Genomic DNA, 72089 nt, shown 5'->3' with positions numbered 1-72089 from the left:
GCAGTGCAATCTGGACAAAATCAAATTGTTACAATTATCCCAGTTATTTCAGAGGATGAGAGAAAGCTTTTGGATGCAATGGTGAGTTCTACATCGTTAAATCCTGTAAATCCAAATGCCTATAGCACTGGTCCTATGAGTAAGAGCAGGAATAAGCTAAAAAAATAGAACAACATCAAAGCAAGGCAATTGTGACAAATACAAACGGACAATCTGCATTGGTGACACTAGACATCGTCCAAAATGATCCACAATCTGTGAATGTGGGGAGAGAAATTTTTGAAGAAGGAGAGGAAGATGCAATGATACAACAATGCAGAGCAGATACCGCAAGAAAAGGAGATTTATCACCTATGAATAGCGGCAAAGGTAAGAAGACTCATACAAGGAAAAATAGTTGTGACGAGGTTAGTGATTTTTTAAATGTTAGGCAACCTCCAATGAGAGTTGTCAAACAAAAGCAGGTTGCCCCAACTACATCAACGAGGTCCAACCGTTCAAAAAAGAAGTGCTGATTTTTGAATACATTTTGAACACGGTTGAGGAAAACAACAAAGAATTACAAATTGAAGATTTTACAAGTTTGGAAAAGAAGGGACAAGAATTTAATTCCTACTACATTCTATTTTATCATTTTATAACTATACTCATTTATAATATCATCACAGAGTATGTTATAAACTCTGTGATGATCATTGAATTTTTGGTCCGTTCAAGTTCTTATTTTTTTACATGTTTGTTTGTAGGTGTAAGCACGTGATTTTTGACCCTCCCCGAGAATTTTCACATTTTTAGCGTGAATATGTGAAATTGGGTCTAATATAGCCATTTTAACTATTTTACTTTATTTCGTTGCAAAAAGAAAAAATCACAAAAATATATATATAAATTTTAGTTTATGTATTTCTCATAAAATTGAAAAATACAAAAATTGTACTTTATTTTGGTACTTTATATAAATTCGAAAATTACAAAAGAAATAATTCTATTAATGTTTTGTAGTCGTTTTAATTTTGGAAAAATACAAAAAATATTACTTTATATTTTGTCTTTATTAAAAAACGAAAATTACAAAAAAAATAGTTTTATTAATATTTTATAGTCATTTTAACTTTGAAAAATACAAAAAAATATTACTTCATATTTTATCTTAATATTTAAAAAACGAAAATTACAAAAAATAGTTTTATTAATATTTTGTAGCTATTTTAAATCTTGAAAAATATTTAAAAAAAGATATAGTTTTGTTTAAATACTAGTCTTATTTTTGGTAGTTATTTTGCTTACATAGGACTAGTTAAGCAACGTGTTCCTATTTCTCGGGTCCGGGCAAAAGAATAATATTCGGGTTCAAACTACCCGGTTTTAGGCCTAATTTCGGACCTAGCCCATAATAAACCGAGTCCATGACACATGGGGAACCCCACCACGCGTGGGGGACACAAGTCTCGAACCCCACCACGCGTGGGGCTCATTTTTTCTGGGGCAAACCCATTACAAAACACGGACAAAACATTTTAAAGAAGGAGGACTTTCGAAAATTTTGAAGAGGGAACTGTAGTTCATCTTCTTCAATAAGAAGAAGGAGCAAAACCCTACTGAAGGACTCTCACCCTAAACCCTCGTCAAACTCACCCAAAACCCCGTCTCCTCCCAACTCCGTCACACCCGTCGCAACCCAAAACCAGTTGCGACGCCACTCCTCCACGTCCAAACGATCACCGGCTCCGACGACACCATCTTCCTCGTCGTCTCGCAACCAGTCCGTCGACCATTGCCCAAACGACCATACTCCACCGTTGTCGTCGCTGTCCCCGACCCACTGTCCAAACGCCATAACCATCAACAAAAACCACCTCCATCACGAACCAGTCGCACCTCCGTCAACCACCATTGCCATCCGCCACGAGCTCCAGCTCCACCCAAACCAGTCCGGCAGCAGCATCGTCAAAACGTCAGTAGCCCTCCCCCCCCCCCCGTCGTAACTAAAACCAGTCGCGACACTCCCTCACGTCGGAACGACCATCGCTGCTTTCCGTTCAGCCCTATCGACCATCCTAGCCCAGTTCCCTCCATCTCGTCACCTTGGTTGTTCCCCGTCGATAGCCCAGTTCCCTCCGTAGCAACCAAACAATCCTTGGTTGTTGACAGTTGTGGGTCCGAGCTTTCTATTTCCATCGAGGTCGTCTTTGGTCCATCAAGGTCTGGTACGTCGAGGTGTTTGTCCGAGGTTCCGTCGTTGTTCTTTATTCAGTGAGGTCCGACTTGAGTTCCGTCGGAGTCGTGTTTGTCGTTCTGAGGTTGTCGAGGTGCAAAGGTCAGTAAACCTCGATGTATTAGATAAATAAACTTTACGTTAAATGTTCGAAGATGCAATATAGAAATTGGTATGATAATTTTCTGCTTATGTTTTCATCGTATGCATTTTGTTCATTTTGCGTTGTGTTATTCTTGTTTATTTGATGTCATTCAATTAAGTTCGTCTAGTTGTTCTATGACACAAGTTTGACGTTAATTTGTTCGTGGTCTTTTGCTTAGTCCGTTCAGACAAAAATTAGCATTAGTACTTGTTGTTACCACTTCCGAAACACCCATTCACTTAACTTCTTTTATTAAACTTTTGACAAGTCATGAGATTTTAGTTATAAAGAAGCGGTAAGGTTTAGTATGTTTAAAGGCGTAAAAATGACATCCTTTTTTAAAAAATAATAATAATAATAATAATAATAATAATAATAATAAAAAACAAGGCGAGCTTCGCAAAAAATAAAAATGTACAGATTGCGGAGCCCTCACAAAAATATATGTATTAAATACTTAGATTCCGGGACGGGCCGTTTAGCAAAATTCACGGCCCTACCTAAAATAATAATGCGCTAGTTGCTTTAGGCGTGCCTTTAATAATTTATCCTCCCTAACTCGGGTGCACATTTATGTGACCCAAATCCAAATCTCAGCGGAGTTGAAATGTGTCTCTAAATCGCGGGTACATTGATTGTAACGTGGTTCGAGATGCATGTCCATGACGTTGCAAATTCCTTTTAAAAAATAAGAATGAGATGAGCCTCGCCGAATAAAAACACAAATTGTGGGGCCCTCAGTAAATACTTTTTTAAAATTACTTAGAATTCAGGAGGGTCGTTTAGCGAATTTCACGGCCTCCGCAAAATAATAACGCGATAGTCTCTTTAGGCACGTGTTTAATAATTTACTTTCTTAAGCTCGGGTGTGCATTTCATGCGACCCAAATCCAAATCTCAAAACATCAAATAAAATGCGTTCCGGATTGTGGGTACATTTCATGTGACGCAGTCCAAAGACGTGTTTTAAGCGATGTTCACATTCTTGTAAAAACAATAATAATAAAGCGGTTAAAAGTTAAAATTTGCACATAAGTTCATATTCGTATAAAATCAGATAATCAAGCCAAATATAACAGTTGAGCGACCGTGCTAGAACCACGGAACTCGGGAATGCCTAACACCTTCTCCCGGGTTAACAGAATTCCTTATCCGGATTTCTGGTACGCAGACTGTAATATGGAGTCATTCATTTCCTCGATTTGGGATTAAAATTGGTGATTTGGGACACCCTAAATCTCCCAAGTGGTGACTCTGAAATAAATAAACAAATCCCGTTTCGATTGTCCTTTAATTGGAAAAACTCCCTTGCACCCTCGCGGGTGCGGAAAAAGGAGGTGTGACAGCTCTGGCGACTCTGCTGGGGACCCTTGTAACCCAGAACCACTGGTTCAGGGTTAAGAATTCGAGCTTAGAATAATTGTTGTTATTTGGCTTTATTTATTATCTGATTTTATTGCATGTTTTGTGCTTAATGTGCTAATTGGTTGCCTTTTACTGCTTTGATATTACGTGAACTGTATATAAATTGTGCCGAAACCCATCTTCTCTCTGAGTCTTCTAAATCATGAAGAAGGGCAAACTTCGTACGGCTTCTTTTCTGTATAGTGTCAAATCCCAATTTAGAACGAGGTTCGGACAAGTTGCTAAGCCGGTGAAGCTTCTGTATTCCCGGTACGCTGCCCCCCTCGGCTCGAGCTGTCCGCTCGGGTAAGCCAGGTCTAGAACAAACACCCAGTTCTGAACCTAGAATAACTCAACTTCATGCCGGATCCCTAGTAGGAACGTTTATTTGCATCATGTGCATTTGACATAGGGGACTCAACACAGGGGTTGGGTCCGTCTAGGACAAGCAACCTGAAAATAATAGACCATCTTTTGGCATCCTATGTGCTACATGTTGTACTTATTCAAGGGTGAATTGTTATGTTGATCACGTTTAATAAGAAGGCCGCACGTTTTTCCAGTATGATCTTATTTTAATCAAAAGCATGGGGAACATTTGTGGAATTCAAGAGGCCTTGGTATTCCATATGTCCCCCACGCTTTACATTTTGGGAAAAAGCACATGGGGAACATTTGTGGAATCCAAGAAGTCTTGGAATTCCCTATGTCCCCCATGCTTCATTTTTGGGAAAAGCACATGGGGAACATTTGCGGAATCCAAGAAGTCTTGGAATTCCCTATGTCCCTCATGCCACATTTTTGAAAAATACAATAAATATAAAAAAATAAATATATATAAAAAAAAAAGAGCATGAAAATTCAAAAGATTTTGTATGCTGTCATCATTTTCCACAAATTAGAAAATCGTGATCATTTTTCATAAATTAGAAAATCGTGAAAAAGAGGAGAAATAACAGTGTAGAGATATAACCACTTATTTTTAGAAAAAAGCAATGTCCAAGTAGTATCGAAACTCTGCCGAAATTTTGAGAAAATAAAAAAAATGTCTTATTAGTTTGTTATATTAAAAGCAAAGGAAAAATAGAAGAAAAAAATCATCATTGTTCTGTCTTGTTTTTTTCTTCCAAAAAGAAAATAGTTTGTTGTTCCATTAAATAAAAATCAAAAAAAAGTCTGTTTTTTTTAAAAAATGTTTTTTTAATCTTATTTTGGTTGTCTATGAAAATGCCAAATAAAAATAAAAAGAGTCGGGCGTTAACGTGATTTTATTATCTGTTCCAAAATAAGTATATATATAATCAAAAAAAAATCAAAAGAAAATTCAAAATTAGAAAAAAAAATCCGAAAACATTTTGATTCTTCTTTAAAATCCAAAATTCAAAAAAATATTTTTTTAAGCAAGGTAAAAATTCCAAAAAAAAAATATCTTTTTCTTTAGAATAAGAAAAACAAAGGAAAAAGAAGGAATGTTTTATGTTTTTGTATGTTTTTTTGTTAATTTGTTTGTTTGTTATGAATGAAAAATAATAGTCTATTTGATTGTTGTGGGAAAAATATAATAAAAAAATAGAAAATGGAAAAGGGTCTTCTCAAAAATAGTTTATTTACCCGAACTACGCAGGTTTGATTCTCACTGGATGTGAGATACGTAGGCAACCCTCATCGGGTCCAACCCCACCTTTTGCTAAAAAGCCAAAAACAAATTAATAATAATAAACAAAAAATATATGTCAAACTTTAATTTTGTCATAAAGAAGTTGGGTGACGCTGTTTCATCAAGACATTGCCGAATGTTCCCGAAAGGGACGCCGGAAGGCTGACTTTGCATAAACAGCCACCTTTGGGTCATTTTTTTAAGACTTGGTCCAGTTGACCCCCACAGCCTAAAAATCTTCGTCCCCGAGATGTTGAAAGGCCGTGTTTGCAATATTGACTTTTCTAATTTGAAAAACGATAAAAAAGAGTTATAAATAAGTCAGGTGATGCTGTTTTGTCATAAATAGCCAAATGTTCCCGAAAGGGATGCCGGAAGGCTGATTTGGCATAAACAGCCGCCTTTGGGTCATTTTGAGATATGGACCCACACAGCCTTAAACATCTTCGCCCCCGAGGCGCTGAAGGGCCGTGTTTGCAACACCAGGTTTTATTATAATTTGAAAAGAAAAAATACCGTTTGAATTTTGTCATAATAAGCCGAGCCAGCCTCGGCCGCGTCTTAAACCGTTCTTGCCGAAATAGCCTTAGAGTATCTTTCAGTTGTCGAAAGGTTATTTTCGTAAAAGAACGGACAAGTTTGTAAGGTGTCATAAAATAATCCTCCCCGGCCTCAAAATTCATGTGAAATTTGGAAGGGGCCACATTTGCAAAAATAGCCGTTTGGTTGCATTTGTCAAACGGGGAAAGAAACTGGCCGTTTGTAAATCTTTTGATTAGAATATGCGGGTGTTTGATTTTCGAGTTTGTAGGTCATCTTCAAACCTTTGAAACCCGGTCTGTTTTAATATGAAAATTGAAAAAAAATGTTTATTATTGTTTATCTCTTATTGGTCCGAACTACGCAAGGTCTGATTCATGCGGGGTCATGATACGTAGGCAATCTCCATAAGATTCGACCACAACAAAAAGAAAAGCAAAAAAAAAGAAATGAAAAAGAGAATGAAAAAAAGAATGAAAAAAAAAGAAAGGAAAAAAAGGAAAAGAGAAAAGAGAAAAATGGCAAGCTGGGAATGAGGAATGAGTTTTTATTTTATTTTACTCTATTTTCAAAAAAAAGAAAAAGAAAAATAAATAAATAAAATAAAATAATAAACTAGTTAGTTTATAACCCGAACTACGTCGGTTTGATTCTCGCCGGATGTGGGATACGTAGGCAACCCTCATCGGGTCCAACTCCCTTTTTCATTTTACCAATAATGATATACCATAAAGCATATATGTACATATACACATGTATATAAATACATATATTGTTTGTTTTGTTTTCCAAGATTTTTTGTTTAGAGTCAAAATAAAGGTTTTTGTTTTCGCCTAAAAGGTCACCTTAATAAATGTGCAGGATGAGCACAGAGCAAAATGAACCATTCTCGGCCCTCAGCGAGGTCCCCCTACAACTCCACATGTGGTGGAATGATTTGGAAGCCAATAGCAAAGGGGTAGTAGGAAGAATATTGGGAGGTTTTGTAAATTTGTTGGGTGTTAGGCCAAGGACAGATATTCTTGAAGCTCTAATACCATTTTGGGACCCAACCCGCAATGTATTCCGTTTTGTTGACTTTGAACTTTCACCAACACTTGAGGAAGTCGCCGGATATGCGGGATTGAATGAGAGGTTAAGAGGGCAATATTTGCTTTCGCCAAGGCCAGTGTCTCCGCATGCGTTTCTGGATCTACTAAGCATCAGTCGGAAGATACAACATGACGATTTATCGAGAGGATGTTGTGATCTCCATTTCTTGTATCAGCGGTACGGAGCCTCGCAGGGTTTCGAGGAACCGAACCTTGGGCTAACTCACGGCGGGAACAGAAACAAATGGGAAGCAAGACGTACTTTGGCTTTCATCACAGCGTTCTTGGGAGTCATGGTCTGTCCAAGGAAGGATAAAAAGATAGAGATAGGTCTGGTAGGTATGGCCGACGTTGCAATCAAAAGAACCAATAGTACTGTGGTTCCTTTGATTTTGTCCGAAATCTACCGGGCTCTGACTATATGCCGAGAAGGAGGCAAGTTCTTCCAAGGTTGCAACCTGTTACTTCAGCTATGGATGCAGGAACATCTCCATCACCGAGCAGGATACATGAACCACGGGTTGACCGAGAGGAATTGTATCAGCGGATTCAAGAAGCGCATGACAGGCGCCAGATTTCCTGAAGGTGTCGAAGCATGGTTTACACGGTTAAGGTCAACAACATCTGACCAAATTGAATGGGCATTCGGTTGGTTGACTGATACTGAGGTGATCTACATGTCGGCTGAAGAATGTCATGTTCTCTTAATGGGGCTTCGCAGCATCCAACCATATGCCCCTCATCGGGTATTACGATAACTGGGCAGGTTTCAAACAGTCCCTACTGATGAAGATCTGAGCAAGCATGCCTTGGAATTAAGCCCGGGAGTCATATTCCCCGAGGGGAAGATTAGAAAACTGTGGCATGAATGTAGATTCTTGGAGCCCAAGACCATGGTGCGAGAACTAGCTAAAGGTGAGGTAGACCCAAAGTACGATGCTTGGTTCAAAAGAAGGTTTCAGATTCGGCAAAGACCTGCTAAAAGGGCCCACGTCCAACACTTCACAGATGATTCAAAAGAGCAATGGGGATGGTTAAAAAGGGAGGAAGGTTACCGGGTTGAAATCGGGAAGCTAAAGCAACAAGTCGAAAGGCTTGTATTTGAGAACAATGTGCAAGTCGCCTCGGAGCAGGCTGAAAGAAACAAGCTAGCCCAAGAAAACCAAACCTTGAAGGCCCGCCTTCGCCAAGCCAGTAAGAGTAACGTTGACCGACAGAAGCGTCGCTCTGACGAAAGATTGATAGCAAGTTTGAGAAGTCAGGTCATCCAGAGCCAAGAAGAATTAGAACAATCAGAAGCTTGCATAGCAAGGATGAAGGTCAGATGGGCAAAGTACACAATGGCCCGGAAGCAACGTTGGCAACAGGTCATAAGGGATTATGAAATGAGCGTCGGGATATTAAGGGAGACGAACTCCACTCTACATGATCGGATCGTCAAACAAGCACGAGACGCCCAGGCCGACAGAAGACAGTGCTACGATGCAATGGCCTGCATGGAAAGACAAATGGAGTTGTTCCAGGATCGACTTGCCGACAATGCTCAGGCACTGGGGTTGAAAAACCGACAAATCAGACAGTTGTTCAGTGAAAGGGATAACATTCGAGCAAGGATTGACGAAATCGGGCATTATATCTATATGAAATGCCTGGCATGTGAGCGAACACCTCGGAAAACCCTCCTTGTCTCCATCATGGGCTGCGTCCACCAGATTATGAATGAGTTGAAGAGCCTGCAAAGAGACCTCACACCTAGAGCCGCGGAAAGGCCGAATGATGCCTCGCGGGCCCTTAAGTTGGAGAATTAGTTTTTGGTCAAGTCTTGTTTATTTGGCTTTTGTTGTTTTCCCATATGTTGTTTTCTTTTCTTCAAACCAAGTTTAAAACCGTGGAGTCTGTACTGTTGCTATTTTATTTGAAGTAATGTGTAATAGCAAATTTTGATAATGAAATTAAGTGATTCCAGAAGAATTTCTATGTGTCTTTACTTTGAGGCAGAACTACGCCTGGTCTGATTCACGCGGGGATGTGATACGTAGGCAATCCCCATAAGATTCGACCGCTTTTAATAAAGAAAGAAAAGAAGATACAAAATAAAATAAAACACAGGGTTTCCCAAAGTACTTTAAAAGGGGACGAATGAGCAAACCGGGATGACGCATGTTGTTTGAAGCAAAGCATGTAGAAACGGTTAACTGCCTAGGTGCATTGCATCCTCTATGTGTTATGATCAAATCTGTTAAACTCTAACGCTAACAAAGTTTGTTGTTGTCTGAATCAAACAAATTAGTTGTTAAAGAACTCTGGCAACACACTCCTATCAAACCAGATCCAAAGGACCGATAGCAACCAGCATGACTACTTCAGAGAATAGTAATGAGGAAGAGAGGCCGATGAGCCAGTTGCTAAAAGAAGCGATGGAAAAGATTGAAAGGATGGGACTAGAGATGAATGCAATGCAGCTAGTCATAGCCAAAACACAAAAGAGCCCTGAAACACTGGGACACATGCCAGAATACCCTCACTCTGGCCCTTCCACAAGCCGCCCAAATCCCCTTTATCATCAAGAAAGAAGCTGTCATGATTCCCAAGCTCCACCACCCCATCAACCTCTCCCAACACCCAATATTCCCATTTTTGTGGGACCAACATCAGCCCCTTTGCAAAGAACGACCAGTGAGCCATTGTTTCAGGCTCACGATACACAATACTACCCCCCCCCCCGAGCCTACGTTTCATGCCCCCGAACCACAGGCTTACAATCCACATTTGGAAGTGCCGGCAGAGATTGAGAAGCCGGCTAAGGCCCCTGAACAGGATGAAGTATTGAGAAAGTTCAAAAGCTTGGAGCAGTCCTTCAGGAACTTGTACGGGCTGGGCAATCAAGTCAGCGTAGCATACAAAGATCTGTGCCCTTTCCCAGACGTCCAACTCCCGGCTGGGTTCAAGATGCCTAAGTTTGATTTATATGAAGGGCACGGTGATCCCATGGCACATTTACGGGGATTCTGTAGCAAAATGAGAGGGGCAGGCGGCAAGGATGAGCTGCTGATAGCTTATTTCGGCCAAAGTCTGAGCGGATCTGCACTAGAATGGTATACCAGGCAGGATTCCAGCAGGTGGTACACGTGGGATGATCTGGCGCAGGCTTTTGCAGGTCATTTCCAGTACAATCTCGAGATAGTCCCTGACCATCTCACATTATTGAGAACTGGGAAGAAACCTGAGGAAGGTTTTCGCGAGTTCGGGTTCCGCTGGAGAGAACAAGCAGCTAGAGTCGATCCTCCCATGAGAGAGGGAGAGATGGTGGACTATTTCTTGCAGACACTGGATCCAACCTACTTTGGTCACTTGGTGACAACAGTTGGAAAATCTTTCAACGAGGTGGTCAAGATAGGGGTCATGATAGAAGAGGGTCTGAGGTCTGACAAAATCTTGAACTATTCGGCACTCAAAGCCACAACCCAGGCTATTCAAAGCGGCACGGGAGGTGCGCTGAGAAGAAAGAAAGAAGAGGTTGCCACGATCGAGGCAGGCAGTTGGTCCAGGGCTGGCAGGCCGCACTACAACCAACCCAGACCTCACAGGTCAAACTACCCATACAACCCACCACAAAATTTCTATCCGCCTCGAGAACCACATTGTTCCGTACACCAGGCCCAAGCATACACTCAGCCTCCGGTTCGCCCACAATGGCGCGTGCCGGCTCCCCAGAACATATATGCACCACCACAAAACACCTATCCTCCACCGAGGGCGTATAGAAACCCTTCAGGGGCAGGCTTCCGGGGAAATCCAGATGCTAGGAATGACAAGTTGTGGAAGCAGAGAACTTTCACGGAGTTGGGAGAAACCTACACCGCTTTGTTCCACAAGCTGAGGCAATTGGGTTTGGTTAGTCCTGTCCAGACTCGAGAACCAAATCCCTCACCTCAGAATTTGGATCGATCAATAAGTTGTGAATACTGCTCAGGGATGCTCGGGCATGATACCGAGAAGTGTTGGAAGTTAAGGCATGCCATACAGGATCTTATCGACACCAATAAGATCGAGGTCCAGACACCAGAAGCTCCTAACATCAACCAAAACCCACTGCTAGCGCACCATGAAACTCACATGATTGAGTTGGTGTGTGAGGGAGGAGAGTTGAGAAAACCCTCACAAACAGTGATGATGATCCAAGCCGCCCCGAAAGAAGTCTCGACCAGTGGAAGGACGAGTGTACAGTCGCAGGGAGAAGGCGTCAAGCCGGTAGTGATATTGGGAAAGAGCCCGTCCGCCATAACAAGCAAACCCGAGCCAAGCAAGTTGGTAATATCAGGAATCCCGCCCACACCGGCAGTCGTGTTAAAAGGGGTATGTAGAGAACTGGTGACCATAAAGCCTGTGGTCCAGCTGCCGATGATTGACAGCAGGGCTGTGCCTTGGAAATATGAAAAGGCGGTGGTGATGTACAAAGGAAAACAGGTGGAAGAAGTCAGTTGTGAAGCGCAAGGGCTGACTCGATCAGGTCGATGTTTTGCTCCAGTGGAGCTAAGAAGAACCAACCCAGTTGCAACCAAGAAACCTGTGTCCGAAGAAGAGGCTGAAGAGTTCCTGAGGAAGATGAAAGTACAAGACTATTCTGTGGTCGAACAGCTGAGAAAAACACCGGCCCAGATCTCACTGTTGTCATTACTGATCCATTCTGAGGAGCATCGTCGGGCCCTGTTGAAGATATTGAACGAAGCTCATGTACCCAGTGAGATTTCTGTAAACCACCTAGAAACCATTGCCAGCAAGATTTTCGAGGTGAACAAGGTAACATTCTCAGATGATGACCTGCCGGTGGAAGGTACGGAGCATAATAAAGCTCTATACCTAGCTGTCAAATGTGAAGACTCGGTGGTAACTCGAGTATTGGTGGATAACGGCTCAAGCGCCAATATTTGCCCACTATCTACCTTGAACCAGTTAAAGATCGACCACAGAAGGATCCACAAGAACAGTATCTGTGTCCGAGGGTTTGACGGAAATGTAACAGCTACTGTAGGGGATGTTGTACTTGAACTGACCATTGGTCCGGTCCTGTTTACCATGGAATTTCAGGTGTTGGACGCCACAGTATCTTATAACCTGCTGTTGGGACGACCCTGGATTCATGCAGCCAAAGCGGTGCCTTCCACCCTACATCAGATGGTGAAGTTCGAGTGGGAAAGACAAGAGGTCGTGTTACACGGCGAGGATACAACATGCACCATGGGCGGAACCATTGTACCTTTCATAGAGACCGCTGATGACAAAGGTCCTTAGGTTTACCAGATTTTCGATACAGTGTCGGCCAACAAAATTTCTGAAGGAGAAATCATCCCGCACCCTAGGGTAGCTGCCGCAACGGTCATGATGGTCTCAGAAATGCTGGGTAATGGATTTGTGCCGGGAAAAGGCCTGGGAGTCGAGCTTCAAGGGATTGTCCAACCTGTCTCCCTTCCTAAAAATCTGGAAACTTTCGGATTGGGGTTCAAACCAACCGCAGCAGATAGGAAGCAAGCGCGAAAAATGAAGAAGAGGGTCTGGTTTCTGCCTAAACCAGTGCCACGCCTCTCAAGGTCTTTTGTCAAAGCAAGTGCCAAGGGGTCACCGGTCCCAAAGATTCTAGGACCTTTGATCGGTATAAATGAAGAACTAAATCAGAGTTTTGAGAAGCTATTCGCGGATGTCAGTATGGTGGAAGCTGGAGAAGGTTCCAGCAGAGCAGAGATACAGTTTGTGGGGCCTGAGGCCAAGACCAACAATTGGACAGTTACTCCTCTTCCTGTCCGAGGGGAGTCTTGGTAGTAGGCTTTGATTTATGTTTTGTGTGTTTTGTTTTGTCCGGATTATTCAAGGGTGTAATCCAAATTTTACTTTCGTTTTTGTAAAAGTGTGAACTCTTTTATCCTGCAAGTTTAATAAAGTTCTTTTCTTTTGTCCCATTTTAATTTTGTTTTGTTCTTTTTCTTTCTGAACAGTTCTCTTTTTACTGGTTCTAATGACATGGCATGCACAGCGGATATTCGACCTAGTCTAATAAATCAATCTGAATCCGACTCAATGATGCAAGAGGTTGTTTGTGACGATGAATCTGAATGTGACGAAGGGGGAGCCTTCGAAGAGATAAACCGAGAACTGTGCCAATTTGAAGAGAAACCCAAGCCTAACCTAAATGACACTGAGGCTGTGAATCTAGGAGACGCTGATAACGTCCAAGAGACCAAAATTAGCATCCACATTGAGCCGAATGTCATAGAAGAATTGATCAAAACCCTCATGGAATTCAAAGATGTTTTTGCATGGTCATATGACGATATGCCTGGATTAAGCACCAATTTAGTGGTTCACAAATTGCCCACTGACCCGGCATACCCTCCGGTCAAGCAAAAACTTAGGAAATTTAAAACAGAAATGAGTGTAAAGATCAAAGAAGAAGTGATTAAGCAGTTGCAAGCGAAGGTCATTCGGGTCACTCGATATCCCGAGTGGTTGGCCAATGTGGTACCAGTCCCAAAGAAGGATGGAAAAATCAGGGTGTGCGTCGACTACCGCAACCTCAACAAAGCAAGTCCCAAGGACAATTTTCCGTTACCCAACATTCATATCCTGATCGATAATTGCGCTGAGCGCGAGATCGGATCCTTTGTGGATTGCTATGCGGGTTATCATCAGATCCTAATGGACGAGGAGGATGCTGAGAAGACAGCGTTTATTACGTCATGGGGAACCTACTATTATCGGGTAATGTCGTTCGGGTTAAAGAACGTCGGGGCAACGTATATGCGAGCAATGACTGCCGTGTTTCATGACATGATACACAAAGAAATCGAGGTGTACGTCGATGATGTGATCATCAAATCTTGGCGTCAGGAGGACCATGTGGCAGACCTAAGGAGATTTTTCCAAAGACCCCGAAGGTATGATATCAAGCTTAACCCGGCCAAATGCGCATTCGGGGTTCCATCAGGAAAGTTGCTAGGATTCATCGTCAGTCGACGGGGGATTGAGTTAGACCCATCCAAAATTGAATCCATCCGAGATTTGCCACCGCCAAGGAACAAAACAGAGGTAATAAGTTTGCTGGGTAGACTCAATTACATCAGCAGGTTCATCGCTCAACTCACAGCAACTTGTGAGCCCATATTTCGGCTGCTGAGAAAGGATGCTGCGGTAGGTTGGACGGCAGAGTGTCAGGAGGCTTTCGACCAAATCAAAGGGTATCTGTCTAATCCACCTGTATTGGTCCCGCCTAAGCCCGGGAAGCCCCTAATTCTTTACCTGACGGTCTTGGAAAATTCATTTGGTTGTGTGTTGGGGCAACATGATGACACAGGAAGGAAGGAGCAAGCCATCTACTATCTTAGCAAGAAATTCACAGTACATGAGGTCAAGTACACTCAACTCGAGAAAACATGTTGCGCCCTAACTTGGGTAGCTCAGAAGTTGAAACACTACCTGTCTTCGTATACTACTTATCTCATATCCCGTTTGGACCCATTGAAGTATATCTTTCAGAAACCTATGCCCACGGGAAGGTTGGCAAAATGGCAAATTCTGCTCACAGAGTTTGATATCGTCTATGTAACGAGGACGGCCATGAAAGCCCAGGCGCTGGCAGACCATTTGGCAGAGAATCACGTTGATGAAAAATACGAGCCTTTAAGAACGTATTTTCCTGACGAAGAGGTAATGCATACAAATGAGTTGGAATTGCCTGAGGAACCGGGTTGGAAGCTTTTCTTCGATGGAGCTGCAAACGCGAAAGGGGTTGGAATAGGAGCAGTACTCATTTCTGAAACAGGACGGCATTATCCTGTTACGGCTCAACTACGCTTCTATTGCACCAACAATATGGCCGAGTATGAGGCTTGCATTCTGGGTCTGCGCTTGGCTGCTGACATGGATGTCCAAGACGTCTTGGTCTTGGGAGACTCGGACCTCTTGGTACATCAAATTCAGGGTGAATGGGAAACACGAGATCTAAAACTCATACCATACCGACAATGCTTGCATGATCTGAGCAAGCAATTTCGATCGGTGAAGTTCAAACACATCCCGAGAGTTCACAATGAGGTTGCGGATGCCTTGGCCACCTTAGCATCAATGCTGCACCACCCTGACAAAATGTATGTTGATCCTCTGCACATCCAGGTCCGCGATCAGCACGCCTACTGCAATGCCATAGAAGAAGAAGCAGATGGCGAACCCTGGTTTCATGATATCAAGGAATACCTCAGAATGGGGATATATCCAGAACATGCCTCTGGAGACCAAAAAAGAGCCCTTCGGCGTTTGTCGAATGGTTTCTTCCTCAGCGGAGGAGTATTGTACAAAAGAACCCCGAATTTGGGATTGTTGAGATGCATAGATGCCAGTCAAGCAACGACGGTTATGGCAGAGGTACATGCTGGAGTTTGTGGGCCACACATGAGCGGATATGTATTGGCAAGAAAGATCCTTCGAACAGGGTGTTATTGGCTCACCATGGAACACGACTGTATCACTTTCGTGAGGAAATGCCATCAGTGCCAGATACATGGAGATTTGATTCATTCTCCGCCAACAGAGTTACATACGATGTCAGCACCCTGGCCGTTTGTGGCATGGGGCATGGATGTCATTGGGCCCATCGAGCCGTCAGCATCCAACGGTCATAGGTTCATTCTAGTGGCCATTGATTACTTCACCAAATGGGTTGAGGCTAAAACCTTCAAATCGGTAACCAAAAAGGCAGTGGTGGACTTTGTTCATTCCCATATCATCTGCAGATTTGGGATCCCAAAAGTGATCATCACGGATAACGGTGTGAATCTTAATAGCAGCTTGATGAGAGAGGTATGCCAACAATTCAAGATTACACACCGCAATTCCACCCCATATCGTCCCAAGGCGAATGGAGCAGTCGAAGCAGCCAATAAGAATATCAAGAAGATACTGCGAAAAATGGTGGAAGGGTCCAGACAATGTCACGAGAGATTACCCTTTGCTTTGTTGGGTTACCGCACTACCGTCCGAACTTCCATAGGCACAACTCCTTATTTGTTGGTGTACGGAACTGAGGCCGTAATACCAGCGGAAGTCGAAATTCCGTCCCTCCGAATTGTCGCTGAAGCCGGGATTAATGATGATGAATGGGTCAAAGCTCGATTGGAACAGTTGAGCCTGATAGATGAGAAAAGATTGGCAGCAGTGTGCCATGGTCAGCTGTACCAGAAGAGAATGGCAAGAACATATAATAAGAAGGTGCGCCCCAGGAAGTTTGAAGTAGGGCAGCAGGTATTGAAGAAGATCCTCCCACATCAGGTCGAGGCAAAAGGCAAATTCGCCCCAAATTGGCAAGGGCCTTATATCGTGACCAGAGTATTGTCCAACGGTGCTTTGTGTTTGACAGATGTCGAGGGGAGATGTGTCGACATGGCTATCAATTCTGATGCAGTCAAGAGATATTATGCGTAATTTCTTTAATTATAGCAATTATTGGTTCGTTTGTTTGTATTTGGCATTTATTGGATAATGGGATGACGGAGGCAATTCTTTCTTCTATCCAAACACTTTTTAACCCTTACTTCCCCCTTTGAGCCTTAAGTTATTCTTTCATACCCCTCTTTTGGAATCACTAATGGAAAAAAAATGAAAAGAAGGAAAAAGAAAAAGAAGATAAAATCATAAGAAATGCAAAACCTTGGGAACTACGTTTGACCTGATTCCTCAAAGAGGATACGTAGGCGTCTCACGGCTCGGTCATAGTATGCATCATAGAGAATATAGGATGCATAATGTACATAGTGTGCATAATAGGCACAGTGTGCGTAACGCACATAGCGCAACATAAGTGTAAAAAAAAAATTCCCCAAGCAAGAAAACTGGGGTAGAGGTTATGTTTTAAGTTCCAACAAAGGTTTGATTCCAAAAGTTGTAGCACATCACCCATCAAATTATTTTCATTTTTATAGCCTTTCTTTAACCCCACACCAAAACCAACATCAACGTCCAAAAGACCTCCCTATCAATGTCCAAGGGATGCCAACTCAGGCAAATAAGGCCGAGAATAATACACCGATCCCCAGCAAAGAAGAGGATCGTAAGACTGGGGATGAATTGATGGTCAAAGGAATCTCCAGAAGAGAGGGTCGTATCTACAACACCCCAATTCCTCGAAAGAAATAAAAGGAGAGAGTCTTATCGGTGAAAACCTTCACAGGCACCGAGAGGCGATGTAAGATGAGGGATATGAAATGAGAGAGTCTTATTGGTGAAAACCTTCATAGGCACCATAAGGCGCCGGGAGATGAGAGAAAAGAGAGAGTCTCATTAGTGAAAACCTCTCGAAGGGCACTATGAGGTGACAAGACAGATCAACAAAAGCTGCCACATTCGCAACGAAATGGACACTCATTTATCATCCCCAGCAAGTTAGACCATCGGGCAAATCGATTGATACAAATAGACTGGGTCGGGAACCTATGGTGCATGTCATGATCACGGGAACCAGTCATGTCCTCCAAGATAAGTTCTTCTGAGTTTCTTCTCCCACCAAATATTGGTTCAGAAAGATTTTCTCCTTTTCTATCTTTTATTTCTTTTCCTAAAATTTTGTCTGAAAAGGATTTTTCAAAGCTTACTACCAGAAACCGAAGGGGAATTCACCCAATGCAGGATAATACAAACAGTCTTAAAGGCCGGTCCCAGGCAATGCGGTGATCGTGCCCGGCAGTTTTGGAGGAAGTAAACTCCTAAAGGGAGTGGTTTCGGGAGTTAAAAGCAGACTCCCACAGCATGTGCTTAAAGAGAAAGCAGAAAAGGGGATAAATTGAAAACTAATCCCCAGCAGGCTAGAGACCCCAGCAGGCGATTTTGCCCACCAACCAATTATGGGGACATAGAGCAAGAAAAGGGGAAGAGAGGAAAAATCATCCGCCGTAAAGGCACCACTAACTAAATCCTTTTGTCTGCTGCAGGAAAACAAAGGATTGATAAGGGCAGCAAAACGCAACGCCAGGGAAATCACCAAAAACCGGGGCAGAAAGTTTTCTGCCAATTGTCGAGAATTTTCTCGGAAGAACGGGGAAACAATTTGAATACATTTAAGTTCTAGGTCGCCCACCAGTATAATGCGGGAATACATTTATGTTCTAGGTCGCCCACCAGTATAATGCGGGAATACATTTAAGTTCTAGGTCACCCACCAGTAAAATGCGGGAATACTTTTCAGTTCTAGGTCTCCCACCAGTAAAATGCGGGAATACATTTAAGTTCTAGGTCACCCACCAGTATAATGCGGGAATACATTTAAGTTCTAGGTCGCCCACCAGTAAAATGCGGGAATACTTTTAAGTTCTAGGTCACCCACCAGTATAATGCGGGAATACATTTAAGTTCTAGGTCGCCCACCAGTATAATGCGGGAATACATTTAAGTTCTAGGTCGCCCACCAGTATAATGCAGGAATACATTTAAGTTCTAGGTCGCCCACCAGTAAAATGCGGGAATACATTTAAGTTCTAGGTCGCCCACCAGTAAAATGCGGGAATACATTTAAGTTCTAGGTCGCCCACCAGTAAAATGCGGGAATACATTTAAGTTCTAGGTCGCCCACCAGTATAATGCGGGAATACTTTTCAGTTCTAGGTCGCCCACCAGTAAAATGCGGGAATACATTTAAGTTCTAGGTCGCCCACCAGTATAATGCGGGAATACTTTTAAGTTCTAGGTCGCCCACCAGTAAAATGCGGGAATACATTTAAGTTCTAGGTCGCCCACCAGTATAATGCGGGAATACATTTCAGTTCTAGGTCGTCCACCAGTATAATGAGGGAATACATTTTGTCTGTTCATTCCATATTCTAGGTCGCCCACAAGTATAAATGCAGGCATGTCATTACCAATAGGAGACGCACTTCCTCAGTTTAGTTTCACCATAAGAGACGCACTTCCTAAGTTTAATCTTACCAATAGGAGACCCGCCTGTAGAACGGAGTTTGTTGTATGTCGAAGAAAAGAAGAAATCAGGCGTCCACCTGGAGAACAAGGACAAAGAAAAGAAGAAATCAGGCGTCCACCTGGAGAACAAGGACAAAGAAAAGAAGAAATCAGGCGTCCACCTGGAGAACAAGGACAAAGAAAAATAGAAATCAGGCGTCCACCTGGAGAACAAGGACAAAGAAAAGAAGTAATCAGGCGTCCACCTGGGGAATAAGGACAAAGGAAGGAAGAAATCAGGCGTCCACCTGGAGAACAAGGATAAAAGAAATAGAAATCAGGCACCCACCTGGAGAATAAGGGAATACAATTGAAGTATTGAAGTCAAAAGCCCGCTCATATGAGAAAGGAGCACACTTAGAATCAATAAAGCAGAGGAATACAGCGGGAATCCCCAGCAGGAAGCAATAAAAATCCCCAGCATTCACAAAAGGCTGGTCAAAAAAAAACAAGAAAAAAGAGAAAAATGAATGATGAATCCAAAGCACGGAAGTGGAGAACAGAGGTGGTCTGCTCAAGAACTAGCGCCTACAACTAACAAGTATCAAGGTTCAAATCCAAAGTCTGCATGAAGCACCATTCAAGACTCAAGATCAAGTTTCAGAAGACTCAGAGATAGGAATCCTTGTAACTAGTAGCTGATAGGTTTAGTTAGTCTTTTCAGTTATCATTTTTGATGTAATGACAGGACCGCGGACCGGAACCTCAACGGAACGGCACCTCGATCGGCTCCTCACCTCGGTACACTCTACCATCTCTCTCATTTCCGAACTACACGTGGCCTGATTCCTGTATAACCAAGGATATGTAGGCAGCTCAGATACCAGGGCTCGGTCACATTCCTTTCCTTTCCGTAGTTTAGTCCGTCCAAGTAATGGTCGGGTCAAAAACATGTCTAGTCGTTCTTTGTCGGAAAACTCTTCGTGTTTCCAGTCAAAGAGGGGCAGCTGTAAGCACTTGATTTTTGACCCTCCCCGAGAATTTTCACATTTTTAGCGTGAATATGTGAAATTGGGTCTAATATAGACATTTTAACTATTTTACTTTATTTCGTTGCAAAAAGAAAAAATCACAAAAATATATATATAAATTTTAGTTTATGTATTTCTCATAAACTTGAAAAATACAAAAATTGTACTTTATTTTGGTACTTTATATAAATTCGAAAATTACAAAAAAAATAATTCTATTAATGTTTTGTAGTCGTTTTAATTTTGGAAAAATACAAAAAATATTACTTTATATTTTGTCTTTATTAAAAACGAAAATTACAAAAAAAATAGTTTTATTAATATTTTATAGTCATTTTAACTTTGAAAAATACAAAAAAATATTACTTCATATTTTATCTTAATATTTAAAAAACGAAAATTACAAAAAATAGTTTTATTAATATTTTGTAGCTATTTTAAATCTTGAAAAATATTTAAAAAAAGATATAGTTTTGTTTAAATACTAGTCTTATTTTTGGTAGTTATTTTGCTTACATAGGACTAGTTAAGCAACGTGTTCCTATTTCTCGGGTCCGGGCAAAAGAATAATATTCGGGTTCAAACTACCCGGTTTTAGGCCTAATTTCGGACCTAGCCCATAATAAACCGAGTCCATGACACATGGGGAACCCCACCACGCGTGGGGGACACAAGTCTCGAACCCCACCACGCGTGGGGCTCATTTTTTCTAGGCAAACCCATTACAAAACACGGACAAAACATTTTGAAGAAGGAGGACTTTCGAAAATTTTGAAGAGGGAACTGTAGTTCATCTTCTTCAATAAGAAGAAGGAGCAAAACCCTACTGAAGGACTCTCACCCTAAACCCTCGTCAAACTCACCCAAAACCCCGTCTCCTCCCAACTCCATCACACCCGTCGCAACCCAAAACCAGTCGCGACGCCACTCCTCCACGTCCAAACGATCACCGGCTCCGACGACACCATCTTCCTCGTCGTCTCGCAACCAGTCCGTCGACCATTGCCCAAACGACCATACTCCATCGTCGTCGTCGCTGTCCCCGACCCACTGTCCAAACGCCATAACCATCAACAAAAACCACCTCCATCACGAACCAGTCGCACCTCCGTCAACCACCATTGCCATCCGCCACGAGCTCCAGCTCCACCCAAACCAGTCCGGCAGCAGCATCGTCAAAACGTCAGTAGCCCTCCCCCCCGTCGTAACTAAAACCAGTCGCGACACTCCCTCACGTCGGAACGACCATCGCTGCTTTCCGTTCAGCCCCATCGACCATCCTAGCCCAGTTCCCTCCATCTCGTCACCTTGGTTGTTCCCCGTCGATAGCCCAGTTCCCCGTCGATAGCCCAGTTCCCTCCGCAGCAACCAAACAATCCTTGGTTGTTGACAGTTGTGGGTCCGAGCTTTCTATTTCCATCGAGGTCGTCTTTGGTCCATCAAGGTCTGGTACGTCGAGGTGTTTGTCCGAGGTTCCGTCGTTGTTCTTTATTCAGTGAGGTCCGACTTGAGTTTCGTCGGAGTCGTGTTTGTCGTTCTGAGGTTGTCGAGGTGCAAAGGTCAGTAAACCTCGATGTATTAGATAAATAAACTTTACGTTAAATGTTCGAAGATGCAATATAGAAATTGGTATGATAATTTTCTGCTTATGTTTTCATCGTATGCATTTTGTTCATTTTGCATTGTGCTATTCTTGTTTATTTGATGTCATTCAATTAAGTTCGTCTAGTTGTTCTATGACACAAGTTTGACGTTAATTTGTTCGTGGTCTTTTGCTTAGTTCGTTCAAACAAAAATTAGCATTAGTACTTGTTGTTACCACTTCCGAAACACCCATTCACTTAACTTCTTTTATTAAACTTTTGACAAGTCATGAGATTTTAGCTGTAAAGAAGCGGTAAGGTTTAGTATGTTTAAAGGCGTAAAAATGACATCCTTTTTAAAATAATAATAATAATAATAATAATAATAATAAAAAATGAGACGAGCCTCGCCAAATGAAAACGCACAGATTGCGGGGCCCTCACAAAATATATGTATTAAACACTTAGATTCCGGGACGGGCCGATTAGCAAATTTCACGGCCCGACCCAAAATAATAATGCGCTAGTTGCTTTAGGCGCGCCTTTAATAATTTATCCTCCCTAACTCGGGTGCACATTTATGTGACCCAAATCCAAATCTCAGCGGAGTTGAAATGTGTCTCTAAATCGCGGGTACATTGATTGTAACGTGGTTCGAGATGCATGTCCATGATGTTGCAAATTCCTTTTAAAAAATAAGAATGAGATGAGCCTCGCCGAATAAAAACACAAATTGCGGGGCCCTCAGTAAATACTTGTTTAAAAATACTTAGAATTCAGGAGGGTCGTTTAGTGAATTTCACGGCCTCCGCAAAATAATAACGCGATAGTCTCTTTAGGCGCGTGTTTAATAATTTACTTTCTTAAGCTCGGGTGTGCATTTCATGCGACCCAAATCCAAATCTCAAAACATCAAATAAAATGTGTTCCGGATTGTGGGTGCATTTCATGTGACGCAGTCCAAAGACGTGTTTTAAGCGATGTTCACATTCTTGTAAAAACAATAATAATAAAGCGGTTAAAAGTTAAAATTTGCACATAAGTTCATATTCGTATAAAATCAGATAATCAAGCCAAATATAACAGTTGAGCGACCGTGCTAGAACCACGGAACTCGGGAATGCCTAACACCTTCTCCCTGGTAAACAGAATTCCTTATCCGGATTTCTGGTACGCAGACTGTAATATGGAGTCATTCATTTCCTCGATTCGGGATTAAAATTGGTGACTTGGGACACCCTAAATCTCCCAAGTGGCGACTCTGAAATAAATAAACAAATCTCGTTTCGATTGTCCTTTAATTGGAAAAACTCCCTTGCACCCTCGCGGGTGCGGAAAAAGGAGGTGTGACAGTAGGTGAGGCCTTTTCTTTGCCTCAATAGGATTAGTAAGGTAAGGTTTAGTCCGGTTTGTTTTGCCTTGGTCCTATGCCTTTGGAAAAATATTCACACGGCTATGAGATTATATGCCCTCGTGAGACTTTGCCGGCAGCTACACCATGAATCCTCTACATTAGGCTGTCATCATAAGGCAATGTGAGGCGCAGATGAGTGATTATATAGCCACGGCATATGGGTAAATATATCGGTGCTATTGTCCCCATTATTTGTACTTTTCCTAATTGTTGTATTTTTCTTTTCTGTTATTAATAAAAAACTAGCCCTAGGCGCTTGCCTAGCGGATTGCCAAAAAAAACACAACACAGTCAGAAAAATAAATCAACAACAACGTATAAAGAATCCAAAGAAACAATTAGTAAATACCGAGCAAAGCTAGGTGAATTCTTCATAGGAGTGGTCAATTGGACATAATAATCACATATTCAAGCATAATCACCAAATAATAGCAAAACTCACAACAGTAAACTCAACAACTTATATGAATCAACGATCATCAAAAGCACAAAAAACACGAAAATAACCCTTAATCCCACAATTTCAGATTCACAGTGAAACCCAAAATTCAAACTTTTACCTAACCCAAAACAGAACCACAGTAGAGCAACAAAATACAGCTCTAGTAAGGGAGTGGGAAAGGGGGAAAGAAGAAAGAAGAGAGAGAGGAAGGGAGGTGTGAGAGATGGGGGGAGGGGGAGGGCTTACCTGCTGGTGGGGGTGGTCGTCGGTGTGGGGTGGTGGGATGGGGTGGTCTGGTTTTGACCGTTGGGGATGGGGAGGGAGGGAGCGTTTGGCAGAGAGAGCGTTTGGCAGAAAGAGAGAGAAAAGAGGATGAGTAGTATTTTAATTAAATGGAAATAATTCTTAATTATAAAGATAATTGGTTAATTATTGGATAATAGGACATTACCTAGTTAATTAATAATTGTGGTGGATTTATTAAAGTCTTTGGATAAAGAATAAAGTAGAAAAAATGTGGCAACACTTGAAACATATTAAATGACTCATCATTTGGCATGAAAGGTGGCCATTTAAACTTTGGGTGTCATCTTTATTTTGGAAGTTGGGCTAATAGCATTAAAAGGGTGACGGTCTACTAATTGAGAAAGATACTACAAAGTTATTTGACAAGCTACAACATATTGGACTCAACATGGAAAAGATAGAGGTCTTGCTTTCCTTTTAATGGTTTCCTATTGAATTTCCTTATGTAGATAACATTTCCTACAAAATCAAGCGCAAAAGAGTTGGCTGCTCTCATCAACAAGAATTTGAAAGCACATGATACTGAAATTAGAGATAAATTATAAGATCTCAAATGGAAACTTAGAGGTCAAATGGAAGGAAAATACGATTAGGAAATTTTGGACTAAAATATCTTTGTTTGGTGGTTGTTTCGTATAAGTAGTGCAGTGCCATCTTCAGTTCCAACGAGATTTCTTAGCACAATAGCAACGTGAGATTTTGTGAATCTAGACGAGTACGGTGCAAACTTTTTAAGAATATTATACGAATTTTTCCCTACTCCCGGTATGTTAAGGCTATCCCTTCTTTCTTTTGGAATGATCCATAAGATACGAACGAAACATGTAAATGCACAAATTCCATAAATGACTCTATTCATAGAAGTATTAGTGATATCTATGTTCTTGAATTTCTATGTGTCATAATATTTTATCATCTGTTCATGAGTCTTAGAAAAATACGAAAGTTCAAAAGAGTTTACTTTATGATATTACTCAAAGGTAAAATGGCCTTATGACATTCCAAAAGATTTTATTAACGTACTTTTCATGCATTGCATTCATGTACATTGACCCGTGACCAGATGGTGTTATATACGCGTATATATGTATGTATATATATGTATATGGGAAATGGGAAAAGTTATGACGTTATATGCGCACCACCACCTGATCAGCTGGTATACGTGATGATTTTGCCCACAGTGGCCGATATGATATGATGCCCTCAGAGGGTGATGATGTTATGAAACATGTACCTATGCACGACATGACATTCATACGTATATGCATGACGCTAAAAGTATTTCATGATTTATAGAGTTATCTAGACTTGCAGGTTGAGTCAATTACTCTATATTTCTTCAATGTCTGTTATGTACTTATTTATGTGCCTTACATACTCGGTACATTTTTCGTATTGGCGTCCCTTTTGCCTGGGGACGCTGCGTTTCATGCCCGCAGGTCCCGATAGACAGGTCGAGAGCCCTCCAAGTAGGCTATCAGTTCAGCGGAAGATGTTGGTGTGCTCCATTTGCTTCGGAGTTGCTTGTTTAGTTAGTATGATTTAGACGTGTATTGTTTAGCATGGCGGGACTCTATCCCGACCTGTATGATATTTATGTACTCTTAGAGGCTTGTAGACATATGTTGTGTACGTGAAAGATTGTACGGCCTTGTCGGCCTATGTTTTGAGTTTATAAATGATCATGTTGGCCTATTAGGCCCGTATGTCACATGTATATGATGATGTAATAAGAAAGATACGTTACGTTGGTACTTGGTCGAGTAAGGTACCGGATGCCCGTCGCGGCCCATCGGCTTGAGTCGTGACATGGTGGTTATGAATATATTAATTTCTGGTATTTGGGCCTCCGAGAAGAACAACTCCTACCCTTTCATATTCATAACTCTCACAAGTTTTCATTTTTATAATACCAAATGAGTAATTTCATATTTATGAGTTATGACACCCTTTTTGTGTTTATCTAGTTAATCGAGACCTCATAAGTCATACCGGATACACTAAAAGAAATAAGAAAAGTTTTCTTGTTTTTCCTATCAATAATTTACTCATGTTTTCATATTGTTACTCTTTTAGTTTATTTCTATACAACAGGTTGTTCCAGTAGTTATTCAACCATGAAATAAGAAGTTTGAGTTACAAAGGCAGAACATCCAATTAAAACCCACTATTGATTATACTGTGGTTGAATAGAGTTCGGAGTTTAGCACTAGGGTAACAAGAGTATGTGATTTCTAGCTACTTCAGGATCTTTGTAACTTTTTCTCTTGTAGAATTAAGAGGAAAAAGAGAAATTACCGTTCTGATTACCAAATTATCATTTAGGTTACACTTTTTCTTCACCCTTTTGTTTTACTTATTTGGTCCCAATTTGTGGTATTGGTTTCCAAATGGCGACAGAAGAACCAACGACTTTCGGCCTACACTGAGGGGTATGCGACTTTTGCTAAATAAAAAAAATAAAAATAAAAAGCACTCATGTTCCCTTCTGTTAAGTCTTTCCTTTTCTCATGCAAACTAATGTGGTAGAAGAGTTAGGAATTTCTTCACCTTTAACTAAAGTTTCAAATTCTGAGTTCTAAGAATGAATTTTTATTTTTATCAAGAGTATTTCTCTCTTAAATGGGGCACATGCAACAGTGAGTGCTGAAAATAAAATTCTTTCCTTCTCTCAAAATCATGGAAGAAAACTCATGCTAGAATTAGGGAAAACGAGAAGAAAATGAAAAAGGAGCTGACAGAAATAATAAGGACTTGGAATAAGGAAGCAAAAGATTTGGGATCATTGGAAGGGATGTTTGCGTATTGGTTAAGACAAAGTGAAAAAAGAAAGCAAAATCATGGGAGAAAGAAATGATGGATGTGGTTGATTGACGTTACTAGAAAAGGACTATAATGCGCAGAGAAAGATGGTTACTTTTTTACTGATGACAGTTGAGACTCCAGTGTTTTGGTAGTGATATGGTGGTCGCACGATATTCATATCAAACCACATATGATAATTGAGATCAAAATATACATTACGTAATAATGAATTAATAATAAAAATACTTATAAAACGATTTCAACTTTTTTTTTTAAAACTTCAACCAAATATTGGTTTGTTTGACTGCCTTCTAAGATCTTTGTAATAGCACTCAAGGATATAAACATCTTTGGCAATCTACTTCAATCAGAAGCACTTTAATCTTTGTACTCTCAAATTTAAAATGCTACTTCTAATCCCAAACCCTCATAACCTGCTGCACTGCAAATTCAAAAATCTGAGTCAAAAAAAGAAAATTATAAAGGTTACAAGCCTAAAAGAACATGTACACACTCTAACTGACAAGAGTGACTGATGTCATGAGCACAAGCATGTTAAGGACTTGGATTCAATAGAATGAATTCCGGAAGGGGCATGTACATTGAAACTGTGTCACATATTGGACAGCCAGGAAGAACAAGCATGCAAAATAGCAGCCGAATCACGCTGCAGCTTCCAGTACTGCTTGAAACTGAGAAGGCACTCGGAGCAAGGGAGCTTGGATTTCGCCTGGTTTACCTAGCTGACCACAGGCGGCCATTTGATCGTCTCCTCTACTCAATCGCAAAAGCACAACACATCCTGCTTCAGCAAGAATGTTTCTGAACTCAATTATCTTCTCCTTTTTGGTGGGTTTGAAGAAGGATCCAGAATGAGGGTTAAAAGAAATCAGGTTAATCTTGCATGGAATACCCTGGACAAGATTGATTAGTCTCTTTGCATCCTCAATACTGCAATAAGATTTCAACAATGAGAATCTAAAGGATACAGAAAACAAAGATAGTCTCATATTCTGCTTGATTGAGCAAGCCAACTGATTCCGAAAAAAAAATGTGGCTAGGGAGGGGGCTTTGGAAGTAAACCAACATCCGTGTTTCTCTTCAACCACAAATTGGAAACATCAAAAAGACACACAGTTTTCAAATCTTAAGAGAAACTCAAAGAATCTCTAACATGAAAGGGGCGAGAGTTCGGAACTGACAAAATTGTCGGTCACTATTGGAACTTGGAAGACCAGGGAAGGGGTGACGAGTTAAAAAATTGCAGAAAAGTTGAAAAGAAGTCTTGTTGTGTTCGGAAGTTGGCAGCTTATCTTTAGTTAAAAGTGGATGCGAATGCATTCGTATTCTAGATATCTGGATATTTTTGGGAGCTTTAAAAATGGATCTCAAATTTAAAGTTTGAAGGAAAATTCTTCCTGATGGATCAACTGGTAACCTAAGAAACAACCATGGTGAAGATTTGGAAGGCTGATTTTGACACCAAACAAACAGCAGAAATTATAGCATATTTCAGTAGAAAGCTTGAAGAAGAATATGCTTTTTGTCTTTTCTTTATTTGTTTAGTTTGCCCAGATACCATTTTATAGTTCGGTTAGTTTAAGTGTGAGTCCCAAATGACAGGATCAAAAGTGACCCTTTTTTACAAAGATAAAGGACAATTTTGTTCAAGAGATACACTAGGTACTAAAGTAAGTCAATCACTATATATCAGGGACTACTTAGGTTTTTATCTTGTAGAAATGAAACAAGGTATGTACCTATCATTAACTCCGGCAAGCATTACATACTCAAACAGAACTTTGTATTTATGTTTTGATTGAAGCTCTTCTCTTAGTGTTCCAAGAAGCAAGTTCAAGTTAAATTTGCGGTTAATTGGCATGATCCAGCTTCTGACCTGCAATATTTCATTAGTGTGAATCAAAACATGAAGCTATTTGTTTATCCATTTTCATCCCAAGAATTAAGTTGCTCAAGGGAAATACCTCATCAGTTGTAGCATTCAAACTGACTGCCAAAGCACAATTAGACTCGCGAAGAAAGCGCTTAAGCTGGGGCACAAGCCCACTTGTAGAAACGGTGACCTTCCGAGGACTAAAATGCAGCCCTTGTTCATCTACCAATATGTCTGCCGCTTTTATGACATTCTCAATGTTGTGAAGTGGTTCTCCCATTCCCTGTAGTCAGTTATTTGATCATACTTTTTTTAAAAGAAACACTTGCTTGATTGTTTAGGAAAACAGGAAAAGAATTAAGGAGGAAGGGACAAAAGGTCTTTTATTCTGGCATCTTGTTAACATAGAGCCAAAATCTCAGGCAAGATTTTGTAATATTAGTGTGGAAGAGAAGGACTAGCTCCAGTCAACCATGTTGCATAGTTGAACACAGGGAGCAAAATGAATAATAGGCCTAGGAAAGGCCGCGAAGAAGACAGGGTTTGGCAATGTTAGTGAAGTGGCTAGGATTTGGAAAATTAGCAAAGCCGGCCACATTGCATCAAGCAAGAGTATTTAGCATTCCAGAAGTTAATAAATGGTAATACTGGTAATATTTTAGGAGGTATGTATAGAAAAATGAGAACATGTTCAGTGCAGCAAATCAATATATCATACAAATACCATAAACACGACATTGCTAATTGGGCCAACTTCACTGGATAATAACTTCCGAGCTAAAACAGCCTGTTCAACTATCTCAGATGTAGATAAGTTTCTCTTCAGACCCATTCTGCAAAATAGATTCATGTACTTAAATGAAGGGAGCCACTTCAGGAGCTGTAAATTGGAAAAACAACCAAAAGGCTAAAAGGCTGCTAAAGCTTACCTGCCAGTGTAGCAAAACTGACAATTCATGGCGCAACCTACTTGACTAGATATACAGACGGTGTTCCTGCCGCTCTCACAAGGTATCACAACAGTTTCTATTACCAGACCATCTTCCAACTTGAATAACATCTGTAAGATCCTGTGAGTTCTATGCATTAAGTGATGAATCTAAACCAAGCAAATGGCACCACAGAGAGTATAAGTATGAAAATATTTCAAATTCTACATATGGCACAAGCTATGTCCACCTTTTTAGTTCCATCAGACGCTGTCAAAATATCCTTCAAGTTTAACGTCTTAAATTCAGCATGTTCACTCAACATTTTCCTGAAATCTTTATTCAAACCTGATAATGAAACATTGAGCAAAGTCAACTGCAACTACCATCAACAACTGAAAATTTAGAAAGTTATAGGTAAACACTGCAAAGTGCATATAAAGGAAAATCCAAGCGAAAAATTCAGAACCCTTTTCTTTCCAAACGCAATAAAATCATCAACACTTTCAGCACAGAAATTTTGACAGCAAAACTAAATGCATGGGAAAGCAAATAAACCTTTTAGTTCCTCACTGCATTGCGCCCAAATATTAATATTATTCCCATAAAGATGTTTCCACAACATTAGAGCCTGAGCAGGCCTATAACCATGTGACTGAACCCATTTCTGTTAAACAGGAAAGCAAAGCACCATTAGTAACCATAGTTGCGTTCAACAATAGAGTCAATGTCAAAATTCTGAAACAAGATTGGTTCTTAAACCAAGAACAAGATAAGACATTCTCAATCTTGGAACTTTCCTCAAAAATCCACAAGGTTAACTTAAAATAAACGGAAGGAACAACCGAACTACAAATACCATGAGACAGAGCTTAATCTCGAAAACGCTAAACAAGTTTGAACCTTTAACCAGTAAATACTAAAAAGGACTAAATCCCTATCAAGATTGCAACTTTCCTGAAATTTCAACAAAATAAACAACAGGAACAACCCTAATACACGTACCATCAGCTGGCCAAAGTCTTGTGGAAACAGTAGAAAACGAAACCAGAGATGGGCAGCAACAGGTATTGAAATTTAACTCTAATGAAGAGAAAAAAATTATGGCTAATGCAGAACAAGAGCAGGCTGGGGATATGAGTACTGCTGCTGGTGTTATTGGAAATACAGCAGCACCACATGCTACTGCTCCTGTGGCGCCAGAAGTGTTAATGCTTGACAAAGGACCTCCTAAACCTTCAAGAGATGTCCCTGCTTCTACTGTGTTTGGTAGAATGTACCTAGCTACTGCTGGAGCCTTGCAAAATGCTGCTGATCGAAATTCTGTGAGTGCACAGGTTGGAAAAGTTACAACTGGTAGGGCAGCTGAACAAGAAACAGCTGCTGTTGGTTCTAAGCTGGAGGAAAATGTTGATCGACTTCCTGTTGGGATTTCTAATCCTAATAGTCAACAAGAAATAGGAGTGGATGGGCAGGATCGTCAAAGGGATATGGATTCATCAGTTGGTAAACTTAATAGGCAAGGAGAGGTTCTGAATCAAGCAAACACTGGTGATCGAGTTGCTGCAAAAGCTAATGGAGATTTGAATAAGGAAAAGGCTGACCAACAAAGATCTGGTGAAGGGCAAGGCATACCTGCTGTCTCAAGGATGTCTGCAGCTACTAGTTGTGCACTGAAGCCTACCTCAGATTTTTCTAACAAACATGGGCAGCCTAGGCATGGGTCTGGTATTTTGCAAGCTATTAATTCTAGTTTGGATGCTGCTACTACTGGTTTAGAGACTGCAGCTGCTAAGGCAACGGCCAACCAAATAGGTCCACTGTCCAGCAGTGGAAAAGAAGCACAAGACAGTGAGAATTTGACTATGGATGTGGGTATTCGACAGCAGGCTTCAAAGAAAAATGGTGTGGAAGAGTTATCGGGCAAGGCTCACAGCTCTAATGTTCCTACATTGCATTTTTCCAGCCCTCACGTCGAACAAATAATTAAAGAGGCCCAGATTGCAATGATGATGCATACAAATATGGTTAAACAACCAACGGTCACATTGAACAACTCAGTTCATGAAGTGCCATCACAGTCTCTGGATACAAGTCAAATTGTAATAACACCTACACCTATTATGCAGCAGCAGCAAAATGTTACAAGCACCACAGCCGTTACTCATTCTGGGCAGCAACAGCATAGTACAAACAGTTCAGAAGCTATCTCAGAAGCGGGTAAATCTATTGCACAGCAACACAAACGTGCAGGCACTCAAGGTGAATATCTACCAAATGCAGGACAGCAGCATCCTATAAGTTTCATAGCTGGACAACAGAAGCATACTCCAAGCAGTACACCACAACAGCAACATCACACTTCAGGTGATGCAGCAGCAGAATTGGACAGTGTTAAACGTTCAGGTGAGATTTCAAACATTGCTTTGATTTCAAACCATGACCGGGCTCTATTGGATGCTTTGACCAGTCCAAAACCTCATAGATGTGCATACTCAAGTAGCTCGAAAACGACTAAACAAAAGCAGAAAGGTTCAGTGGCAAAGAGGCAAGAACCTTGTAGTGCAAAGAGAACGAAGAGGCATGAACCATTATGGATGGTTATACAAGAAGAAACTAATCAAAAATTAGAGGTCAATTTACGTGTTGCTATTTCAGACGAAGCGGAAGAAGATGAATTGATTGAATCATGCCCGGAAAGGGCGGCTACAATTGGAGATTTGCAAAGTGAAAAGGAGACCCAAGAAATAACACTCAGGCAACTCCCAATGAGAGCGGCAAAGCAAAAAGGGGTTGCTCCCTCCACATCTACGAGGTGCAATAGATCTGAGAAGAAATGAAGAACTTTGAAGATTATTTGAAGACTGTTATAGAGGATTTTAAGGAAGTTCAAATTGAACAACTCACAAGTTTGACAAATGAAGGGCAAGACTCAAATTTCTACATTGTTTTAGTTTATCATTTTCAAAGCATCATCACTTGTAATAGCGTCATAGAGTGTGTTATAAACTCTATGGCGATCATAGAGTACTTGGTACTTTCAAGATCCTATTTTTTACATGCTTGTTAGAAGATGAGGCTTTTTCTTTTCTTTGCCTCAATAGGATTAGTAAGGTAAGGTTTAGCCCGGTTTCTGTTGCCTTGGTCCGATGCCTTTGGAAAATATCCACTCGGCTATGAGATTATATGCCTTCGTGAGACTTTGTCGGCAGCTACACCATGAATCCTCTATATGAGGCTGTCATCATAAGGCAATGTGAGGCGCAGAGGAGTGATTATATAGCCAAGGCATATGGGTAACAATACCGGTGCTATTGTCCCCCTTATTTCTACTTTTCCGAATTATTGTATTTTCTTTACTTTTATTAATAAAAAACTAGCCCTAGGCGCTTGCCTAGCGGATTGCCAAAAAAAAATACACGTACCATGAGATAGAGCTTAATCTCAAGAACACAAAACAAGTTTGAATCCTTAAGCCGTAAACAAGACTAAATCACTATAAAGATTGCAATTTGTAACTTTCCTCAAACATTCTTATTTTTTTTATAACCGAGAAATCCGCTGAGTGACTTCGGGGTACGGTTCGAAGCTCGTCAGATAATTGGCCCATCCCTCTACCTTCTCCGGTTAAATACTAGGCTTTGGTTTGTGGCAGGTGATGTGTGTCTAACCCACACATCACAAGTTGCGCTCTTACCACTAGAGAAAAGCTCTGGCGCCAAAACTTTCCTCAATTACAAACCTGGATAACTAAAATATACAGCAGGACCTCACCAACCGAAATACACTTACCACGTGAGTGACCCTAATTCAAAAAAAAAAAAAAAAAATTGAATCTTTAAATAGGTAAAGAAGATTAAACAACTACCAGGATTGCAACTTTACTCAAATTTATACAAGGCTAACTAAGACACAACACCAACAACTGATATACACATACCTCAAGTTCAGCATATCTCATTCCTTTCAAAACCACTTTTGAGTCCTTTATAGGATACCCATTTGGGCCATCACCTCCTATATAGAAAAAGACACAGAACAAAGTGAATACATAAAACAAACAAACAGAGACAAGAATATGTGAATGCATGTTTGTTTGTGTAAAGGGTAGTTACCAGAAGATATAGGAAGTTCAGTTTGAGGTGTTGGATGAACATGAGAGGAGGGAGAAGAATGTTGAGCCGACGTAATTAAACGATAATGGAGAGTGGTGAAGATGGGTGTTGTTGTTGAAGGAAACAGCTTTAGAAAAGATTTGGGTTTCATTGGACATTTAGTGTAACTGGAGAAGGGAAAAGATGTTCCAAGCAAAGCAGAGCTGCCGCCGCCGGAGATGCGAATTCGCCTCATCCTCACACACACCTTGTCATCCCCAGCGCTGCACAGATTTTGTCAACTGAAACCAAGTCTTAAAGGAATGAAATGTTCTTTCGTCCAATTAATATTATGAGGAAGTCACAACACAACAAGCGTTTGTAGTCCAACGGTTAGGATAATTGCCTTCCAAGCAATAGATCCGGGTTCGACTCCCGGCAGACGCATTCTTTTATGAATTTTCTTTATTTTTATTTTTGTTTCTGATCAGTTTTTGCTCATTTGGATGTATGCACAATATTAGGCAAAATACTTAAGATACCCTAAACTATGAACCAAATCTCTGTTACACACTTTTTGTGGACGAAAATTACTTTACATACTCAACCTTTCCAATATCTTCCTTTTTTTTATTTTTCTAAAATAATTTGGTTCAAGTTGGAGATAATATAGATGTTTACTATCCATTTTATCCACTTTCAATTAAGAAATCTGTTAAAATTATAATAGATCGAGAAAAAATATCTGGAAAAATCGATTCAGGAAGAAATTTTTAACAGTGTAGAAGAATTTGTAATGAAATCTTCAAGTGAGATTAGAAGAACAATATAGAAGAATCTTCTCTCTTTTTTTCCTTTTCAATGGGGCAGCCATGGAGAAAACCCACTTGTTATATCTGAAAAATTTTCAACAAAAAAAAAATGCATCAGAAGGTAGGAGCAGTTGTTTAGGGTTTCTATTTCTTTTGTTTGAATTGTAAGGTGGAGGTCTGGGTTCTTTGGTGGTCGGCGACAATGGAGATAACGAGAAGGCTGTGGAAGGTGAGTAATGGTGGTGGGACGGTGAAAACTAGGTTATGTTTTTCATCTATCTATAATTTTTTCTTGAATATGTGTATGTTAATGGATGAAAGATGAAAGAGAAATGTTGATGAAGGAAGAGATATGAGCTGAAAAGTTCTAATTGAAGGCACGATGAAGCCCGAAGGAGATGGATTCCTTTCCATTTTTGTTTTTTTTTTTAAAAAAAATTGGGTGGGGTTTGTTTTTCTTTTTCTTTTTCATTTTTTTAAGTTAACGACATGTGTCGTTGTATGACTGGTGCGTGATATTACACATGTTTTGAAAAACTGGTCAAGAAAAAAGTCGGGTGTCTTAGGGACACTTTGGAAAGGTTGAGTATGTAAGGTAATTTTCGTCCGCAAAAAGTGTGTAACAGGGATTTGGTCCATAGCTCAGGGGGTAACCTATGTATTTTGCCCACAATATTATGATAATTTAACATGTAAGCTGATGAGGTTGGCTTAAAATCACGTAAAACAAAAGTTGTAAGAATATCAAGGAATTCAAGGAATAGACGTAGAATATCAAGGAATTCATGCGGCACAAAATAGATGCAAAAGATCCTGGTGATTCCAATTATTTAAGATCCAGGCTAGTCATAGTGGTATACTTACACTGGGTCTAGTGCTCTTTATGCGTTTTTCATTTGCTAAAGGATTATGGTACTTACACTGGGTCAGTGATCCCTATTTTGAGTATTTTAAGGAGTGTCCATCTATGCGTGTTTTATTATGATAATTGAACATGTTAACAGATGAGGCAGGCTTAAAACTCATGCATAACACCAGTTGTCATAAAAGATGTACGATTTCTTGACATTCATGCCGCACATATAATAGAAGCAGAAGATCTATATGCTGGTGATTCCAATTAGTTAAGGTTTACTTCAGTCATATTTGTATGCTTATATTAAGAACTCATAGAACTAACCTTAATTTGTTTGATTTGGAGGTGTAGTTGTTAAGAGTTGTTCTAATGTATAGGACATGGGGTCCTTCTATTTCTGTTCTCTGTAATTGTCAACTGTTGAAATGGCTCCCTCATAGTGAACAGGAAAGCAATCAAAAGAACAGTTTTCTCCATCTGACAGAAAACCTTTCTTCTATAGTAATCATTTGTGAAATAGCTTATAGGAGTATCATACAGTACTGCGGCTTACAAATAGAATAATTATACCAAATGACATAAAGGGGTAGAAACTAAACACAAACATATCAAAGAATGTTTGATACAATAAAAAATCAATCTCAGCTTCCTTTCTCAAGGATTCTTCACTTTGATCCTCAACTTCCTGGCTATGTGTCCTGCTTTAGGATGAATAGGACGTTTATTAGAATCAAACTGTTCCACTTCTACCCAATTAATCACTTTAAGCAAGAACGATTGAGGGACTTTTCCTTTAGCCTTTTTCAGCCCTTTCTCTAGGGACTTTTCAAGAAAATCCATAAACCAACTTCCACTTTCACTCTCAATCTGCTTTCCCAATTTGATTGTATTCGAAAGGCTGCTGCTGCTTGTGGAAGAAGAAGTCGGTTTCTTGTTCTCATCGTTCTCATTTATGTTTGTATTATTATTGGATAGTGCTCCTTTTATTGCCTTTGATGTTGATCTCAAATGCTTCCCAAGAATTGACTTTTGATCACTCCTTTCAGAAGGAAACACTGCAATGGATTTGTAAAGTGCAGCTCTCCTTTTAGATGCATTTGATTCGCTGTCTCGTGATTCTTCCAGTGAATTCTGCACTATTTCATGTAAAATAGGGGTGCCATTCTCTGGTTCAGCATTTGAAGTTTGTGACATTTCATTTGAAGCTGTTGCTGCTTGAATGGATACCATTTCTGCTACAGCTTGCACAAGTTGTTCATGAAACTCAAGAAATTGATCGAAACATGCTTCTGGCGCTTCCGGTTTTGCAGCTCTACTCATGTTTGAAAACATCCTTCAAAGCCATAAGTGAGAGAGAAAATCAAACTCAGGTCACAATGTAGTATAGTGATCAGCACAGAAAACACAAAAACAAATAACACAAATAATCAAAAGTTCCTTACTTAAGTGACCGCACAAGATTTTCTGTGGCTGATGCATCCCTTAGTGCTTGAAGAGCAATTTTCTGTGCATGTTCTCTTTTGCTGTACAGCTTCCTAATAGACATCACAAATGTGCTTTGATAAGGCTAATGTTCCAACAAAAAGGCAAGAATAGTTCATATATTAAAAGCGAAAAGGATCAAAAATACCCCTTGTTCTATATATCTTAATTTTATTTTTACCCTCAATTATATTTTAGAACTATTTATGACCTTGCCATTAGCAAATTGTCTCATATGCTCCGTTAAACCCCATAGAGCTTCAACCTCAAGTATAACTACAGATAACTTTATACCTAGGTTAAAAATAGAGGGTAAAATTGAACATTCCATCCGAAATAATTTTGATAAGTGAACTCCACCCAATTCATATTGGAGCTCCATTAATATCAAGGGCAATACTAGACTGTTTGCTAATGATAATGGTATGAATGACCCTAAAGTAAATGGATCATAAAACTAAGATTTTTGGTGTAGTAACAACAACAACAAACCCAATGTAATCCCACAAGTGGGGTTTGGGGAGGGTAGTGTGTACGCATGCCTTACCCCTAGCTTGTGAAGGTAGAGAGGATGTTTTCGATGGACTCTCAGCTTAAGAAACACTAAATAGGAAGCAAACAACAATAACAACACAAGAAAAAAACAAAGAATGACATGATAAGGAATAACAACTATCTAGGAACACGAAAATGTAAGAATAATACTAATACTACTGGTACAATTAGGAGAAACTCTCGACTACCTATCAGCCTATAATCCTAATTCTTTACCTTCACGTCTTCCTATCTAGGGGTAAAATTAGACCTTTTTCCCTATATTAAACATGCAACAAACAAATGCAGTAATGATGTTACCTTTCCCAAGATACTAAGTTTTCCAGGAAAATTAACAGTCAAACTGGTGTTGTCTTTGTTTGAATCAATAGGCTTAGATTGTTGTTGTTCTTGACAAGACTTTTTGGAATTGGAAAGCCTCTGAGAATCTCTGCCTACAGTTGGAGAAGCTGCCATTCTTGCACTCCTTAAACTTGGTGGTGGAGTTGTACTTTTCTTTTCCTGTGTCTACACACACAAAAAAAAAAAAAGGAACAATCAAATTGCAACATGTTATATGCCTTAAAAGACATTGAACTATACATAAAAGGGAAAAATGTACCTACAGCTGAATTTAAAGGAGGCTTGAAAATCCTCTCTTCTCGATTGCGATCAGTTACACTTCTGCTCCTAGGAAATTTCAACATGCTAGGTGTAGCACAACTTTTCCTTACCATAGCAGGACTATTAGCCTCTATCAATTTAGACAACAACGCGCCACCAACGGATGACCTTACCATAGTACTGCTCGGGCCTCCTCCTCCTCCTCCTCCGTCTTTAGTTAATTTCCCTCGAATAACAGGTGACATTGGAATAACTCGCGATATCTTGACAGCACTAGACCTTTCCTTAATCGGCGTACATTGATCGAAATCAATAGGGACCGGCTTCAGAACTTGAGGAGATGAAGCAACAACTACTTCTGTCTCATTTTGGCCTATTCCCCAAGAACCCCTTCTTGGAGGAGCTGACATATTTTGCTTAAATTTTTGTTCAACTTTTTCGCCTTTTTCTCTCAATCCCATTAATGGTTCTGGAGTTCCTACAAGAGGGTGCCTTCCGGGGAGAGGCTTCGCGCCTTTAACGACAGGAACAGGCGAACCGGGCTCTAATCTATCGACATAAATGAACTGCCCTAACTGCATTTTATTGCTTAAAACCAAGTCATCTTGTTCATATGGAAGACTTACATAAATCGAATGTGAAGAATCTGAAACCTTGATGAAAAATCCATGCTTTGGCCATAGATTTTTCTCGTCAAGATCTGCAGGGACAATATCAGTAACCTGTAACAGTGAACTCCTGTGTTCACTTGTTGGCTTCACACCTGATTTCATTCCATTTAGTAGCTTCAACAAAATTCCTGGTGCTAATGCTTCCATTTCTTGAAAATTTTCAATAACCCCACCACAATTAACTCAAATTCTTGGGAAATATAGAAAGCTAAGAATTTTCAAGAAAAAAAATCAAGAAAGATGATGAGTAGTGGAGTGAGTCAAGAATAAAATGTACTCTTAATATATTAAAGTGACACAAATTAAGCTTGATATATTAAAGATTGATAAGTACAAGCAAGAAACGGACCATTTCAGAGGGATTTTTGTTGATATTTGAAGCTATGTTTAACTGATAAGGTGAAGGTGAAGAAGGGATTTTGAGGACTAACGGTAAACTTAGAGAAAGATGAAGGAGGTGGGGTTTTGGGTGGGTCCCATAAATGAATTTTTAAATTTGTGAGTTTAGGAACGTTGTGGTAGTAACGGTCATATGCTGTGAGTGAGTCATATCAATGTATTTTTGTTTCTTTTTGAATCTTCAGCGGAATTAAACATGATGCCCGTGTCTGGGGTGTTCATAAAAATCCGAAAAATCGAACCAAATTAAAAACTAAATCAAGCCGATCAAAAAAACTGATACTTTTTGGTTTGGTTTGGTTTTGGTTTTGAATTTTAAAAACCGATCAAATTTGGTTTGGATTTGATTTTAATCAGAAAAAACAAAAAAAGCCGACTATAGGAGTAGCTATTTCAAATTTATTATTACACCTATATATATTTATATTTTTATACAAAGTTTCAAAAATTTTATGATAAATGTTAATAGTTTGCACTTTTAGTATAGTTCTTTATCTTTACATTCTAGTTTGATTGGTAGTTTTCTTTTGTTAAGTGTAAGAATCCATTTCGTATTAAAAATAATATATTTTTAATTGAGTCCTTAAATTATTCATCACTATTTGATTCAATTATCATCAATATATCTTGGTAAATAATAGAATTTTCAAAGGGCAATTAATTTGATAGTGTTACGTTGAAAATGTGGTCTCCGGAATATGTGTTTAGTAGTGTATGTCTTATATTTAAGAAAAAACCCACAAATAACCAAAAAAACCCGAAAACCCGACATAAACCGAATCGAGAAAAAACCGACTTAATCGGTTTGGTTTGGTTCTAATATTTGAAAAACCGACTTACTTGGTTTGGTTTCTTTTTAGGGAAAACCGATCCAAACCGAACCATGAACACCCCTACCCGTGTCCCTCTTTTTAATAGTAGTAGTTTTTTGTTTTTTTTTTGCTTTTTGTGGTTAAAAAATTAGTGAGTTGAATATTATGGCTTTTCCATTTTTGTATTTATTTCCTAAAGAGCCTAAAACTTTTTCAACGAATAAAAAAGAATTGGGATGGGAACAAGAAGACTTCCCCCAACTATCAAATTAAACTTAAAGAATTAGAGAATATTTGTCTATTTGCTTCTATGGAACTAATGATGTAATTGCAAGTCTTTATTGTTTTTTTTTTTTGTTGGATTTTTTTATGAGCAGATGTTTCTTGTATTTTTTGATTTGTTTATTCTTATTTGAATTATATTGCTAGAGATATTATTATCAGTTCATTATCATTGATCATGTATTATATTTGGATGAATATTGCACATTTTGATTATTACAATAACAACGATGTCCCAATCCTAACTTCAAAATATATTGGTTCACTTACTAAGAATGTAATTCTTATAATTAAATATTTAACTAAGAGTTAGTATCAACTCTGATCACTAGGGGTGTACATAGGCCGGATTGGTTCGGATTTTCTAATTACCAAACCAAACCAATTGTATCGGGTTATTAAATCTAAAGACCAAACCAAACCAATAAAACTTGGATTTTTCAATCTCGGGATTTTCGGGTTTATTCGGGGGGTTTTTCATAAAGTCTTCATAGCACAAAATATAGAATTTGTGCTTCAAATATTTCTTTAATCCTTGTAAGATAGAACTACATATGGTGTTTTTCAATAAAATAACATAATTATGAGATGAGTCATGTCATTGTACTAAAATATTCAACAATAAAGATAATAAAATCACATAAAATAAGTATCATTAATAAGCCATAATAAAAACAAACATAATTTAAAATTACTAATAAGTGTTAAAATAAGTACGATTAATAAATACTATTATTTACATGACTAAACACTAAAAGAAAAATAAGTTATACATTTTATTTAAACCACAAAAAAACTAAAAGATAGATATCCAACACTATTTCATTCAAAGTATAATTGAAATGAATATCTTTTATTAGCATTAGTATTGATTGGATATTGGTTTAGGATTTATTTGAGTTACTAACATTTATGAACTATAAAACTTATTGGAGCATCTAAAAATTATTAGTCTTGCAGACATGTGATTTTTGACCCTCCCCAAAATTTTATATATTTTAGTATTTAAATACTCAGTTTAGGTCTAATATATTTATTTTGACTCTTTTACATTATTTTAGGAACAAAATTGAAAATTACAAAAATAGTTCCATATTTCTCTAATTAATAGTTTCATATTTAATTTAATTTTAATAGTTTGTTCTCCTTAATTAAGATTAATTAGTATTTTCATAGTATATTTTGTTATCAATATTATTTTTGAAAAAAGAAAAGAATAAATTTTTGGATTAGTTCTTATTGTCATGTCACAAGACCAACATTTTGAGCCTAATTGGGCCAAATCTTAAGCCTAAATTCGGAGCCCACTTCTTCCATACCCAAAAAACTCTTCTTCTTAAAACACCATCAAACCTTCTTCTTTTTCAAGGAGGACTCAACAAGAAAAACCCTAGAAGACAACTTTAGGATCCATGGTTGCCCTTCTTCTTAAACCAAGACAAGCCAAAAAACCCTAACCCTACAAAAGTTACACCAGCCGCCCAAGACCCCTCCTTTCCACAGCACCCTACACCGCTGCCAACCCACTCCGACCAGCCATAAACAGCCACCAAACGACCACCCTGAACGCCGCCAGACCTCCCCTCCATCTCCCAGTGACCGCACCACCCCAACTCCTCTCAAATCTCCCGCAACAAAACCAGTTGCAACGCCGTTTTCCATCACACAAGAGCACTTCAATCCCAACCTTATTTAGATCTCAAACATCCGGCTTCCATTGCTAGTGAGCTTCGTCGGGAACCGGCAGAAACTAACCGGAAAATCCCCCCAAAACCAACTCGAAAACTATCTTTTTCTCATCTCAAAACGGAACTGAAAATCAGTCGAACAACAACCATTGACACCTCGATTTTTTCTCCTTCGTACCAGCTGAAACTCACACAAAAAGGTCACTGTTTATTCAGCTCTGAAATCGTGCATTGAAGCTGTGCTCGAAGTCGAGCTTCGCCGGAAACCGGTTAGCTTGTCATCTTTCATTGAGTCCGTCAATTCTAACTGAGGTTCTGGCTGATTTTGTTGCTGCTCGTAGGGGTTATTCGGCAAAAAGTTCTGCACGTCTACTTTGGTGTTCTTTCTTGTTGAATTTCGGAACCAAAGGTTGTGTATTTGATGTTTCTTTCCATTGTTATACTGAAGAAAATTCTCCTAACATTTTCTTGATTTTGGTTGCCGATTCGAGTTCCCGTCCAAGGTTCGTCACATTTTTGAGTTCAAAGCAGTTGAGCAATCAATTTTCAGCTATATTGAGGTCCATTTCGTTTCTCTTACACAATTATTTGAATATTTTTGAGTAGATTTCTCATTTGAGTTTGTTTGGTGTGCTTTAGGCGCTCTATTTGCTAGTCCGTTATATTCGATTTTCTCATCTTATTCGAAATTAGATTAATGAATACATATGAAGGTTGAGTTGCCTACTGTTTTGTGAATTATTACATGTGAACTTGGATTAGGAAAAACAATGATCAATGGGCCATAAGGGTTGACAGATTAAATTAGCAAAGAGAATGGACTTAGGCTTAATATGAGTTTGATCTTTTAGTTACTTGGGTCGTTAGTGACATGTTTTAGATCCAACAATTTAGGCAACTTTAAGAAATCATTTGTGGTGGGTAAGCAAGCCTTAGGATTTTGTTTGGATTTTGAGGCGAGAGGTCGTTCCTTAGTTAAATATATCCGGAGAATGCCCCGAAGGACTTGTATATATTTTATTCCGGGGAATGCCCCGTAGTACTTGTATTTGGAGGCTAAAAGTAGAGCTTGTAGTATTTTATTTTATTTTTATTTTTCTTTTATTAGGTAGGGACGACCTCAAACCTCGTGTATGTTTATTTTGTTTTTCCGTGTTTATTACCTCAATTCGAATATTTTAAAAGCCAACTTGATCGAGTACGCAACCGTACTAGTTACGGGACTTGGGGAGTGCCTAACACCTTCTCCCCGAGTCAAATGAACCCCCTTACCCGAATCTCTGGTGCAGACTTAGTTTTGGAGTCCAAAGTGTTTTAAAGGAATTTTTTTTTTAAAAAAAAAAACGGTGACCTGGCACACCGAAATCAAAGTTAGGTGAAAACTCTGAGTTACTTCCTTTTGAACACATTTTTTGTCACTTTTAATTAAAACCCTTTTCAAGCTTTTACTAAATCTTTTTTATTAATTTAGGAGGGTTAAGTGAGGTTTGTAAAAAAGGGGCATGATATCTTTGGCGACTCTGCTGGGAATTTGCAGGTTCGAGCTGGTACTTGATTTTGTTGGCTTTTAGGATATTCGGTTGAGGTGTTTGTTTTCTTTATTTGCTTTGTTTAGTTGGTTTGTTTGTCTTATTTCCCATTTTGTTGGTTGTTTGTTTATCGTTTTTCTTAATGTGTTACTACTTTATAAACTGCCATCATTTGCATAACCATGGGTCTTTTTTCTGCAACAAGTCTCGGAGTACGCGTCGCGTGCACGAACTCTTTGTTGAGTCACCCTTAATTTAGGAGGGGGGCCATCGGACGTATGGAGTAGGTGGAAAGCTTGAGCAGCCACTATCGACCATACGCTCCCCCGAATCGCCTTATTAGTGAACCCCAAACTTAGGTTAGCGTTTAGGTCATTCTTATTTGCATCATGTCATCTAGACCTAGTAGGGCTCGGTCCCAGGCACCGTGTCCCTTTGTAGGAAGCCTATCCAAATTTTGTCAAAAATGGGTCTGTGGCCCAAAAAGACATTCAATCATCCCTATATGATACATGTTGCATCTTTGAGGGTAAAATGGTCATTTGGCGGACCAATGATAGTTGAGGGCAAATGAAAAAGAAAAGAGAGTAAAGTATAAAAATGAAGCAAGTAGGGCCCACTCGCATTTTTCTTTCATAGTTTTCCAAAAATCAAAAAAAAATAAAAATGAAAAATCCAAAAAGATTTTACAATTTCCCATTATTTTCCAAAAAATCAAAAAAAAATCCAAAAAGATTTTGCACTTTTCCATTATTTTCCGAAAAAATAAAAAAAATAAAAAATAAAAAAATCCAAAAAGATTTTCCATTTTCCATCATTTTTCAAAAAGAAAAAAATATATATATTGCCAAATTAGTGTCATTTTTTAAGCTTTCTCCCATATCCAATCTTCCCGAACTACGCATACCTGATTCTCGTCTTTTGAGACGTGATACGTAGGCAACCCACATAGGGTCCGGTCTTCCTAGTGAGTCTTAGGTTTTTGGCTTTGCGGGGTCTTAGCTAAATTTTGCATGTCTAGCCACTTTTGGCCATTATTGCAAAATGGGGTCATTTTTGCAAAGCAGTTCAATTACCCATGTCTTATGATCTTGAGTCCACAATTAGGTGTCATCTTACTTTAAGGTCCTTCCTTTTTGAGTTTGCATCTTTAGCCACTTCTGACCATATCGGTCATTTCTGCAAATTAATTTTGGGCCATGATTATTGGGAGTTTGAATCCATATAAGCCTTAGGGAGGTATGTCCATGTCTCTGAGGTCATCTTTGTTGAGTTTGCGCTAATAGCCACATTTTGGCTACGTAGGTCATTATCGTGGCGTCACATGTGTCTTGAGTCACTAACTCTATTTGATCTTATTTTTTCCATTCAGGTATGGAGCAATTTGCTAGAGTTTGAGCATGACAAATACCCAGGACCATTCTAGTCAAGACCATTGCATGCACGAGCTGCTTGAGGAAACTTTTTATTTTTTAGTCTATCTTATGTTGTCTTTTAATTTTTAGTCTTGTACAGTAGTATCGAGTTTGTCAGTCTAGTTAAGATTGTCGAGTCTTTTGTTATAGTACTTCCTGTTTTATATTTGAAAAACCATAAAAATTAGAAATGAAAAATTCAAAAAGATTTTTATTTTAGTTTATTTGTCCATTATTTTTTCAGAACTACGCTGATCTGATTCATGAGGGACATGATACGTAGGCAACCTACATAGGGTTCGATCGAAAAAAAAGAGGAAAAAAAAGAAGAAGAAAAAAGAAAAAAAAGAATGAAGTTGTGGGACGTAAGAAATGACCAGAAAAAAAAAAAGCGATAATCAGAAAGAAAAGAGGGGGAAAGAAATGAAAAACCAAGCGGTGTCAGAAAGGAAGATGAAGAAGGAAATAGGGCAAGAAGAGTGAAATCGGGATGATGCCATATAACCTTCGTACCCTCGAAGTCATTCTAGAACCGTTAACTGTGATTAGGGGGCATTACACGCAATGTGATATTTCTATCTGATATATGCTCTAACGCTAATATGTTAGCTTTGTTTCGCTCCTCTTTGTTACTTTCATTGTTATCATAATAGAGGGTGGCTAGTTTGTGGCACTTTGGCGAGTCATCTGTGCGACACAAGGTCAAAAGAGCAAGGTACCCATGGCTAGAAAATACTTGGACACAAGAGTTGTTGAACCATCGAGGGAGATTGAGAAGTCGGAATCTGAACTAAAAGAGGAGGTACGAAGGCTAAAACATCAGATGGCGGAAATGTATCAGGCCTGGATTAAGGGGCACCATCCACCCTCATTCCCTACCAACTATGCAGAAACCCCTACTTCCATTCCACCACTGTCCCAAGCCCATATGCCAAGTATCATTGATCTTTCCCCACAACACGCACCAGGCTACACCCTTTACCACAATTACCTTGGCACTTCCTCCCAAACTTTCCATGCTCCACCAGCCAAAACAGCCGCATTCCCAGTTCCAAATACCCAATAATATGCCCAGGAACCCATTTTCAAAGTTCCAGATCCTTATTCCTACACTCTTCACTTTGAGCCTCATGTTGAAACTGAGAAACCACCCAAGAACGCTGAGCAAGAGGAGATATTTAGGAAAGTAAAGAGCCTGGAGCAATCATTGAGAAATATACAAGGGTTAGGAAGCCAGGTGAGTGTGGCTTATAAAGATTTATGTTTGTTTCCTGATGTTCAACTACCTGCTATCGCGCCCCCTTTTTCCTAAGAGAAAATTGGATTTATGATATTTGTAAGGACAACTCGTTCCCTTTGGGAACTGGGTTTGAATTTGAAGAGTCGCCACCTAATGATTAGAGTGCATTAGGACACCAAAAAGTTTGATTTGAACAACCAGAGATAGGGTAAGGGCTTGAAATTATTCCAAGGGGAAGGTGTTGCACCCCTCAGAATCTACTAGAGTGGTTCCCGGCCAAACAATTATTGAGAATTTGGGTGCAATTAACATATAAGCAAATAAGGCTCAAAATAAGAGAGGATTTCAATACAGAATGGATTTGAAAGTAAACAAAAATTGAAAGAACAATTAGAAAACCTGATTTTTTAAAATAAAGAGTTAAATTGCTAAAAGAATAAAGAATAAAGGAAAGGGGGTCCTAGGTTTATTAAAAAATATGGATCACCCCACACAATGTCCGGTAATCACTCCTCAATGAGGGGCTACACGTGACATTATCGCGTGGTCATCATATCCATATCTACCCTTCCCACCCCGTTAAGGTATTAAATCACGAATTGGTCTTGATTACTTATTGCATGCTATTACCCGTCACATTCCTATCAGTCCCGGAGGCACTTAGGACTGCTGATCCTAAAATGGAGGGATGTTGGGCTTATTTGAAGTTTCAAAGGTAAAAATTCTAAAGCAACATACAAAACACATATGCATGTTTGGGGAAACATATAAACAAACAGAGGCTCGTGTATACCTCCTCAAAACAAAACACATAAAATAGCATGTCTTGCACGTACTGTTTAGGTCTGATTTAAAAGTATTAAAAGACGAGGCAGATGAGATTGTTGGGACAGTTTTAGTTTATTGCATAACTCAGATAAGAAGTCCGAATCAGGCCTGCCTGCTAGTTGCAATAATTAACAAAAGCAGATTCAATTTTCAATTATTACTATAAGGCTTGCCTAAGTGTTTAGACGGGGTCCTATAGGCATGATGTCTACAGAATCTAAAAGGGTAATGAGACAGTAAAACTTGGAACAAATTATTTGAAATCCTATATGCATACTTGTTAAGCGAGGGACTCAGATTATTAAAAGAGATGCAGAATGTACAAAATTAAATAAATCGGTTATAGATTTTGTAGGTGATAGCATCTACCATTACTGATTTTTATATCTAACATTGAGTGAAGCAAATCAGATTCATTTGGAAACTCCTATAGGCATGTTTTCTAAACGTTTCCGATTTTAGACTCTTATAGATGTGGTGTCGAAATGCAGAAAACCTTGTAGACATGGTATCTATATGTAGTTGAATATGCAGAATTAAAACAGTCATATAGGCATGATTTCTATATGTAGTTGAATATGCAGAATTAGAACAGTCATATAGGCATGGTTTTTATATGTAGTTGAATATGAAGAATTAGGATAGTCCTATAGGCATGGTTTCTATATGTAGTTGAATATGCAGAATTAGGACAGTCCTATAGGCATGGTTTCTATATGTAGATGAATATGCAGAATTAGGACAGTCCTATAGGCATGGTTTCTATATGTAGATGAATATGCAGAATTAGGACAGTCCTATAAGCATGGTTTCTATTTGTAGTTGAATATGCAGAATTAGGACAGTCCTATAGGCATGTTTTCTATATGTAATTGAATATGCAGAATTAGAACAGTCATATAGGCATGATTTCTACTCTTTGCATGCATAGTTACCCACCATTTTTCACTAGTCAGCCCCAAGTGTTTATTACAACTTATTACAAAACAGAATAAATTACATCAGAAAAGAAAAATACAAAGAAAGTACAACCAGAGGAGGCCTGATTCTTGACTTTCTCTCTGAGTTACGAGATAAACCAACTCAAAGACCATTGATCCAAAGCCTTTCTCCAATTTGAGTGTGTTAGAGTTCCCTAAGAGCCTCAATGGGACTCCAGGCAGTGCTCACACCTAAATTGTATTACCAAAATAGGGACAAGTACAGTGTGAAAGTGCCAGCCCTCAAGTGTTCAAGTTCAGAAGGAGCTCATGGGTCCCAAGGCAAGGCTCACAAGAGGGGGGCAGAACTTAAATCTAAGAGAGAGTGCAAGTGAAAAAACAAAGTTTTAAGAACTAAGAAAGTAAAGAAGAGGGAAAGAGGTGCTGGGAAATAGTTACAGAGTTAAGGATTTTACACAAAGGGATTCAGGGATTGAGGATTGCAAAGAGGGGTCAGCTTTGGGCATGCACAACAATAGAAGATGCTGGCATGCCGATAAGCCTACCAGAACACACAATACTAGAGAAACACAGAGGTTATGATCCCAGGGATCAAGTTTGAGTCATAGACAACAATGCTCAATATTGTCATGCCTCAAATAAACCATCAATATCAAACACATTGGGGTAGGGGGATTTATGATACATAATACATTCAGAACATGCAGAAGGAAATTACAGTATGTTAAAATAAATACTGAACTAAACACAAGTAGTAAGTAGACAAGAAGGTAAAAGTATTAGGTAAACGCATTATTGTTGATGCTGAAATCTTAATCAGAACATACCAGTTCAGAGAAGAAAAATATAGTAAAACCAAGTAGCAGGACTTTGAAGACAGGCCACAATACAAGTAACAAGAGAGAATATTTTGACTGTAAGTGATTACAGAACTAAGTGTTCGTGTGTCTTGTGTTAATGAAAGAGCAGAGTATTTATAATTAGAAAACAGGTAGAAAAATAAGGCAAGAATCATAGTTTAGCAGTAATTATGGAACTATGTACTAATTAAAATCAAATCAGTATTAATACTTCCTTTAATTAAGGAGTTAAAATCAAACGGTAATGGGCAGAAAACATTTAAGGAAAGAAATCAAGTAAGCATCATGTGCAGAGTAGACAATTAGGGATAAGTGCATAAAGGTTTAATTAAAGGAAGAATATTTGAATTACTCAGCTAACCAAATAAGGTAAAAAAACACAATAAATTTGCAGAATATGGAGACAATCAGCACGTAGTAATTCAAGGAGTCAGGGATTCGAAATTACTGATTTGGGGAGAATAACAGGGGTTCCCATGAATAAACAAATAAACCAAGTCATAAATAGGAGAATCGAAAGTCTAAGGAAAGTTTTCAAATCAACCCGAGAAACATGAAAATCAGTAAGGCAAAACAAGGAAAGAGTCAATCACTTAAAATATGAATGCAATCAAAATTACACGAGGAAGTTTGAAATCAGTCCAAAATTGAAGGTCATTTCAGAGAAAAATTCAGTATATAAAAGAGTGCATAAACATTAGGCATGCAAGGCTGAATTTAGGACAAAGAGAAGCGTCATGCAATCACAAAGTCAGTAAGTAGTGGACTATCGAAATATGGTAGTCACATAGGTCAATCTTAGTAACTCAGTAACAGAGAAAAGAGAGAGTATCAAATAACATGCAAAGGGGTCAAGTGAAAAGACCCTATAGTAGAGTTCCAATGGTAGCAGGAAGTCAAAATTACATAAAGAAACAGAGGCTATAACAAAAGATTTCGAAATTCAGTCGAGCAATAGATGAAGCAACTTCAGAAACTCGAATAGGTCCAAAGAAATTAGGGTTTTGAAACCAATAGAACTCAGAGCATGACGAACAAGTAAATCGTATAGCAAATAGTTTCAGAACTCGAATGAACCCCAAATTTTAGGGTTTTCACCATCAATCGAGTGTAGAGATGAAAAACAAGTAAATCAGGCAAAAATACTAACAAAACAAATTCAGAAGTCTCAAAAAGGTTAAGGCCTTTAACATGCAAACTCAAGTAGACAAACGACATAAGAAAACACAGTAGAACATGTTAAAAATCAGAGAAAGCTTTGAAAAATAACTTAACAAAACCTAAATTGGAAAAGATAAGGGGTTTTGCAGGCAGAGTTTTGAAAGAAACCTTGAGAAAAGCGTTTAGAAGTTTAGAGTAAACATAGATCTAGAACAGATCTAAAGAAATCAAAAGAACCTCAAAAGTTAGGGTTTCAGAAGAACCCCAGATAGTGAGAAAGGCTTGGAAAATCATCGACCTAAGCAGGAAAAGTCGAGAGTCAGGCTTGAATAGCCATGGTTAAGGTCTGGCCTTTGAACCATAGTACTCGAACACATAGAAGCCAAGAGAGGTGGATATAGGCCTCCAATGGCTTTGGAGGCCATGAATTTGGTCGATTTTAGGGTGGTGATTGAAGGCGGCGGCTAGGGTTTGAGAGGGGATTGAGAGAGAACTGAGAGAGGAGGGAGGTTTGAAGGCGGCTGCAGGTGGGAAATGACTAGGGTTTGGGGGGTATTTGAGAATTAAAAAGGAAAGGTTTAATGGTGGTCGTTGATCATTTTGATCAACGGCTTGGATCGAATAGGTAGGTAGGGGATCCAGGCGGGTTGTTTTAATTGGGTTGTGGGTCGGGTAAGATTAGGATTTGGGCCGGGTAATTGGGTTTAAAATTGGCGTTCAAATCAGACCACAATTAAAGCACACTTAATATTGCCACTTTTCCCTTATTTATTTTACAAAAAATAGTAGAATAATTTCTAAAAATAAATTAAGGTACTAAATGATTAATAATAAATAATTATTAAATTAAAAATATTGGACCTAATTGTTTATAGATATAAACGTAATTAATTCTAAAAGAGGCTAATATTGCAATTTAGCTTTAAAAATACTAAATAAATTTTTAAAAATATGCAAAACATTAAATTAGATATATCTTAGTATAAATATGAGAGCCCAATAAGTGAATCACCCAAAACAATAATTTTGGGAATAATTATTGGGTTTTTTCTGAATAAAATAGGCAATAAATTGATTTTAAAATATCTAAAAATTAAGAAAAAATAATAAAACATTTGAATATGCTTACATATGCATATACATGATATTTTGAAGGTATTGTGCATATGAAAAATATACAGGAAAAAATTGGGTATCAACAGTTGCCCCTCTTTACCTGGGAAGGATGAAAGAGTTGTCGGGTAAAGATATGATGGCCAATTTTGACCAAACGAAATGGTTCGAGGAGACTTAGGCCATACTCTGGCTTCTGAGATGCCTACATATCCCTGGTCTTACAGGAATCAGGCCGTATGTAGTTCAGGATCCGTCGGCGGAGTATGCCGATGGAGAATTTTCAAGAACGGACGCAATGTTGAGGATGAGGTGAATAGTTAAAGTCTGATAGGGCTGCGGGAATTGGAACGGGATTGCTCATGCCGAGATGGTCGTTGGTCGCCTATTCACCTACAAATAAGCAATACGATCATATATTGTGTGTAAATTTAAACATGATGCACATTCACGTCGGACCATGAATGTTGTCTTTGGACAGTTAGGATGTCGTCATTAGATCATGATGTCCTGGGCCATGAAGCGTATAATAAAGGATTCGCATGCTATGAAATGAATATCTCGGGCTATGAGAATGATGTCTCTGAAGCATGATGCCTTTGAATAATGATATGCAAAAGATTAAAAGGGGTCCTTAGGCCATGACATGGTGTTCTCGGGCTATGAAAATGGTGCCTCTGAACAATGACGCCTTCGGATAATTTGGTGATCTTTCAGCCCATGAGATGCAGTATTTGGCGATCTTTTAGCCTATGCAATGGAGAAGGTGGCGATCTTTCAGCCATGCAAATGTAAATAAGGTGGTGATCTTTCGGCCATGCAAATATAGAGGCAGCGATCTTTCAGCCATGCAAATGTAGAGGTGGCGATCTTTCAGCCATGCAAATGTAGAAGGAGGTATAGCTTAACCTTGGAAGGCGGAATGACAGTCTTATGTGCAATGCAATAATGTAGATGGAGGTAGACCTTAACCTCGGAAGGCAAAATAGTAACCTTATGCAATGCAGAAATGTAGATGGAGGTAGAGCTTAACCTCGGAAGGCAGAATAGTAGCCTTATGCAATGCAGAAATGCAGATGGAGACAGAGCTTAGTCTCGGAAGGTAGAATGGTAGCCTTATGCAATGCAGAAATGTAGATGGAGATAGAGCTTACTCTCGGAAGGCAGAATGGTAGCCTTATGCAATTCAAGAATGAATATGGAGGTAGAGCTTAACCTCAGAAGGCAGAATGGTAGCCTTATGCAATGCAAGAATACAGATGGAGGCAGAGCTTAACCTCAGAAGGAAGAATAGTGGCCTTATGCAATGCAGAAATGCCGATGGAGGTAGAGCTTAACCTCGAAAGGCAGAATGGTAGCCTTATGCAAGAAATAGAAGGGCAAATGGTGATAGATTTTTCTTAGCTGATAGCAGATTGCAGTATCGTGACTGTTGGGGACGTCGTGGAATGCCACTAGTGCGTGTGGGTAGCAAATGTTGGTAAGTGTAACAGTTCTGAGAGTTGTATTAATGAACAATATTTGTCTCATGAGTGTATAATATGTCAGATGCTTTCACGATCCAAGTGCCTGCATCCAAAGGAAAATCGTGAGTTTTGTAAAGGGGAGGTTAGTTCGTATCCCCGCTGGCTCGGCTCTGATCTGGTGATACTGTATGTATCATCGGGGTAGCATTGCTAAACAAAGCAATTTCAGTAACAAACATGCATGATTTAGTAAAAGCATAACATAAATACATAATTAAGAATAGTTTTCTTTAGATGAACCAACGACTGCGACGTGGTTCAAGACATTGCAACCCTTCTTGCTACGGAATTTTGAGGGTCCTCCTCAAAATTCTTCCCCAGTTTACTGGGTTGCTATTTCTGACTGCTGCTAGTGATAATTGGCTGAAATCGACTTCGGAATTTTGAGGGTCCTCCTCAAAATTCTGTCCCAGTTTCCAATCGCAGGGGGAAATGAAAATTTTATTGAATTGTGACCGTACCCATAGGGCTGCCTAAGTATCCTCTCTTAAACGGGAATTAGTTTAGGCGTAGTTCAATTTACATCATATGAGGAAACATAAAGATTACACATAGTAACGCTTGACCGCATCTGAATTGATCGGCTTTAGCCAGACTTCTCCGTCCATTTCGGCAAGTATGAGGGCTCCTCCTGTCGGAACCCGGTGAACCATGTATGGACCCTGCCAGTTGGGAGAAGATTTCCCTTGGCTTCATCTTGATACAATATTTTTTTCTTTAATACCAATTGCCCTAGTGTGAATTGTCTCGGCTTGACTCTTTTGTTGAAGGCTCTGGACATTCTGTTCTGATAAAGTTGACCATGGCAAACTGCATTCATTTTTTTCCCATCTATAAAGGATAGTTTCTCATAACGATTTTTCACCCATTTTGCGTCGTCGAGCTCAGCTTCTTGTATGATCCTTAGGGAAGAAATTTCTACCTCAACGGGAATGACTGCCTTTGTATCATAAACCAGCATATAGGGGGTTGCCCCCTGTTGATGTACGGACTGTGGTGCTATACCCCAATAAAGCAAATGATAGCTTCTCGTGCCACTGCTTATGCTTCTCTATCAGTTTCCTTAGTATCTTCTTGATATTCTTGTTGGAGGCTTCTACGGCTCCATTCATCTGAGGTCTGTAGGCTGTGGAATTCTTATGTTTGATCTTGAAGGTTTCACATATAGCTTTTATCAAGTCACTATTGAGGTTGGAACCATTATCAGTAATGATTGATTCTGGGATCCCAAATCGGCAAACGATGCGGTCGCGGACAAAGTCTGCCACGACTTTCTTAGTCATTGCTCTATAAGATACTGCTTTGACCTATTTGGTGAAATAGTCGATTGCTACTAGGATAAACCTGTGCCCGTTGGAGGTGGCAGGATCGATTGGTCCAATAACATCCATTCCCCAGACGGCGAAAGGCCATGGTGAGCTCGTTGCATTAAGCTCATTTGGAGGTACCTTTATCATGTCTGCATGTATCTTGCAGTGGTGTCATTTCCGGACATACTGGATGCAGTCCATCTCCATAGTCATCCAAAAGTAACTAGCTTAGAGTATCTTCTTTGCTAAGAAAAAACAGTTCATATGCGGACCGCAGGTCCCAGCGTGAATTTCCTCTAGTAGCCTGGATGCTTCCTTTGCATCGACACACCTTAGTAACCCCAAATTAGGAGTCCTCCTATACAAGATTCCTCCATTGTGAAGAAATTGTTGGACAACCTCCGAAGTGTGTGTTTTTTAGTAGGATTTGCAAGCTCCAGGTATTCTCCTTTTGCTAAATATTCCTTGATATCATGAAACCAAGGCTTTCCGTATGCTTCTTCTTCAACATGGTCACAATAAGCTGGATGATCATGGATCTTTACTGGAATGGGATCAATGAATTTCTTGTTTGGATGTTGTATCATGGATGATAGGGTAGCCAATGCATCGACGAACTCATTCTGGATTCTGGGAACATGTTGGAATTCCGTCTTTGTGAACCTCTTCCTCAATTTCTGTACATGATGCAGATATGGGAGTATCTTGGAGTTCTTGGTTGCCCATTCTTCCCAGACCTGATGTATAAGCAGGTCTGAATCTCCAATCAATAGCAACTCTTGAATATTTATGTCAATAGCCATCTTGAGCCCTAAGATGCAGGCTTCATACTCGGCCATATTGTTGGTGCACGGGAACCTGAGTTTGGCAGACACCGGATAATACTGATCGGTTTCTGATACCAAGACTTCTCTTATTCCAACTCCTTTGAAGTTTGTTGGTCCGTCGAAAAACATTCTCCAACCATCATAGGATTCTGCAATGTCTTCTCCTATGAATGATACCTATTCGTCAGGAAAATACGTTTTTAACGGTTCGTATTCTCCATCCACGGGATTTTTAGCAAGGTGATCTACTAGTGCTTGTCCCTTGATCTCTTTATGCGTCACGTGGACAATGTCTAATTCACTCAATAGGAATTGCCACTTGGCTAGCTTGCCAATGGGCATGGGCTTCTGAAAAAAGTACTTCAAATGATCCATCCTTAATATGAGATATGTAGTACAGGCACAGAAGTAGTGCCTCAGCTTCTGAGCTACCCAAGTCAAAGCATAGCAGGTGCATTCTAATAGAGAATACCGGTCCTCGTATAGGGTGAACTTCTTACTGAGGTAATAAATGGCCTGCTCCTTCCTCCCTGTTTCATCATGCTGCCCCAGGACGCAACCAAAAGCTCCATCCAATACTGCAAGGTAGAGTAATAGAGGTCTACCTGGCTCGGGCGGGACCAAAACTGGTGGTGTTGACAAGTATTCCTTGATTCTGTCGAAAGCTTTTTGGCAGTCATCAGTCCATTTGGTAGTGGCATCCTTCTTCAACATCCTAAAGATTGGCTCACAGATAACTGTAGATTGTACTATGAACCGGCTGATGTAGTTGAGTCTCCCCAAGAAACTTATCACGTCATTCCTGTTCTTTGGCGGTGGCAATTCTTGAATAGCTTTTACCTTTGATGGATCCAGTTCTATTCCTCGGCGACTCACAATAAACCCAAGTAGTTTTCCAGCAGAAACCCCAAATGCACACTTTGCGGGATTCAGTTTTAAGTTGTACCTTCAAAGTCTATTGAAGAACTTCTTCAAATCCTCCATGTGATTAGTGGTCTTCTTGGACTTGATAATAATATCATCTATGTGCACCTCAATCTCCTTGTGTATCATATCATAGAGGATAGTAGTCATGGCCCTCATGTAGGTGGACCCTGTATTCTTTAGCCCGAACGGCATCATCTTGTAACAATACATTCCCCACGGTGTAATGAAAATCGTTTTCTCAACATCTTCTTCATCCATCCAGATCTAATGATACCCAGTGAAACAATCTACAAATGACTGCAACTTATGCTTGGCACAATTGTCAATCAGGATATGTATGTTCGGCAAGGGGAAGTCGTCCTTTGGACTGGCCCGGTTGAGATCCCGGTAGTCGATACAGATCCTGACCTTCCCATTCTTCTTTGGTACTGGCACGATATTGGCTAACCATGTCGGATATTCTACTACCTTGAGAACCTTAGCTTGACCTGCTTAGTGACTTCTTCCTTGATTTTTAGACTCATATCAGGCTTGAACTTTCTAAGTTTTTACTTTACTAGTGAACATGTTGGATGGGTTAGCAGTGTATGAGCCACAATAGACGTACTCAGTCCCGTCATGTCATCATATGACCAAGCGAATATATCCTTATACTCTCTTAGAAATTCTGTGTATTCCTTCTTTTCTGATGGTGATAAGTGGACATTGATTCGTGTTTCTTTGACGTTTTCTACATCTCCCAGGTTAACAATCTCGGTCTCGTCTAGGTTGGACTTAGGTCTGTTCTCAAAGTTCTCAACTTCCTTAAGAATCTCTTCTGGTGTGTCATCTTCCTCTAAATCTATGTCTGTTTGTTGCGTTGTCTCGTTGCATGTCACTGTCATTGGTTCATCAAGATAAGTAATAGTAATGTTGTATAAGTAAAGTAATGAGAGAAAACAATAGTAATAAGTGTTGATTTATAAGAAAAGTCAAAATGCTTTGATAAATTGCCTAATTTTTTTGAACATTGGAGATCTCATTGGAGGAATTGAAAACATGCGAGAGAAAAATAACAATCTTTCAGTAAATCAAAATAGTGCTTGTTTTAGCCTTGTTACCCCGAGGCTCGTCGGGCTCTAGTTGTCCTGATGGTCCAGTTATTGAGGCGTGCTCCTCTGCTTATAGCCTGTATGGAAGGGATTTCCTCCCCCTCCTCCTTGAGAATGACACAATAGTCTATATCACTGTCTTCTAGGAACAAATTCTTCACCGATGCCTGTGCTTCCTCTTCTTCTGACCCATAGATGATATCGGCCGGTTGGAAGGTCTATTCCAAGTGTGGTATTGGCTGCTCCAGTGGATAGTAAGGACCGAGCCATGGTGGCGACTAGTTGTTGAACTCTTCCCAAGTGTACTCATATCCCAGACCAAAAGTAGTGCCATGCTTTTTGAGCTTTATGGGTTTAGCAATTCCTTGGAGGTTTTTACCGAGCCCTTTGCCAGGTTCGTATCCACTCCAATTTTGTATATTTTCGATCGTGTTATCCCACCATTTGTCTTTGTCAACATCATTCACCCGTTCGATGTGATGGTAAGTCTCTCCTCCTAGCTTCTTTCTCCCCTTGATTGATGGAATGGTCTGGCGACTGTATATGGGGTTGCTACCGTCACCGTGAATGATCACTTCATGGTGATTAAATTCAAACTTTATTGCCTGATGCAATGTTGATGCTACAGCTCTAGCAGCATGAATCCATGGCCGTCCCATCAGCAGATTGTCAGATGCCGACACGTCTATCACCTAGAAATCAGCATCGAACCAAGTTGGCCCCATTTGCAAACACAGACTAATCTCCCCAATGGTGGACTTTTGGGACCCGTCGAAAGCTTTCACGTTGATGGATCCATCCTTTATCTCGTGCAATCCCTTGCCCAATTTCTCGAGTGTTACTAGTGGACAATGTTGAGACTAGAACCCCCGTTGATCAAGATCCTGGTGATAAAGTAGTCTTCACGTTGCACAGTGATGTGCAATGCCTTGTTGTGACCCAACCCTTCAGGTGGTAGCTCATCCTCATGAAAAGTAGTTTTGTGACTTTCCAATACCTGTCCGACCATCTTAGCCATTTCTTGGCCAGTAATGTTGCTTGGCATGTATGCTTCACTTAGCACCCTCAACAGAGCATTCTTGTGTGCCTCAGAATTTTGTAGCAAAGCAAGTATGGAGATTTGCGCCGGTGTTTTGTTCAACTGGTCGATGACCGAGTATTCCTTGGCCTGTATCTTTTTCCAAAGATCGTCTGGACCCGTCTCAGTGATGGGAGACTGATTGGAGGTCTGCTTGCTTGACTCAGCTAGGTGTTTTGGGGTATAGACCCTACTAGTCTCATCATACCATGTGCGGCAACAGTTTCCACGAACCTAACCTTGCCTTTCCTCATTGCCACAGATGTATAGTCCCATGGTATAGCCTTTGTGTGGAATGGCGTCATGGTCGACATCGCCACTGGGATTGGCGTGGCTATCTTTACTCCGAATGGAGCATGAGACTTGGGTGGAAAAACTGCAACTTTGAATGGCGTAGGTGCATTCGCTGGAGACACGAACTCGACCTCAATTGGCGACGGTATCTTTGTAGATGACGTTGTTTCAAACTCCAGTGGCATGGACATATTTACCTCAGTGTTCCCCGAGGGCTGAATCTAGACCATGATCGGATTAAGAGTAACTATTGGCTTCTTTGGGTCATCACCTTCTGTGATCAACCCGATAGACCCCTCGGGATCCCAATCATCCTCTATTTCAATCATGTGAATGCCTCCACCCTTATGGTCTGGCAGAGCGTTGTTGCGAACATTCGGAGCGGGTTCCTTTGCCACAATAATTTTGTTGTCAATCAGAGCCTGGATCTTGTCTTTCAGAGAATGACATTTGTCGATGGTGTGTCCTTTCATGTCAGAATGGTATGTGTGAGCACGTGATTTTGTCCCTACAAGAACTACTCCCAAAAAAATTCAAAATAAAATAGTTGTATGTTGCTTGTGATTTATTTGTATTTGTCTGTGTATGTTTATTCTATTTTTACTACTGAAAAATACAAAAAATATATGTGTTGCATTTGCATTTAAAATTTAGGATTAATTAACCAGTGATTTGATTTAGGAAAATGAAAATCATAAAAAAATATGTATTTTGCATATTTAGCATTTAATGTTGAATTGTGTGATTTTATTGTTAATGGGCATTTAATTGTATGTGATAAATGTTATTAAAAGATAATTAGTTTTTAATAAGTTAATTTGGTTTATAAATTAGCTTTAGATTTTAGGTCTTTAATTTTTAGTTTAGAAAAAAGAAAAAAAGAAACAAATGAATAAATGGAGAGAAATTCGGATTTGGTACAAAATGACACAGGCCCAAACCAAATAACCCCTTATCCAACCCAAAAAACCCACCGACCCGGTCCAGCACTAAACCACAATAAACCACAATGACCCCCTCTTTTCAATTACCCTTCATTTCCTTACACCTCAAAATAACAACCCTAATTCACATAACCTAAAACACCCCCCCCCTCCTTTGCTGCGTCTCCTTCTTCTTCAACCCTAACCAAGCAGTCGCCACCCTCGAGATTCTGTTTCATCTTCTTCATTGTCTTCTCCAGCGGTGACTACCAACAGCCCAGCCTCCGCCTCGTCGTCGAAACCAAGCGACCAGTCTACTTCTATTATCCCCATAACCACCAGCGAGCAACTCCAGCTCTAATGCCCGTCGACCACTCTTCAGTCAAGCAACTGCCATCACCATTTCCAGCCGTGAACCAGCTGCAACACCAGACCTCACGTCGACCAGTAGCTCCTTCAAACGACCACCTCCATTCCCGTCGACGAACCACCAAACCAGCGACGTAACCAATCAGCCTCATCGTCGACTCCATCAGCTCTTCGACTACAGACGAACATCCATCTCCAAACCACCACGCCTGAGCTTCGTCATCAACTGCTTCACGTCTTCCTCACTTCGTCGTTCACCTCCAGCCAAACCAGTTTGTCGACCACGCTGTCCGTCACACACTCTGTTCCAGTCAGCTCACATTTGAACACTAGGTCACCAACAGTGGCACCATGAAGCTTTTCAAGATGTTAAAGACAGTGTTCGATCGGATGTTCGTCAAACGCTTCACTCTCGCACCGAGGATCCATTTCAAGTCCCTCTTGAAGTGAATATAGTTCTTGTTGGTTTTTAATGGCAACGGGGGCTACATGTGCGCATGAAGGGTTCTAAGTTGAATTGTCTCTTGGTCATGTTCTCTTGATTGTTTTGTCTAAAACTAAACAAGTCAGATTATAACTTCTAGCAAGATATTGCTTCTGTTTGATATCAGTCAGTATAAGACTAGTTTTCCGTAATGGTTTGGTGAATTGATTGATGCCCTTGGCGACAGTCTGAATTTTTATGGAATCGATCTCTTCTATTGGCTTTTTGAGGTTAGGTCTTAATTAAAGCTTTAATGATACTTCTTTGTTTGATTAGTCAATTTCATATTCTTGTACAAACAGTGACTATTCCTATAAATGTTTGCTAGCATGTTTGGTTCAAATGGTTTCACTTTTGTGTATTGTTTGCTTCCCTGCTCTTGTTTGTTCATCATATTGTTTGGTTCCCTGCTCGTTCATGTTTTGTCTAAGTTAATTGTGATTTTGTTCCCAATAGAGTTAGTCTATTCCCTTGTATCTGTGTGAATCAATTTCGACCTTACTAGTTCAAAACAATGGTTCTGAATCATTGAATCCTTTATCTTGGTTGTAATGTTATTGGATTTAATTTGAAGTTCAATTGATGATCGAGTTTAGTGATTTGAATCTACTTGTTTGTCCTATTAAGTTTGTTGATATGAATCTGACCATGATAAACTGATTCCTAAGTGTTGTCAATTGGGAGTTAGTCTCATATGATTTGATTAGTCAATTGTTAGGATTTCTCACTTAAGATTGGTTATAGCTTCTATAGTTTGGTTAATTGATTAGGAGGATTGGATATAGCTGATCGGGTAGAATGGTAATTTCAGTAGTTTCAGGGGTGATTTGGGAATGGAACAGTTAGGATAATATTTTAATGTTAGTGTTTTGTTAGTGGGATATTAGTGTCTTTAAATTAATATGGTAATGGGGAACAAGAGGGAATGGAGGGATGAAAATAAGGAAAAAGCTTTCCTTAGTGGGTTTTAAGTGAAAACGGCAGATTTTTAGTGGGGAAGGGGGTCGGGCAGTAAGTTTGAAAGAGAGGGCAGGTCTTTATAAGAGGGCAGAACTAGGACTGAAGAAGGAGATTAATTTTGAGAGCTGGTGGAGTTGAAAAAGAATAGCTATTGTTTTCATTGCGTCGCTTAGGATCTGAAATAGCTAGAACCTTTCTTCCTTTTACTTCTGCTCTATACTTGGAGTTGTTTATAGCTGCTGGTTATTTGTTGTTGCACTGCTGTTGCAACTGCTGTTTGAATTACTGCTGCTGATCTCCTGCTTCTTCTCCATTGTATTCCATTTCCAGGTACACATTCTAAAAAAACCTGTGTCGATGTAAGCTCGCATTTGAAGTTGAAGTTGAGATGAAATGGAAGTTCAGCTGTCAATTATATTTGACATGACTGTATAAATAAACTGAAATTGTTTCTTTATTACCTAGATCATCATTCGATATGTTTTGAACGTATATAAGCATATGATCTCGAGTAGTGGATGTATTTAGTTTTATGATAGGTTAATAGGATAGTTAGATTAATTCCTGAGTTTTATGTTTTTTTTGGAAATAGTCTATTTTGGTAATTTCAGTAGTGGTAATTTAAGTTTTAACTTCGTTAATAGGACTGTTTATTTACTACATCATGGCATGTTAAAATTGGCCATAAAGAGTGTTGTGGTTATTTTGCTCAAGTTGTTACAAGCAGAACGACGTGCTGCTTTCACATAAAATCAGGATGCTTACCTAATGACATACAAATGAATAAGTAAATGCTTGACATCAGGGGCTCGATCCCTCGATCTCTCCTACGCAGCTTAGCATGCCCCATTCTGTTTCGGGTTTGCCTCCAGGCCCACCTATTGTTGTTCGTTCACAAGTAGAATTAGTTGGCCCATTTAATTTGGTCCAGATTTAAAGGTCTCAGTATATAATTAATACAATATAAGTTTGGGGCTTTGAGTTAGGTAGCAGGTTCAAATTAAAAGGTCTGTCCTTCGGTTTGGACTAGAACTTGAACTCGAAGCCCGCTTTTATAATATTAATTAATTAGGACTTCTTTTTACTTTAGAGACAATAAAAATAGCAAATTATAGTTGCTTTAGGCTTATTTTTTTTAATAAAAAAGGAGACAAGCCTCGCCTAGTAAAACTCACCGATTGCGGGGCCCTCACTATTGTATATATATTAATTACTTAGAACTCGGGATCGGCCGCTTAGCGAATTTCACGGCCTTTTTCCCCCAAAGTAATAACGCGTTAGTCAGGCGTGTACTTTTAATAATGTACTTTCTTAAACTCGGGTGCACATTTATGTGACCCAAATCCAAATCTCAACAAAGTCGAAATGTGTCGTTAATCACGGGTACATTGATTGTGACGTGGTTCGAGATGCATTTCCATGACGTTGCAAATTTCTTTAAAAAATAATGAATGAGATGAGCCATGACAAACAAGAATACACAAACTGCGGGGGCCTCAACGGACAGTTATTTCAAATGCTTAGATTTCGAGACAGACCGCATAACAAACTTTACGGTTTTTCTCAAAATAACAACGCGTTAGTATCTTTAGGCGCGTATTTAATAATGTTATCTTCCTAAACTCAGGTGCACATTTATGTGACCCAAATCCAAATCTCAATGAAGTTGGAACGTATCGAAAATTGCGGGTACATTTATGTGGCGCAATTCGAGATGTATTCTCACGACGTTGTAATTCTTTGAATAAATAATAACAAAAGCGGTAAACAGTTAAAAAGTTTACATAGGTTCATAATTGTATAAAATCAGATAATCAAGCCGAATATGACAATTGAGCGACCGTGCTAGAACCACGGAACTCGGGAGTGCCTAACACCTTCTCCCGGGTTAACAGAATTCCTTATCCGGATTTCTGGTGCACAGACTGTTAAACAGAGTCATTCTTTTCCTCAATTCGGGATTCAATCGATGACTTGGGACACCACAAATCTCCCAAGTGGCGACTCTGAATCTTTAAATAAAATCCCGTTTCGATTGTCCTTTAAATAGAAAAACTCCCTTTACGCCCCTTTGCGGTGGCGCGGCTGAAAAAGGAGGTGTGACAGTATGCACATGATTTGTTTGGATTAACCCACTGAGAAGGGTTCTCAGGAGTTATATCAGGGATAGGGGTGACATAACCAGTAGCTTTGAGTCTCTCGTACAACTGGTCAATAGGTTCGGCAATAGTTGTATACTGTTTAGGAGGTGTGCGGTCAAAATTTGGTCGCGGTCTAGGGAAGTTCTAGCGTGTAGGGGCGATTGATAGTGGGATGGTTGAGCATTGTAGGCTTGGTAAACATGTGCGGGTTGGGAGTATCTGGGTGAGGTAGGCTGATATGTGGGAGGTCGAGGTGATTTATAAGTGGGTGGTGGAGTTTTGTAAGAGGGTGAGGGTGCTTGGTAGTTTGGTGTAGGCTGATATGTGAGCGGAGGCATCAGGTAGGTTTGGTATTTGATGGGATATTCTGTTCTCTGTGTAACCATTATGGCTCTTACGTCCCTTTTCTTGGATGCACCACCAGATTGTAAGGCCTTGTTTGTAGCTTGCAAGGCCTCGAAGTTTGTAACCATACCGCTTTTGATGCCTTCTTCGATCCTTTCTCCCAACTTGATAATGTCAGAAAATTTATGGCTCTCATCAACATTAGTCGTTCCTAATACTGTGGGTCCTGAGCCCGGACAAAGAATTTGTTCATCTGCTCCTCTTCTAAGGCAGGCCTGACCTTAGCAGCTTCGGACCTCCAACGGGTAGCATACTCGCATAATGTTTTTGTAGGCTTCTTCTTTAGATTCTGAATGTAGAACACATCCGACGCATTCTCTGTATTGAACCTGAACCTGTCCATAAAATCGGATGCCATATTTACCCAGTTCGACCACTTCTTCAGATCTTGGCTAATGTACCAAGATAGATCATCTCCTTTCAGACTCCTCATGAACAACTTCATGCGGATTCTTTCGTCTTTCCCTACTCCAACCAGCTTATCACAGTACGTTCTCAAATGGAACCTTGGATACTTTGTACCATTAAACATCTCGAACTTAGGAGGTTTGTACCCCTCGGGTAGTTCAACATCGGGCTGTATGCAAAGATCTCCATAGTTTAGTCCTTCAATTCCCTTGCTTCCTTCAAGGCGTTGAAGTGGTCATTTGTGGAGTTCAGGGGTTCTCGGATGATGAGCGAGTCTTTATCATCAGACTCGGGTGTTCTTGAGATGGCTTGGGTGGAGTGTGACATAGTCTCCACATATATGGGGGTGTTGTGATGGGTGTGGAAGTGATCATTTGTGGAGTTCAGGGGTTCTTGGATGAGTAGTGGGGTGTTGTTTGAGGTATGGCAGGTGTTGCAGTGGTGGTGCGGAGCGGGATAATTTTGTGGAGGTGTGGGGTTCTGAGCATTTGGGAAATTGACATCGGGAGTGGTGAGGGAAAATGATAGGTTTGCCAGATTTCGAACCTGATCAAGTTCTTCTTGGAATTTCAGCAGCTTTTGTTCAAGTTGTGATGCATTTTCCTTAGGAAACAGAGTACCATGACCATGAGTGACCTCTACCCGTTCAGTTGAGTTCTCCTTTCTGGCGTTGTTCAAATCTTCCATTTTTCCTTTGTTCTTATTTTTGACAGGATTAAGAGGAGGAGTGGGTGGAGGGACCCTGGATCTCATGAGATAAAATGATGTTGCCAAAGTGCACGAATTAACCTTCGGGGAGGGGAATAAATAAACAAGAAGTAAAAAATAAAAGGTAACAAGTTAGTGAGGATTATAAGAAAATGTTGCGATATTTAAACACATAGTGCAAGAATGTAAATCGTGTCCTAATTTGGGAAGCTCTTTGTGCCCGAGGTAGGCCTAGCGACAAGTTGATTTGGAGAACTTAGAATGCTAAATGCCTTATTTTATTGATAAAAAGTAGACGAATCCCAAATCGACACTAAATAACATGAAATAAAATGTCACTAGTGGTCATCGACCTTATTACATTTCATAAAGCAAAAGAAAACTCCTATCTATTTGGTCCCAGAAGGACCTTCCCCAGATTCGGCATCCTTGTCTCCGTTGAACAGTTTTCCCAGCTCGCGAAGTCCCAGCAGTAAGTAGGCTCTATCTAGATGTCCGCCTTCGTTTCCTTCAGCATTTTGGCAATCCTCGATTCTTTTGAGGAATTTCCTTTCCAGCTCCACTATGCCCCGCTCCAAGTATCCCAGTTGCTTGTTGGCACTAACAGCCATGTCTTTCCACTCCTCAATCAGTTTTTGGTTGGCTTCTTGTATCTCACGATGCTCGCTTTTGCACTCCCGGATCCTTTTGTGCAGTTAATTATATTTGACATGTGCTCGGCCCTTTCATCTATGATCATATGGCCCCTGGCAAGCCCTGGCTGGCCCAAACCATCGTGATTATCTTCCAACCAGCTTGAATAGTAGGGAGTGCAACCAATGTGGTACCTATCTAGCTCGATGTTATCTCTCCCCATGACGATCTTGCAGTGCCACATATGCTGAGCTTGGCACTTGTAAGGACTGTCATCGGCTTGGAAGTCAGCCCAAAAATGACTCATCTTGTTGACCCTGGGTATAACCTGCTTCCTACCAACCTGTCTCATAACTCAGAGAGGGACATAAGGGTATGTTCCTCTCAGACCGATCAGTATCAGAAATGGTGCATCCTTGGATCAGGCGATGAACTCCTCGGTAGGGAACCACTTGAACATCCATTGTACCTGACCCTCAGTTAGATTATCAAACAGCTCTACCCATCGCTTGGCGTCTTCTGGCTGAGCAAACATGTTGGGCATGTAATTCATTCGCTTCGAATAATGGAAAGCGATATGATCATCCCAGTCTCTTCGCTGAATCTCCTATCGGTATTCACCTCTTTGGAGATACTCCATGAGCCAGAGCTAAAGTAGCAAATTGTAGCCCTCGAAGTGTTTGGCTCCTTGTTGATACTTCTCCAAGGCCTGGTATATTTCCGCAATGATCATGGGCACAATACTGAATGGTTGCCCACCAATGACCTCCATCAGAGTTTTAGTTACCATAGCCAGCCTGGTATGGATCCTTGCTTTCTTCATTGGAAACACTATTAACCCTAAGAAACAAAACATGAATACAAAGACTCTTCGGTGAATATGCCCTAGTGATGTAACGGCAAATTCGTCAGGATAGGTACGGTAGGACTTGCTGTGACCGTACCTCTCGTACAAATAATAAAAAGGGATATAGGACTCTTTCAGACATGTCAGTTCTGGATTTTTCTTCAGACCCATCATTTTGACAGAGCCCTGCCCTTGTGGTTTTCAGGCATCAACAAACCCGGAGTTTCCCATGGTATACCAGCCAATCCTCCTATTTCTTCTAGCAAGGGTGTCATTTCAATGTCCCCGAAGCGGAACACAGTTCTTTCATAATCCCAGTACAAAGTGGCAACTTCTATGATCTTGTTGTTGGGTTGGATTTCTAGGAGAGAGGGTAGGTTGCCCAGATATTTGCGGACAAGGGTTTGATCACTCGAGTGAAGATCCTCCCACCAGCTTAGCAACTTTGGGTGGATGTTGGTGACCATGTAGAATCTGGGGACTTCGTGCCTCATATTTCTGCAAGAAAAAAAGGGTTAGGCCCTTACCTCCACTGGACTCAACTATTTAATATCAACAATTGGACTAAAAGCATTTAATTCTCCAAATAAATGCACAGAACGTGGTAGTGTCAGTTTGGGTTTTAGGGAAACCCGGTGGACTTTAGACAAGGCTATCTTAAAGAGTCATTATGCGGACAACATAACTGACTCGGCTAGGTTTGACCATGATGCATGCACAGTTTAAACAGAGTAAGGTTTCTATGGGGTTTTAGACTGGTACCCTTGAGCGGACAACTCAAGAGGGAAAGGCACGGAACCGTCGACTACACCGTTGATCGATTGGTTTTACAGCAAATACGCCTTTGCCGTATTTAAAGGGTGATAATATCGGAAGAGCGCAACCACTCATTATAAGTGTTGCTATGGGATTTGTTTGGCACAAGTGGAATATGATGTTGAGCATGATTATGCAACAATTAAAGGCATGTTTTCACGTATTTGCACGTTTAAGAAAGCAGTAAATACAACAATTGCATAATTTAAAGCGGTAATGAAGGAAATCAGTAAAGGAAAGAAACAAAAAGACAAGTTAGTTTTGCAATCGAAAAGGAAATTGAATGCTTAAAAGAAATAAACAAATAATTGTGCATAAAGAAGCATAAATTCACAATAATAGTCTGAAATGGTAAAAGCCTAAAAATCCCTAGCAAAGTCGCCATGCTGTCGTGCCCCCTTTTTCCTAAGCGAAAATCAGGTTTATGATATTTGGAAGGACAACTCGTTCCCTTTGGGAACTGGGTTTGAATTTGAAGAGTCGCCACCTAATGATTAGGGTGCATTAAGACACCAAAGAGTTTGATTTGAACAACCAGATATATGGTAAGGGCTTGAAATTATTTCAAGGGGAAGGTGTTAGGCATCCCTCAGAATCCAATAGTGTGGTTCCCGGCCAGACAATTATTGTGAATTTGGGTGCAATTAACATATAAGCAAATAAGGCTCAAAATAAGAGGGGATTTCAACACAAAATGGATTTGAAAGTAAATAAAGTTTGAAAGAACAATTAGAAAGCTGATTATTTTTTTTAAAAAAATAAGGAGTTAAAATGCTAAAGAATAAAGGAAAGGGGGATCCTAGGTTTATTAAAAAATATGGATCACCCCACACAATGTCCGGTAATCACTCCTCAATGAGGGGCTATATGTGACATTATCACGTGGTCATCATATCTATATCTACCCTTCCCACCCTGTTAAGGTATTAAAGCGCGGATTGGTCTCGATTAATTATTACATGCTATTAACTGTCCCATTCCTATAAGTTTCAGAGGCACTTAGGACTACTAATCCTAAAAGGGAGGGATGTTGGGCTTATTTGAAGTTTCAAAGGTAAAAATTCTAAAGCGACATACAAAACACATATACATGTTTGGGGAAACATATAAACAAACAGAGGCTCATGTATACCTCATCAAAACAAAACACATAAAATAACATGTCTTGCACGTACTGTTTAGGTCTAATTTAAAAGTATTAAAATAAGAGGGAGAGGAGATTGTTGGGACAGTTTTAGTTTATTGCATAACTCAGATAAGAAGTCTGAATCAGGCCTGCATGCTGGTTGTAATAATTAACAGAAGCAGATTTAGTTTTCAATTATTACTCTAAGGCTTGCCTAAGTGTTTAGACGGGGTCCTATATGCATGATATCTACCGAATTTAAAAGGGTAATGAGACAGTAAAACTTGGAACGAATTATTTGAAATCCTATATGTATACTTGTTAAGTGAGGAACTTAGATTATTAAAAGAGATGCAGAATGTACAAAATTAAATAAATCGGTTATAGATTCTGCAGGTGATAGCATTTACCATTACTGATTTTTATATCTAACATTGAGTGAATCAAATCATATTCATTTAGAAACTCCTATAGGCATGTTTTCTAAACGTTGCCGATTTTAGACTCTTATAGACGTGGTGTCAAAATGCAGAAAACCTTGTAGACATGGTATCTATATGTAGAAGCCTTATAGACATGATATCTATATGTAGTTGAATATGCAGAATTAGAACAGTCCTATAGGCATGATTTCTATATGTAGTTGAATATGCATAATTAGAACAGTCCTATAGGCATGGTTTCTATATGTAGTTGAATGTGCAGAATTAGGACAGTTCTATAGGCATGGTTTCTATATGTAGTTGATTATGCCGAATTAGGACACTCATATAGGCATGGTTTCTATATGTAGATGAATATGCAGAATTAGGACAGCCCTATAGGCATGGTTTCTATAACCAGTTGAATATGCAGAATTAGGACAGTCCTATATGCATGTTTTCTATATATAGTTGAATATGCAGAATTAGAACAATCCTATAGGCATTATTTCTACCCTTTGCATGCATAGTTACCCACCCTTTTTCACTAGCCAGCCCCAAGTGTTTATTACAACTTATTACAAACCAGAATAAATTACATCAAAAAATAAAAATACACAGAAAGTACAACCAGAGGAGGCCTGATTCTTGACTTTCTCTTTGAGTTACGAGATAAACCAACTCAAAGACCATTGATCCAAAGCCTTTCTCCAATTTGAGTGTGTCATAGTTCCCTAAGAGCCTCAATGGGACTTCGGGCAGTGCTCACACCCAAATTGTATTACCAGAATAGGGACAAGTGCAGTGTGGAAGTGCCAGCCCTCAAGTATCCAAGTTCAGAGGGAGCTCATGGGTCCCAAGGCAAGGCTCACAAGAGGGGGGCAGAACTTAAATCTAAGAGAGAGTGCAAGTGAAGAAACAGAGTTTTAAGAACTAAGAAAGTAAAGAAGAGGGAAAGAAGTGCTGAGAAATAGTTACAGAGTTAAGGATTTCACATAAAAAGGTTCAGGGATTGGGGATTGCAAAGAGGGGTCAGCTTTGGGCATGCACAGCAATAGAAGATGCTAGCATGCCTATAATCCCACCAGAACACACAATACTAGAGAAACACAGAGGTTATGATCCCAGGGATCAAGTTTGAGTCATAGACATCAATGCTCAATACTGTCATGCCTCAAACAAACCATCAATATCAAACACATTGGGGTAGGGGTTTATGATACATAATACGTTTAGAACATGCAGAAGGAAATTACAGTATGCTAAAAAAATACTAAACTAAACACAAGCAGTAAGCAGACAAGAAGGTAAAAGTATTAGGTAAACACATTGTTGTTGATGCTGAAATCTTAATCAGAACATACCAGTTTAGAGAAGCAAAATATAGTAAAAGCAGGTAGCAAGACTTTGAAGACAGACCACAGTACAAGTAACAAGAGAGAATATTTTGAGTGTAAGTGATTGCAGAACTAAGTGTTCGTGTGTCTTGTGTTAATGAAAGAGCAGAGTATTTATAATTTGAAAATAGGTAGAAAAATAAGGCAAGAATCATAGTTTAGCAGTAATTATGGAACTATGTACTAATTAAAATCAAATCAGTATTAATACTTCCTTTAATTAAGGAGTTAAAATCAAACGGTAATGGGCAGAAAACATTTAAGGAAAGAAATCAAGTAAGCATCATGTGCAGAGTAGACAATTAGGGATAAGTGCATATAGGTTTAATTAAGGGAAGAATATTTGAATTACTCGGCTAACCAAATAAGGTAAAAAACACAATAAATTTGCAGAATATGGAGACAATCAGCACGTAGTAAATCAAGGAGTCAGGGATTCAAAATTACTGATTTGGGGAGAATAACAGGGGTTCCCATGAATAAACAAATAAATCAAGTCAGATATAGGAGAATCGAAAGTCTAAGGAAAGTTTTCAAATCAACCCGAGAAACATGGAAATCAGTAAGGCGAAACAGTAAGGCGAAAGAGTCAATCACTTAACACATGAATGCAATCAAAATTACACGAGGAGGTTTGAAATCAGTCCAAAATTGAAGGTCATTTCAGAGGAAAATTCAGTATATAAAAGAGTGCATAAACATTAGGCATGCAAGGCTGAATTTAGGACAAAGAGAAGCGTCATGCAATCACAAAGTCAGTAAGTAGTGGACTATCGAAATATGGTAGTCACATAGGTCAATCTTAGTAACTCAGTAACAGAAAAAAGAGAGAGTATCAAATAGCATGCAAAGGGGCCAAGTGAAAAGACCCTATAGTAGAGTTTCAATGGTAGCAGGAAGTCAAAATTACATAAAGAAACAGAGGCTGGAACAAAAGATTTTGAAATTCAGTCGAGTAATAGATGAAGCAACTTCAAAAACTCGAATAGGTCCAAAGAAATTAGGGTTTTGAAACCAATAGAACTCAGAGCATGACGAACAAGTAAATCATATAGCAAATAGTTTCAGAACTCGAATGAACCCCAAATTTTAGGGTTTTCACCATCAATCGAGTGTAGAGATGAAAAACAAGTAAATCAGGCAAAAATACTAACAAAACAAATTCAGAAGTCTCAAAAAGGTTAAGGCCTTTAACATGCAAACTCAAGTAGACAAACGACATAAGAAAACATAGTAGAACATGTTAAAAATCAGAGAAAGCTTTGAAAAATAACTTAACAAAACCTAAATCGGAAAAGATAAGGGGTTTTGAAGGCAGAGTTTTGAAAGAAACCTTGAGAAAAGCGTTTAGAAGTTTAGAGTAAACACAGATCTAGAACAGATCTAAAGAAATCAAAAGAACCTCAAAAGTTAGGGTTTCAGAAGAATCCCAGATGGTGAGAAAGGCTTGGAAAATCATCGACCTAAGCAGGAAAAGTCGAGAGTCAGGCTTGAATAGCCATGGTTAAGGTCTGGCCTTGGAACCATAGTACTCGAACACATAGAAGCCAAGGGAGGTGGATATAGGCCTCCAATGGCTTTGGAGGCCATGAATTTGGTCGATTTTAGGATGGTGATTGAAGGCGGCGGCTAGGGTTTGAGAGGAGATTGAGAGAGAACTGAGAGAGGAGGGAGGTTTGAAGGCGTCTGCAGGTGGGAAATGACTAGGGTTTGGGGGGTATTTGGGAATTAAAAAGGAAAGGTTTAATGGTGGTCGTTGATCATTTTGATCAACAGCCTGGATTAGATAGGTAGGTAGGGGATCCAGGCGGGTTGTTTTAATTGGGTTGTGGGTCGGGTAAGATTAGGATTTGGGCCGGGTAATTGGGTTTAAAATTGGGGTTCAAATCAGGCCACAATTGAAACACAATTGGGCTATATTTTAAATAGCCACTTTTCCTTTATTTATTTTACAAAAAATAGTAGAATAATTTCTAAAAATAAATTAAGGTACTAAAATGATTAATAATATATAATTATTAAATATTGGACCTAATTTTCTATAGACATAAACGTAATTAATTCTAAAAGAAGCTAATATTGCAATTATATATAATTTAGCTTTAAAAATACTAAATAATTTTTTTAAAATATGAAAAAAATTACATTAGATATATATTAGTATAAATATTAGAGTCCAATAAATGAATCACCCAAAACGATAATTTTGGGAATAATTATTGGGTTTTTTCTGGATAAAATAGGCAATAAATTAATTTAAAAATATCTAAAAATTAAGAAAAAATAATAAAACATTTAAATTTGCTTACATATGCATATACATGCTATTTTGAAGGTATTGTGCATATAAAAAATATACAGGGAGAAATTGAGTATCAACACCTGTCGGGTTCAAGATGCCCAAGTTTGACTTGTATGATGGACATGGGGATCCTGTAGCTCATCTGAGAGGTTATTGCAGTAAAATGAGAGGCGCCGGGGAAAAAGACAAATTATTGATGGCGTACTTCAGCTAGAGTCTGAGTGGGGCAACTCTACAATGGTACACCCGCTAGGACGCTAGCAGATGGTACACATGGGACGATTTGGCTCAAGCCTTTGCTCAGTATTTTCAGTACAACATAAACATTGTCCCGGATCGCTTGTCCCTGACCAAGGTAGAAAGA

General features: G+C 39.5%; 1 protein-coding gene, 1 long non-coding RNA gene, 1 other non-coding gene and 1 pseudogene across 5 annotated transcripts; 2 read left to right on the top strand and 2 right to left on the bottom strand.

Moving 5' to 3' along the window:
- Window positions 1-26830: 26830 nt before the first annotated feature.
- On the bottom strand, window positions 26831-33791 carry LOC107824768 (uncharacterized). 3 transcript variants are annotated; one of them, XR_012707645.1, is made up of 10 exons: window positions 33506-33791; window positions 33331-33407; window positions 29949-30057; window positions 29641-29738; window positions 29391-29521; window positions 29186-29294; window positions 28553-28744; window positions 28328-28464; window positions 27169-27518; window positions 26831-27009 (listed from the first exon to the last, which is right to left on the bottom strand). XR_012707645.1 is itself a non-coding variant. In XM_075249617.1 (9 exons), exons 1-9 carry the CDS (start codon window positions 33738-33740, stop codon window positions 27230-27232), a joined length of 1383 nt encoding a protein of 460 aa, XP_075105718.1. In that variant the 5' UTR covers window positions 33741-33791; the 3' UTR covers window positions 27030-27229. The 3 variants fall into 3 exon arrangements, 2 of the variants coding, with proteins under 2 accessions (XP_075105718.1, XP_075105719.1); XM_075249617.1 differs by lacking the exon at window positions 26831-27009 and having other exon boundaries at window positions 27030-27518; window positions 29180-29294; XM_075249618.1 differs by lacking the exon at window positions 26831-27009 and having other exon boundaries at window positions 27030-27518.
- A 68-nt stretch (window positions 33792-33859) lies between these two features.
- Window positions 33860-33931, top strand: TRNAG-UCC (transfer RNA glycine (anticodon UCC)). The gene has a single exon. It is a non-coding gene; the product is annotated as a tRNA-Gly (tRNA).
- Window positions 33932-35642: 1711 nt separating this feature from the next.
- Window positions 35643-38908, bottom strand: LOC107824769 (uncharacterized; annotated as a pseudogene).
- A 2349-nt stretch (window positions 38909-41257) lies between these two features.
- LOC142179463 (uncharacterized) lies at window positions 41258-44807 on the top strand. The gene is made up of 2 exons (XR_012707643.1): window positions 41258-42204; window positions 44546-44807. It is a non-coding gene; the product is annotated as an uncharacterized LOC142179463 (long non-coding RNA).
- Window positions 44808-72089: the final 27282 nt, after the last annotated feature.

This window comes from Nicotiana tabacum, chromosome 3, assembly GCF_000715075.1.
Source record: "Nicotiana tabacum cultivar K326 chromosome 3, ASM71507v2, whole genome shotgun sequence".
NCBI lineage: Eukaryota > Viridiplantae > Streptophyta > Magnoliopsida > Solanales > Solanaceae > Nicotiana > Nicotiana tabacum.
The sequence above is the reverse complement of the archived record's forward strand: the minus strand, read 5'-3'. Positions and strand labels throughout refer to the sequence as shown.

What these genes read in the sequence shown, in the direction of transcription:
- LOC107824768 (XM_075249617.1), bottom strand. Translation starts at nt 33,740, where the DNA reads ATGAGGCGAATTCGCATCTCCGGCGGCGGCAGCTCTGCTTTGCTTGGA. An exon ending in TGAGATATGCTGAACTTGAG is followed by an intron (nt 30,058 to 33,330) that starts GTATGTGTATAT and finishes CCTGTTTAACAG; the next exon opens with AAATGGGTTCAGTCACATGG. An exon ending in CGTCTGATGGAACTAAAAAG is followed by an intron (nt 29,522 to 29,640) that starts GTGGACATAGCT and finishes AGGATCTTACAG; the next exon opens with ATGTTATTCAAGTTGGAAGA.